The sequence below is a fragment of the Lytechinus variegatus genome, chromosome 4 (assembly GCF_018143015.1).
Source record: "Lytechinus variegatus isolate NC3 chromosome 4, Lvar_3.0, whole genome shotgun sequence".
In the NCBI taxonomy this organism is placed as follows: Eukaryota; Metazoa; Echinodermata; class Echinoidea; order Temnopleuroida; family Toxopneustidae; genus Lytechinus; species Lytechinus variegatus.
Window position 1 is genome coordinate 41,929,785 of NC_054743.1, and position 53,060 is coordinate 41,982,844.

The following is a 53,060-nucleotide window of genomic DNA, read 5'->3' on the forward strand; positions in this document are numbered from 1 at the left end:
TAGGTTCCTCTGTATACATTGGGGTTGAGAAGGGGACGGGCATATTGAATAGATTCACGAGCAAGAAAAAATAAGGAGAGAAGAAAAAAAGGAAAGAAAAATAGTTTTTTTTTCTGAAAAGTATTATGTAAAATTCTATCACAAACTTAGATTTTTGTACTAAAAGGGTCAATTTTTTGCTCTTTCGCTTCGCTCGCTTGCAATTGCAACACAAAGTCTGGTATCCCCTAAAAAAATGGCTCATCATGCTACGATCATGACCATAAACATAATCGGCTTAAAACAAAATTAATGTTTTTTTCTAATACCAACAGTCTATAAGAAGCTAAAAATTACAATTTTTCTAATTTACTAAAAAATAATACATGGGCGATTGGTGATGATAGTTATGTCCTTAACGGACTTTTAGCAAAACAAATTAAAACACTCATTGAAAATCACTCATTATTATAACAATTATAACATTTATAACACAAAAATCATGTATGCATAATTATATTAAAACATAAGATAAAATGGGTCAATCTAAGTACCACTTAACTTTTAATTTCAGCAAGTTTCCAGAACAATATACTGATAAAATAACCACCTATATTTCACATGTTTTTCCTTCTTTCTGTTTCTAGTTTTGTTTACACAGTTTCATTCATTCATTCACTCATTCATTCATTCATATGCATTTATTTCGTTCATATATTAAAAACATCGTTCATATATCATTTCGTTCATATATCATTCCGAGGTGTAGAACAGTTGTTTTAGTGGCCAAAGCAAATATGGAGTAGTGTGTGTGCAGCGCTTTGTAACCGAAATGAAAAGGCGCTATATCAAATGACTTTTGGATTGGATTGGATTATATTAAAAACAACATTTACAAACCATATTGGAATATACAAGAAATAGAAGTAATGTATAAAACGAGGAGACAGCCTAGAAGGCAGAGAAGCCTTATTGGACAATAAGAGAAGCTGGTGCTGCCACCAATAGTTTGAAATATTACATGTGCAGTCCTATAATCTTTACACTAACATTTTGATTTCTATATTCAAATCTAATAATACAGCAAGCAATTAGCTAGAAATTGAATGATAAAAGAATAAATTATAATTTACATATTTATATTTATTTTCACAAGCCACGAGCATTAAGTTTAATCACCGTTTCACAAACAAAATGACAGTTGGCTTTGATCATGTTGATGTTAAAAGGGGCTACTCCCCATCATTAACTTCCTTTTTGCATTCATTAACTTCCATTGACCACTTATAAAATAGAGAATGGAATGTATATTTTTGAAATTAATACTGCTTTGGATAAAGGAATGTTTGATATAAATAATGGTAATGCAGTGTTGTTGGGATTACCGAGGGGATTCACACTGAAGCTTAGGAATGGATGGTGTACTATGAACTACAGTGGGTATATACACTGTAAACAATATTGGGTAAAATTTTAACCAGCACGGGGGTAATTGTGTGTTCAACCAATTTGGGAAGTATTTTAACCAATGCGGAAAGCAAGTTGTCCAGTAAGGTAAAAAATAAGCAGCAATTACTTTAGAATTGGCAAAATTTTCATCACACTGGATAAATAAAAATGCCCAAAAGAAGTTCCCAATGTTGGTTGGACACATACATGACATAATTACCCTCATGGAGCATTTTAATCAATATTTTTAGAGTGTACACACTAAGAAATAAAGGTTCAAAATTGAACCCCGAAAGGTTGATGCAAAATCAGCACCCTATGGGTTCAAAAATTGAACCCTGAATGCGGTTGGGGTTCATTTTTGCAACCTGCGGGTTCAAAACTGCACTCCTAAATTTTAAATTGAACCCCTAGGGGTGCATTTTTGAACCCGCAGTGTGCAAAAATGAACCCCAACCGCAGGGTTCAATTTTTGAACCCCAAATCAGAAGTTCAATTTTTGAACCCATAGGCCCGTATTCTGAAGTCAGGTTTAACTTATAGACCATGGTCTAACTCTGTGCTAAAATTACGGGAAGCCAAGAGTGTCAAAATTTGTATTAGGTTGTATATTTCTTCTGTTTACTGTGCTCTTTCCTGACTCTTCAATGGTGAAGACAATCATCTATTTATACTTCCTAGACAATTATGAATAATTTGAGAGCCAAATGAGCTGAAATATGATATTTGTACTGTTAATGATTTATGTAACAGTTGGCTATCCATACTTAAACCACAACTTTAAACCAGAGTTTAAGTTAAACCCGACTTCAGAATACGGGCCAGAGGGTGCTGATTTTGCATCAACCTTTCGGGGTTCCATTTTGAACCTTTATTTCTTAGTGTGTAGGTTTAAGACAATAATTAACATTCAAACTTTTGCCAAAGTTGTTGGGGGTACGCCAACTGAGCAATTTAAATAGTTTATTAATATTTCAGTTATACATACAATGTAATGTTAATACATTCGCCAAGGCATCACCCTTCGATATGCCTAATCTCCATGTAATCCGGTACAAAAAACGAGTATAATAATATTGTTTACATAATAAACATGATAAACGGTATATGAAAATACATCAAATATGCTTAAATGCATTGATTACGAAAGTTCTTCTAACAAGTCTGGAACATATCGCTCAGTAATCTTTCAATAGGTATTTCCCCTATCGTCTGCTTGAAAAAGAGGGTTTCTAAAAACTTGCTGCTGACTGCTCGGAGAGCGGAGAGCATGATGAGAAGTCTGCCGAAGCGAGTGGGCTGGGAAAGGTGAGCATACCGGACATAGTCCCCCAGCATGACTTGGGCTTGGTCTTGAAGTGATTCGACACGATGGGGCTCGCTCAGATGAGGGGTTTCTGGTTTAGGAATGAAAATGAAAAAGGATGGAAAATCATGATGAATACATTGCAGATAAACTAGAAATGAAAAAAAGATAATAAAAAAGTGAATTGCAATTATTGAAGTAACGAAAATAAAACCCAAACATTGTTCAATATGAAAATTAAAAAAAAATGATAAAATAGCTGTTTTAAGCGGCTTTAAAGATTTTTTTATGCACTATAATATGCCTAAAATTTGCGAATAAGGTAACCACATATCATCACATTTTCATAATCCTTCAATGTATTTTTAATTTCCAAACAGTAAAAACGGTCAGATGACCGAGTAGACACACCTATGAATAATAATTGTGATCTCGAAAAATATCCCTTTGGATTTATAGGCGGGGTGGGGTGGGTGCTGGGGTTTAAGGCATATTTTGAGAGGAGAAGGCATAATAGGCATCCCACCGTTTCATTAGCGAATTGATGGGGGCACAACATGGCGCACGACGTAAGATTTCTATTAAAAAAAAAAGTCGCGAGCGAGCGATGGAAACTTTTGACTTTTTTTCCCTGGTCGTGTAACTTATTTATTGTATGTATTTATTTATTTATTTATTTAATTAATTAATTTATTTATTCTTTTTTTTTGGGGGGGGGGGTACATACCCTCCAAGCTGCTGCAGCCCCCCGCCCCCCCCCTCGCCCATCGATACGCCAGTGTATCCAATCATTCGTTTTGTCACTATCATAGCCATACCTGATTTGAACAAGGCTACAGCTTTCAGGCATGCAAATTCGGTGAAATCCACCTTCATTGCCCGTAGCTTAGCAACCGTCTCCTTCATGTAGCGGACTTGCGATGCGAGCTCCGCCGTGGTTTCGGGGGATGTCTTCTCTCCCTTCACGCTCATGCTGACTGCGAGGGACTTTAGGAGGGCGTCTGTTTCGAGTGGAACCGCCCACTGGCAAATTCCCATCAGAAATAAGTCTTTCCACGTTTCTTCGAGAAGGATGAGCTGAGAGGAGTTGATGAAAGAAATAAAAAGATGGAATTACTACAAGACACTTTGTCTTATTATGAAAATAAATTGGTATGGATAAAGAAAAGGGAGGGAGAAAGATTAGATACAGACAGACAGACAGACAGACAGACAGACAGACAGACAGACAGACAGACAGACAGACAGACAGACAGACAGACAGACAGACAGACAGATAGATAGATAGATAGATAGATATAGATAGATAGAGATAGATAGATAGATAGATAGAGTGATATAGTTCGATAGATAGATAGATAAATAGATGGATATAGATGGATATATAATATATAGATAGATGACAGATAGATAGATGAATAGATAGATAGACAGATAGAATGAAAGAAAGAATGAGTGATATAGATAACTGATAAAATAGAGAAAAGGCCAGCGAGCTAGCTAGATAGATAGGCCTAGTAGATAGGTAGTTAAGATCCTTATTTAGATTTATTTATTTATTGATCTGTTATAAATTGGAAGAAAATTCCAAAAGTTTGCCCTCCATTCTTACAATAAATTCACATGAATAAATACTCAAGTCAGACGCATATTAAGCATTGAAAGAAAATATAAATACAAAATTATTAGACTATACGAAAGTAGAAAAAAGCAGAATAGTGGGGAAAACGTCGATTACATTATTTTGCTCTACTTATTAACTAAAACTCAGACCTGTTCTTTTAAAGAGATTAGGATGTTCAACGTTTTGTTTTGCTTTTTAAGGGGGTGGGGTAATTGGGGTGGGGGACAGTGTAAGGAGGGGTGATCTGGGGTCGGGGGCATTATTACGCGAAAAGAAAATCACTTAATCAACACTGCACTAACCTGATCTCTGAACGGCAGCAATCGAAAACAGGTGATATTTTTCGCCCATTTCACCGAGGTAAAAATAAGCCTCGCTGTCACTTCAGGCAAGTTATCCGGCGACGTGGAAATCGACGACCCAATCCCCTTTACCCGACCGACCTCGGCCCCGTCATCTTCCCGCACGGCGTCCAGCGCGAGTGGGTTGATGTTGTAGTGTTCAGCGGTGAGGAGGCTGTGGTAGAACGTCCCGTAGTAAACGGATGAAGATATGAAACTACTGGACGGGGGAGGCAGCGGCGTTGAGGAGCCTGTAAGCGGTGACTTGTCGGCGGGCAGCGGGCGGTGCGGTACGGTTAGGGGCAGGATTGAGTGCCCGGTTTGACGGGGTAAGGGGCTCAGTGACGTGGTGCTGGATGGGGTCAGGGATCGAACGGTGCCTGGTGTGCCTGTTGATCTGATCTCTGTTGGAATGATGGGTTTGTTCTTGGGCTTCCGTGGTCCTCGCTCGTGTTGTACAGCTGATGGACATAGAACAAAATAGAATCTTAATAATCATATATTTCATTTTTAGAATAAATTTTGTTCTTATATTTTGTTAGCTTCAAACCAATATCAATTTTGATTAAAATTCATATTCGAATTTTTGGTTAAGTGAAATATGCCAACATGCACCAACTTGAAATAAAGTGATGATATTTTTACACAATTTCACAAACGTAATGTCGATTCTATGCACGAAGCAAGATTAAAAAAAAACTTTTTTTTTAATTCAATAATTCTTATACATCATACATTATTTTAAGACAGAACCCTGGTTAAACATATATATGTCAATAAATGAAATAATAACTCGGTGAACAACTCAAACCAATCAAACAGTCAATAACAGAAGTAATGAATGGAAAAATATAATTTGATTAAAAATAGGTAAAATATTGATTAAAAACAATAATAATTAAGATTTTCACAAATCTGTTATATAGTATCGTTGACCGAATACTTCATTACATTTTCACTATGATAAACAGAGAATTTATTACTGTTAGTGATGTACTTTATTGCATTTACAAATTGATTTATCACTATGAGCAAAAAAAAAGACATTAACAATTATCGTGAAATAGCCTGCTTATAATAGGCTTTAATGTGATATATGCATCATCATAATCGATCTGTTTTTCTTCAATATTCCTGAATAAGCCCACTGGATTTTTTTTCGTGATTTTTAGCTGTATACCATCGAAACTGCTGCACTAAATAAGTTCTGCCATTTTCGGTTGATTGACAACGCAACACAATAGAAGGATGAGTAACCTTGTTATCTACAAAATGACACCTATCTGTTACAATAACAACAGACTTGCACTTAAAAGAAATCGACGTATTTATTAAAAAATGGCATATTGCAGGTGCTTATAGTTGGCTAATTTCAGCTTTTTCATGCCCAGAGATAGAACGTGGGAAAATATACAATTTGACACTTTGACAATGGGGCTGCTAGGAGGGGCATTTATCAAAGGTGCGATGTTTTAGGAGGTATCAATATTTTGATTTAAAAAAGGCACAGCTGTCAACGGCTAAATTGTGATACATGCACATTTTTTTTTATTACTGAAGAATTATCAATCTTTACCCTTTATGGGGAGTCACCGTCAAAGATTGAATTAACTCGAAAATAGGACTTGAATGATACTTCTGAGAGCGGACTTCTTTTAATTGATTCATTTTTTAACCAGGGTGATCCAAAAAAAGATAATGCACTTTGGACTGAAATGAACTTACACAATAAATGGGCTCTTTGTCCAAAATGATAATAAGGATTGATGATGATATTGATTACTGAATTATACATAAAATAATAAAACATTACAAGACTTCGTAATGGATGTATGAATCGAAGAAAATAATCTAATTGGCGGAGGGTTAGGGGAGAGAGATAGGAAGAGAGAGGGAGAGAGAGGAAGAAAAAAAAGGAATAAGAGAACATGTGGAAGAAAATGTTTGCACAGAAATGCAAGCTATACATTAGCCGAACAAGTTGCCCTAGAAATATAAATCATAAACACATGTTAGTAAAAAAAATTATTGTTTTATGTTTTAAATCTACTTTTCACCTGGGTTTGCGTAGTGTATTTAACGAAGGTGAAGCTCATTTTGGACATGTTGGAAGGAACACAATTAACCATGCTAATTGTGTGGATTTTGTTCATAGAAAAGAAAATGATACGTTCGACAACCTCATATTCCTTGAGAATGTCTGAGTCGTCATTGTCTATGATTTACACCGGTTCGGCACGGCCATTATTGTCGTAAAACGTTTAAGAAAATTCATTTCCAGAGTAATAGTTTCCGGGAGTGGGTCGTGCAAGAACAACGAGAACCTACTTCACATTCTAAGTAGCTGTTATAATATCCATCAACTTCGGTCAGCGTAGTCAAATTATAAATTTCCCGCTATAAATCTTTTTAGATCTACGTCGTCTGATCATATATTACTTTTTGCACTGTGGAGAATTAATAACAAATATACCACTTTTTTCCTGTCTAAAGAATTGAATATTTCCATGAAAGTGTCAATTGGAGAGGAGAAGATATACGGTTAGAGAGAGGGGGGGGGGGGGGGCGGAGAGACAGACAAACACACAGGGAGAGATGAGGGTAGGGTTCGAGGCATGCAGTCTTTGAAATTGACAGAAAGGCGAAAACAGCTTTCTTAAAACTAAAATCTGATAAAAAAATATATATTGAAATTATTAACATGAAATATAATTTCACACAATGGTGCATGTGAAAGGCATTTATCATTACGTTCTATACAGAATTCAACGACATCATTGACTCCAGACATTAAATGACAAATGACCAGTCAGAGTGAAATTCAATGTCCATCAATACATTTAGCTAACTTACTCATTATAAGCTGCAAAGTTTCGCTATCATGTTAGATTCCGACTTTATTAGAAATTATATGAAAATAAACAACATTGTTCTCTCCTATAAACAATATAAAACAGCATTATTCCAAGAAGGAGAAGAAACTGTCATAGTCACTTAGCAACGCCTGACTGTCAGAGTGACATATTAATGTCTTGATCTCTTCTTAAGATCGAACATAATGGTTTCTAATCTCCTCGACGCTTCCTGTATAAGGATGAGATCGAGTATCAACTTCAAAAATTTCAAGCACCGCCACATTCTGAAGAGGCGTTTCGTCACCATCGATCGAAATGGCATTTTTCACATCTTTTAATGGATAAGCTCGAAAATTATGATCGAGTTTGACATTTTTTTTGTTCTTAATTGCAGACACGCTTATGGATTGTAAAGATTCTCAGATATTTTATTAATATGAACACGACAAAATTATAGATTGATAACCCATGTTTACATTCTTCATAATGTCAGGTTATAACAATTTAAGAGATAAGATCTTGTCGGCTTATCTTGCAGACGTTGTCTCATCGGTATTATTGTCTTTATTTTCAGAACAAAATCAAAATCTTGTCATATCGTCTTTAAACATAAATTTGTCACTGGTGTGCCAGCACCTTGTAAAAGGATTTGGAAAAATACTCTTTGGGAGATAAAGCCGTGTTCTGGATATAATTCGACTCCAATTTCTCGGTCTAAGAATAAAGCTATGAACTATAAAGTGGAAAACGTATATACTGCGCAATCGCATAACGGTACAACAGTAGTCCTTTTATTTTCTCTCTCCCATGTCTACTGAACATTATTGTATAAACGTAATATCTATATTATCTATATTATTTTCTATGACACAGGGTTTTGCCCCCTTCCCCACAAAAATGTATGTTCATTTTTTTCATTAGATGATCCATCTCCGCCATATAGTTTTGAAGATGCGATCCGCATCCCCCCCCCCCCCCCCCGAGTCTACAAGATAAAGTCTATAGTAAAAGATAGATTAAACTTCTACACACAGATGTAGACCATATCCTATTTTAATCAATATGGCTCTGGAATACTTTGACACTTTTCTACCTGCTTATTAACTAGGGACACCATACACACGATCCCTTGGGAGAGAGCGCCGTTACTTCGTGGCGGTGGGCTGGGACCACTAGGAAAAGTACAAAGTCACACGTAGTCAGCATGATCAGCGTGGCCAATTGCGATTGAAATCCTCGGAAGTTATTACGAATGATAGTTTTGTACTTCTTGTAATACGGTGAAGACGAAGTCACTATTCTTCAACGATTTCTTTTCTTAGGACTTCTTCACCCGGTTGTTACAGATGTATTTTATGACTATCTGTAAATATTTATTTACTTATCTATCTATCTATCCATCTATCAATCTATCCATCCATCCATTTATCTATAGCTGGTAATTGCACATCACATTTTCCTGTACTCCCCACTTCCGATCTTAAACTTCACTCATGTACATTTTGTCTGTAAATAATTTTTTTTTTACTGAATGTGCAATATTATTTTGACAGACTCTCAATTCAATAACATAGTTTTTTTTAATAAGATAAGCTTGGACCAATTGCCCGCCCCCCTCGTGCGTTTTAACTCAACTAAAAACAAAAATCGATCGCAAGACCCTATATGTGTGCTTCTAAATCAAGTTGTGATTGATGTTTGGAGTTGTGTTTGATTGCATCTCTTCCTGTGACCGACCTCTAATCATTGGCATGAAGTTAATCGTTTAGTGTCTTGGGATGGGTTATATGGAACGTTGACATTAAAACCTGGCCAAGGTGGATTTTATCAAGCGTGATCAATCATCGCGAAGCTGGTAAATTTCTCCCGGTCACTTTCCCCGTAGTGGCTTTCTTGGCAAGTGAGCGATTAATGACACCTTTCTACAGAAAAAAGAAGAAAATCAAGCTCAAAGAAGGAAGAACGAATAAATTTACCAGAGCCACTCGCATCCCTCTCGTCATGGTCGTCGGGAAAAATCACCCCCATAGGTTGGCCGAAAGCGCGCGCTGCCAGAATTAAGGCATATTCCCTTTGCGCGTCCAACGTTTTTCTCCTTCTTCCTATATGAACTTTCAAATAATCATGACAACGTATATAATACATACTGTATCTAAAGGCTGATAACATCTTTATCATGTCAAATGGTTTTATGGACAAAAACTTATATTTCATATAGTTTCAAATTTTGATTGATTCCATCTAGACGATGTAAAGTGCAGATGTTCCAACCGATTTATGTTTTTATCACCTAAATACTTCTGTATAAAAACAAATTTATGTCGCAATAATTGTCCAAGAAATTATATTTTGGATGGTATTGGATAATAAGGATTAATGAAATAAATCAAGATGGCTCGTGTGGTCTAGTGGTTAGACCATTGGCCTCATGATAGTAAGGTTGTGAGTTCAAATCCCCGCTCTGCCATTGTCTCCACTTTGATAAATATTATAAAAAAACTTGAGTAATTTATGTCGTCTATATAATGGTCAAAGCACTATGACTGATTAACTGAGACGTAAAATGTATCAGCTTGGCAATATACAAGCAGGAAGCTGTCCTGCCGAGTCCATCCATCCATAACAGAAAAGAATATCAATTATGCGTTGCAAATCGAAGTTATACAATAAATTAAACAGTGCTATAAGGACATAGAGAATGCTCATAATACTTTTACCATTGAAAAAATTAGCTGATTTCAGTATATCACAAGGTTTAGTCGTTTCCATGTCTTAAGAATCATTGAACAACAAAATTGAAGAAAGTGTGCACTTTTCGGGTTAGGCCAAGTCTAAAGTACAAAGAAAAGTACAAATTTGTGGCCTAGTGCATGCGCAGATGACACAAGACTGAAAGGATCTTCAAGACCCAATTTCAATGGCAAGAGATAACACAGCAACAGAAAGATAAACTACTCATCATTTCAACATTCCTTATCAGAAGGCATTTGCCTGGAAGGTTAATAGCGTCGCCTTTTTAGCCCGAGGGCAAATCAACAAGCTCCTCTCGATCTCGAGGGCAGGGCTATTATCAAAAGGTATATTCCTTTTATTCCATTCATATCTTATTTTTCAGGAGCAACTTTGAGATAGGAAAGCAAAGCTCCGGCCAAAAAGCGCGGCCCGAGTGCGCCCACAGACTCTCGCCGTCTCGTGCATTTTCGTTTGCAGACGACAAGCGCATGGTATTGACTTATTTGTGTTTGGCGCGCAGCGATAAAATAGGATGCGAAGGGCACTCGCTTGAAGATGTTATAACAGACAAGCATCTGTCATCGACTTCTTGAGAAATGAAAATGTCAAACAATTTACGTCTGCCCGCTGAAATGATGTCTTTTTAAATAGAATTAAGGGGGGGGGGTATATAATAAGACCGGCCACTTGCCGAGAAAGGAAATGCGATAAGTACAGCACAAATAATCATTGACCTCATGATTATTAAAATCAAGGAGAGAATAAATAAGAATTTCGATTAGATAAGATTAATAAATCTTTCAAGGATTTTTATGACAGTTTCGTGTGTTTGTGCATAACAAACTGTTGGGTAAAACAATCCCCGGATCCATTTTGCATGATTTTTTTCCAACCAAAGATAAGTAAGTTAATAACAAGTCCATTATTTTTCTCAAAATAAGGTACAACCCCACATAGAGAATAGAAGAATCTTATTTCTATAGCTGAATATTAATTATCAATTTAGTTATTATCGGAATGAGTAGGGAATGTGATGGCTTTGATACTGTACGAAAAAAGTTTAAATTGTTAGGAAGTATAGAAATCTTGAAATCTAATGTCTAAAGATTTATTTCTAGAAAATATCAACCGCACTCTTATAAGAATGAAAGGGGTAAATCACCTTTTAAAAGAGCTGGGGAGTGACAGCATTTTTAATAACTTCGGGTAAAAAAAAATCCACTACTCCTCGACCCTTTTCCACCCTTTTCGCCTTTTTGTGTTTTAAGAGTACATTTACAGTGATTGTAAAGGATGATTTCCCGGTGACATGTTTTAACCACAAATCACAGCAACGTCTTTTCTTATTTTGTTCTCTCCAACCCCCCCCCCCCTTCTTCCCAAGTGCAAGAAAGGTCATCGCATTGATTGTGTTTGTGCATCTGGGTCTAAGTGTGCGGTTTTCTTTCCATAATACATCTTCAGTGGCTTATTTGCGGAAATAATCATTGAATGAAATTTCTGGCGCTTGAAAGAAAATATATATTTTTACAAATCTATTTACATGGAAACCGTGAACTTCGCGAGTGCATGCGGTAGAACTTGTAATATTGACGAAACAAACAATTAGATACAATGCCGGATATACAATTAGAAGCGCGTGCATGTGTTCGTCCGTTCATATTTTACTATTCTCCTCCTTTTTTCACCTCAATTACAATCAATCTCCTCACATTATCAATCGTGACAAAATGAACAGTAATTATAGCATCATTTGACTTAATGGTGTCATGTCTTCAGGATTAAAGGCATTACCATTGCACCTGTCTTGCATGGAGTATAGTGTACAGTGCGATTTTCAAATTTGAAATTTCTGCATTCAAAGTTTACGATTCTCGTCTGTATTAACATTTGATTTAGACAGATTTTGAAAAAAGGATAGAATTAGATATTCTGCTACCTATTAAGTTTGTAAAATGCGAATTTATAAATGGGCAAATCAAGCACAATCTTCAAAACCAGTATACGATAATTTCCCCCGTTCCGCCCCACAGCAATGTGCCAGTAATTATGACGCCAATTTTCCCTTTTCCTTATCAGAGCGTATCATAATGTCCATCGGTCGGCGGTTCGGATTTCTTGTTAATTGATTTTGTAAAGATATGATAAGAAAGATATCTTCTTTATTCGATTGTTTATATGTATTTGAATGGAGATTGAGAGGTTGGTCATGGAAAGCAGTCCTCGCCTCACAATGTGAAGATGTTTATATTTCTCAGGTATTATCTATTTTAATTTTAAATCAATAAATAAACAAAAAGAATCTTGATGAGAAGCATAGGATCGGTTGGTTGATTCTCTCTTTTAGGAAGGAAAAAAGTCAATTAAAAAAATTATAAAAGTCGGCAGGTTTTACTCTGGTCAGTCTAATTACGGTAATCATTTTTTTCTGATACCAATTCCTAAACTAAAACAATATTCATTGGGTGTAAAAAAAAGGTAACACCGGTTTCCAAAACATTGAATTATACGAACACAAGCACCATCACCATCAGAATCACAATTATAAACACATTGACACCAACGCTGAAGTAATAGTTATGAAACGTGTTCTTACCATATTTACTCATGGGCTTCGAAACACGACACAAGCACCATTGTCAACACATTAAAACACCAACATTGAAGCACTGAAAGCAATATGAAAGGCGTTCTCACCATCTAGATTCATATGGGCTTCCAAACACTACACAAGCACCAAAACCAAGACCACTGGTCAACACATTAACACCGACACTGAAGCACTGAAAGCAATATGAAAGGTGTTCTTACCATCTTTATTCATCTGGGCGTCGAAGCACTTATTGAGCCGGCAGGCCCGGCACTGGTTGCGATGGGTCTTGTCTATGGGGCAATCTCCTCCTCCTTTTCCTTGCTGCTTACAGACGTACACCCGGTTTCTATGGATACTGCGTTTAAAGAACCCGCTACACCCATCACAGGCGTAGACACCGTAGTGCTTGCCGGAGCTTCGATCGCCGCATACTTTACACGGGATGTCCAGCAGACGATCACCTGGAGAATATGAAGAAAGACAAAAAATGGGATTGAAAGGAATATTTCACTATCTTTCGTGACGATATGCAATAGTTACCAAGTTTTTGTCAAGTTTATAGCCGTCAACTGAAAAAAAGGTTATGTAAAGGTATTTATAATTTAATTAACGAAACACTACTTTATTGAATAACTTACTTGAAGAAATTTGATAACTTATTTTTATACTTGAAATCATAATTGATATAAGTGCACAAAATGTCTTTAAAAAAATCCTCACCCCTAAAAAAAGAAAAGTCGCATAACGAAAACTCATTACTTGAATAATTAGCAAAAAATAAAACCCATAACAACCGAAAACACTATTATCAAAATGAAATACTTCATACCTCTGATAAAACCAGGATCCCTCATTTTACGATAGTTTGGAACACAAAATGCGTCTTTAAAAAAAATCTAACAGCAGTATTTGCAGTTGCAAATTAAATTGTCCTTTAAGTTTTCTTCTGGAATGGTTGGACTTTGCTGAAATTTGAGTGTTCCAGAACTGCCTCGGTCTTCTCTGCAAACTAAGTTTTCACCTAAAAGTCCCCGCCTTAAATATAGAGCTAACAAACAAAGGGTTCCTATTCCCTCGACGGGTAATAGTCAAAAGTAACAACCCAAGAGACATATCAAAACTTGATTTGTTATTTTAGAATCTTTTCAAGACAGTACTTGGCTTACAAAGGTAAATGGAGGGGTGGAGCGAGTTGACCAATCAGAGCAAAGTCCAGAGTGGTGTCGCGAGCCAATCGCGAGCCCCTCGCGAGCCGAGCACACGACCCGAGTTTGTTCGGCAAACAACCGAAACAATGGCGAAGTGTCCCGGAAAAACAGTTCGCCAAGAATACACTTGTCTCGCTAACTTTGTCTAAAAGTTTCCTAACTATTATGCATGTGTTACTTTATAGATGAAAAGAGTTGCCCTTTTCTCCTTTTTTGGACCAGACAGAAAATGTATATAGATCGGCGTCTTCGGATGAGTTGAAAAGTGCAAATGGTAAAATAAATTTTGTTGACTTTCATGTAGAATTTATATCAGGGAGGGGGAATAAAAGGGTTAGAGAAAGAAGTAATAGGATAGAAAGAAATGAATATAGATAAAGGAGAGAGAGAGAGAGAGAGGGGGGGGGGAAGGAGGTGTAATGAAGAAGAACCAAAGCAGTGTAGCACTAGCGTATAGAAGGGGGCATGTAGGGGGGGGAGGCTCTACATCTACCTCTAAAGTTCCAAGACCAAGAAAAAGGGGATAAAAGAATGGGGAAAAAGAAAGATTTTCATTTTAAAAAGCCCCCTTATCCAACATACGCCATGTGTCGCTCATTTTTTTAGGGGGGGGGGGGGGGCTCATCACCCCACTCGTATATATAGACTACATCGTTTACAAAACCGAACTTAAAATTTTTATAGTTAATTATTTATTTTTTTTATAAAGCAACCTGTAGTGTATACCTTCAACAATAAAGCGAAGATAATGTTTTTCATTTGCCGATACGATTTCATAATGACAAAAATACAATGACAGTACTAAAAAAAATGTCAACTCAAAAAGATTTTAATCATCACCTGTGAATTTCAACTTTAGCTTTAAACAACCTGAAGCGATTGAAAGAACAAAAAAAAATAGTCTTTCATACTCCAGGCACGTGTAAATTTGTTTATACCATTGCAAACAGTTTTATGAAATGGTAACACGGCATTTGCTCAGGGGCCCGTTGCAGAAAGAGTTGCAATCAATCGCAACTCTACAAATTTAGGCGCAACTTGATTTTCAACCAATCAACAGCGCGCATTTTGGACTTGCGATTGATATTTTTTGGCTTGCGTTTAAACGCAACTCTTTCTGCAACGGGCCCCAGGGCTTTAGAGTTATATGTTAGTTTTAAGGTTAGGTTTATGATATGGAAATCCATTAGTGTCATAAATTTTCTACAGGAAATTTGCAAAATGTCCTTTGTAAACAAAGGAGAACACACCAAATTGTCAAAAAATCTATGTTTTTTATGGGTATACATTGATAATATAGATTTTCTTTTAACAAACATGCATTTTATATGTTGACTTTGCTGGCTTTCCATAGTTGCGACTAATTGGATCGATCGCAAAACTTCATGAGACAAGGCCCAGGGTTGAAGTTGGTCATTCCATTAGTGTGTGGAATTTGCAGCGGAGCAATTGTCGCCGGAGCAAGTATCATGGAACCTATATACTCCGTTCATATCACCTTGTACTTTACATCAAGCCTTAAAAATTAAGCCACCACGATCTTGACAATAGCCAAGTTCCTCGGAAAAGTTTGCCAAGAAAAGAAAAGATCTCTTTTCTTTCATCAAGACATGAGAGACACTCTGATCACTTCTCCCATCCCAGTTGCATAAACATCAGTTTTAATTGTCAAATGGTGTTTGTTATCTATTTTTGGTTGTTCGTATAAGGCAGGTTGTCAAAACATTTTGGGGATGGATCTGGGCAGCAATGAAAAGGTGAAACCTCGGCCAAGATTCCTTTGTCACGGCTCTGAACGATATCAAGGTGATATTGTTCCATTATCCTAAGCAACATGTCTAACTATTATTACCCTTTTTGTTTGTCTCGATAGAGACTCGGTGATTTCATTTCAACTGCAGTTTCAGATACCTCATATTCATTCATGAATTCAACATACATGTATGTCTTAGGTCAAATATAGTATACGCAGTAAGAATAAAAACATGAACTTTATTAATCATGCTTTTGAAGAGAATAAATCAAGTCACTTTTCTTTTGTAGAATTTTATCATTTTGTTTCAAAATGTCACAAAGGCATATTTTTAGCATAGATAATTTTGCTGTTGTTTTGGTTCTCATCTCCGATGCATTATCTTGACTATAAGTTTTGGTATTAGGATCATTTCGTTATGTGCATTGTTTTTATACACATTTAATGGGAAAACATGTCTATTTCATTACATTACATGTTTTCTCATTAGATGTGTATTAAAAAAGTGTTGTCATTTTGCTTTTGTGTCAATATAGAGATCCTTTATTTATGTTATTCAATAACATATTGGTGTGTATCAATAATCAGGTAAAGGAAAATGATATCAACATCGAAACTTTTCTTAATTTATTAAGTTATTTTCATTTTGAAAAGTTTATTGTCAAATGATTTTCAACTCTCTCATATTTTTAAAAGTCAGAGTTTGATTTAAAAAAAGAATTAATTGAATATGGTATACCAGCCATTACACATTTTAAGTTATAATAAAGACAGTAAAACAACATCTAAATAATAATTATCTTTTTACTAATATTTGAGAGAGACTTTAAAAATAACAATAAAAAACCTAAAAGGAAATACAATCAGCATTAAAACATGAAGTAACCTGAAATGGTGGATTACAAATAGTAATTTAATGTTTGCAAATTAAATTCAGAAAATATAAAAAAAATGAATTGACGACAGGAGACATTGTTGGGAGTGTTAGTCCCACAAAGAATTTAAACGGCAAAAAAAATCTTTCATGTCTTTACAGCAATAATCACAAATCAAATGTAAAAATAATTGGAATTATACCACTTATGCAATCTTAATCCCTAAAGTTTCTCAAATATATCATTAAAGTTTCATTCAGAGGACGGCTAAACTGCGACCTTTTCTTCATTATCAAAAATTGTAACAGATGAATCAAACAAAACCAACGCAGCCCTAGAAATGCATGGAACAACTTCTGCCGATTGCATCCGTATATGGAAGCCGACTGCGCATTTTCTGCTCAATTTAATTCCCACTGTAAAAACGGGCTTCAAAATGTGTTTAAATTGCAAAATTCTCATGCTCTGTAAAACATCTATACGACAGGTCTTCCATTTTGTTTAGTAAGTACTTGAAAGGTTTCAGAACTTGCGGGTTTATGACAACTTTACACGATTTTGATATTGTTGCCGACTTTACACGATTTTGATATTGTTACCGATTTGTGTCGCATTACTGACGCGTTCCTGCTCTTTAAGCTGCAACGGAGATCTCTTATAACTTTTCAAACTGTCCATTGAAAAGAGGAAGGGGGAAAGAGAGAGAGAGAGAGGGGATGGGAATTCCAATAAAAAACTGCTATTATATCAACATTTTTTTTTTCATTACTTTAATGAAGAATATATTCCAGCCACATGATAATCGAAAATTTGAACAAAATATTAATCATGACTCAATCTTCGTGATTAAACAGTCTAAAGTAATCGATAAATATGTCGAACGTTATATCATTTTAAAGACCGATTTAAGGTTTAAGAAATTTGGAGAGAGGTTGCACTAAACAGCCACTCCAAAAGTATATATCTCCTTTCAACCAGTAGTTATTTAAATATAATTACAACATTTTGGCGAAATTCTGTTTCTGTTGTTTCCATTTTGATGGCTGAAATCAGACTCTTGTCATTCCAAAAAAAATTAATGTGACTAAAAAACAACTCCATAAAGGAGCACAGAAACACTGAAGAAGCTGAATAAATATCTTATTTTCAGATTAATCTCGATCAAAGTTATTTTCCCACGGTATATCGACAGGCCTTTCGCTATTTTGTTTTAATCCAGGAAAAGAACATCATAACATGTTGTTGGAGACAGCCAGCATATTAGCCATTACCCATTCGTGAAAACCTGCCCATCTCCCAACAGTTTCCAAGGTTATGAAAGTATCTCTTCAAAAAAAGTTTTGAAACATATGGTATATGGAGAAGAGGGCAAGATAAATGGCTGAAAAGGGACATCAGTGTGGAACAGAAAGATAGGAGGGGGGGGGGGTTAGGGGTGAAGAGTATAAAGAAAGAAGTGAGAAACTTATCGTGTGTGAGAATCTAGGAGTTCGACCAAGCCAAGCTAAAATGATTCCGCCCCTCATCTCTCTACCCCCCTCTCTCTATTTGTCTTTCTCTTCCTATCTCCCTGTTCCCTTTATATTTTACGATTCGTTCCACCACTCTCCGTGAACTTGACAGGCTACAAAGGAATGTGTATGCCATGATTTTGATTTTTTAAATGACAACAAAGACAGAAAGAAATCCTTTATAATGGGGACAACCCCAACCTGTGAAGTGGTCGTGTGCGGCTCGCGTCCTGCGCGTGGGAACGTTTTACAACGGCGTCTTGTACAACGTGTGAGTGGCTTTGTGTCGCACGTTGTACACGTGTCAGCAATCCTGTTTCTCCAACATTTTCCTTTATATATATCCATCTATCTATCTATCTATCTATCTATCTGTCTGTCTGTCTGTCTGTCTGTCTATCTATCTATCTATCTATCTATCTATCTATCTATCCATCTACATAATCTGCCCATCTGTTTGACTTGTTTGAAAAAAGAAGAACTCTTTTATTTTAGACAACACATAGCTCTTTATTTTGCGCAGGCTTGATGTAGAACTTTTATTTGAATCTAACCTTTTTTTATGAATATCTCAAAATATATTGACATATATCATAATTAATAAACCAGATGAAGCACTTTTACCAATGAATAATCTCTTCATTAAGGCCGACTTCTTATATCAGATAACATTAAAAATAGAGAGTCAAAAGGGGCCTAAATCCTAGCAGATTCTTCGTCGGAGGCAAACTGACAAACATACAAGAACATTGATCTTTATCATGGTCATTTAAGTATTTCAAGTATATCATTTTGTTTTTCCAAATTTCAATTTTCATTTATTTCAATTTCCAACAATTACAATGTTATGTTTGTTTTTGTAAAGTTTGATATAAACAATCAGCATATAGCAAAACTGTATACACAAACAGGTTTGCAATGGTGGACGCTGCTACAAGCGAGAGTGCAGCCTCCTATTAAAAAACATTATACTAAATAGTTTAGATTAAATAAAAATAAAGTAAGATAAGACGACAACGAGATGATGTCGGTCCTTTTTCTGGCTAGACAAGATTTCAGAAATGAAATCAAGACAGAAAACACCTCTAACAGCAAAACAAAGTTTGGTGTAAAAGCTGTTTGCCTTTCAACATTCTCTGGTATTCGAGGTTTAATGGCGTCGCATCGTTAGAGTGTGTACACCTGCATGAAACGGTGACAACCTGGAATCCAGTGGGACCGTGATGTTAATTAAATGTGTGAAATGCAATAAACTCCGGATTAAGGAGCGTTCTGATGCAGAAAGCTAACATGTCTCGTGGTGTTGGTGGCTTCAAATTTAAGGTTATGTTTATTGATGTCTGATAGAAAAGCTATGAGGGCAAAAACAAAGTTAACCATGTGCACTTTGGAGATGTTAGACTCGGAATTTATTCATAGAGATAGGTAGACATACCCAGTAGAATGCGAGTCTGTTGACTTTTAACCTAAAATGACTATTGTAATAACAGAAACAAACAAGTATTATTAAATTGCATAAGGAGAACAACATAAATGGATAAAGAATGAAGAATACGCAGTTAAATAAAATGGGAAAATATCCCAAACTGATTTATATTGTTATCATTATTCATGATGACTGATACGATCATTGGTTTATACTAAATATATCGAAATAGAAATCAAACACATCTAAATAAACTAATCCAGAATTGAAATAGATCAAAGTATGCATATTTGTCTTCATAGATTTAGATTTGTTTTCATCGTCCATAATAAAGACATTCAAACACATACAAAATATTGTAAGCGTCACATTCATAAAAATAAAAATCGCATATATAGAATCATGGTCGCGTCTAATGGTTCTGACTCTCGCCTTTCAAACACAGGGAAGTGGGTTCGAATCCTAGTCTGCGTATTTTCATTCAGCAAGAAATCTATCCACACTGTGCTGCACTCGACCCAGGTGAGGTGAATGGGTACCCGACAGGATTAATACCTTGCATGCACTGAGCGCCGGTGATGGTAGCTCGAGCTAAAACCGAGGCAATTATTGCAGCGCTCTGTATCCTCAGGCAAAAAGTGCTTTATAAATCCAGCTATCATTATTATTATTAGAATTGACTCTCGGACGAAGAGTTGCGAACAGATTCAAATCAAACTCAAAGTATGATTGATCTAAATTTCCTATTATATATCTCGTTCCCGTGATGCACAGCCGTGCATCCGTAACGATTGGCCTTTCGTATCTGATGGGGAAATTTCTGAGCCGTCCAAATTTGTTCTCTATATACATGTATAATCACAACCGTAACGACTGCCACGACTGACTTCAAGGTCTGATACGATCTGGCACGATCGCTACGATGCATCGCGATGGCTCCGCGATTTAAATCACGGTTCGATCGTGGAGCGAATCGCTACAGTGAGAACTAGGTATATTAGCTACACAATTTCAGATCAATCTCTATTTCTATACTCTATCGCAACTCTTCGTGAGGCATAAGAGCGAGCTTGTCAGGATAACGTACTATATACAGGACAGGATAGGTGGCCTTGCATGATTTCCTAAGAACTTTTCTTTCCTTTACTTTATCTAACTGATATAGATTGAACAAAGAAATTATTCTGTTTTTGGAAAAAAGGAAAGCAAATTAACAAGGCAACAATAGTAAAAACTGACTAGTATGAAATACAAAATAACAACAACAACAGCCACAACATTCGTAAGTCGGCGCCACGATATCTATTGATATTGTATTTCCTAGCTTTATAACATAAATATGTTAATTATGCTACTTAAATAGAAATGATATTTCCATAAAAAATGAATTAGCTTAAAAAATAATTTCGGAGCTGTTCCGAGTTCCGAATCACGTCATGCTTTGAATAATTTTGTAAATCACGAGATGTAATTTACATCATATAAAAAGTAAGGAAATTTCAAAATATTATTCAAATATTTCATACTTACTTATTTTGATAGGTTGTCTTTGCTCTGGTCGAATGATACTCGGTGTCGAAATCGATGTCAGTGTGAGTTTAGGCGTCGTCAACCCCGTGGTCGCTGAAAACGAACGATGATGACGTTCTTCATCGAAGCTCAGGATATCCATTTTAATACTAAGTCCCCCCCAAAAAATAATTCAAATCTTTATGTGTTTTTTTTAACAAGAAGTGCGTCTGTATAAAAAAAGGCAAACGCAACTAAGTCAGTATCTTCTGAACTGAGGAAAAGTTTCAAGAAAGTATGCAATTTTCTCTTCAAACGATGAAAAAAGGAAATCAAAGTTCCACGTGAAGAAGAAGAAAAACAAAGTTATATAGAAGCATACATCAGTTTTGAAGATGAAAAGGTTATAAGCCGAACCTTTTATGCTTCAGATAGGTTTAATCGGCAAAAGTCTTCTAAAGACAAAACAAGCTCACTTTTAGTCCAAAACTGTTAATAATCTTGATATGAACCGATCTGCTTTATGGAGAAATATATCCAGAGATGGATTTCGACCGGCAAAGGAAAAAAGGTTTGTCTTTAATTGGTGAACACCGATTATATGAGGCAAGTGCATATACGATCGAATCATTTCCCAGTGACGTCATAATTTATCAAGCAATGGGAGGATTGGAGGGTTATGATGTATCCTTTTATTAGAGTGCATAGAATAGGGTAGATCCCCCGAAAGATACAGAGTGTCCAAACAAAATGAAATATACGCCTTTAGAATAATAATGATAAGAAAATAAAGAAAATACCTGAGTAAAAGTGTCAAAACCTGGTATTGTTATCCTTATCAATGTGCTTGTCGAAAGGGGCATTATTATTATCCATTGATCCATTTTTTGAATAATTACATAAAGAAGTAAAATTTATTTCGATTTGTGTTTCTGTTAACTGAATTGTGATTACACTTATCATTCACATCAAATTTCGGGATAAGAATTTGAATTCTGATAAAGTAATGATAAAAACACAACAAATGGCCGATTACAATTTTAACACATGATGCTATTCAAAAACAAAGATACCCCCACAAAAAATGTCTTGCGAGATATCATTACAACTGAACTTTATTGGGATACCTTAGCAACCATGGCAATGAGAACCCCTACATCTGGCCGGCTTAGACGCGACTGCGCATGCCCATGCAGTTTTCAGTCTGGCTATGGTTAATTCTCATTCTCATTCCTATAAAGGGAAAATGTGATTTATGAGAATATTAAACTACCATATCACTCCCGCCGCAATCACTTTTATTTCTACTGCTCTACTACTACTACTACTACTACTACTACTACTACTACTACTACTACTACTACTACTACTACTACTACTACTACTACTACTACTACTACTACTACTACTACTACTACTTCAACTACTACTACTACTACTACTACTACTACTACTACTACTACTACTACTACTACTACTACTGCTACTACTACTACTACTACTACTACTACTACTACTACTACTACTATAACTACTACTACTACTACTACTACTACTACTCCTACGACTACTGCTGCGGCTTCTGCTGCTGCTGCTACTAGTGCTACTGCTACTACTACTACTACTACTACTACTACTACTATACTACTACTACTACTATTACCACTAGGGCCTACTACTACTACTACTATACTACTACTACTACTACTATTACCACTAGGGCCTACTACTACTCCTACGACTACTGCTGCGGCTTCTGCTGCTACTAGTGCTACTGCTACTCTACTGCTGCTTCTACTACTACTACTGCTGCTGCTGCTGCTGCTGCTACTACTACTACTACTACTACTACTACTACTACTACTACTACTACTACTACTACTACTACTACTACTACTACTACTACTACTACTACTACTACTACTATTACTACTACTACTACTACTACTACTACTACTACTACTACTACTACTCCTCCTCCTACGACTACTGCTGCGGCTTCTGCTGCTGCTACTAGTGCTACTGCTACTACTACTTCTGCTGCTACTGCTACTACTACTACTACTACAAGTACTACTCCTACTACTACTCCTACTACTACTGCTGCTGCTACTGTTATTGCTACTATTATTACTACTACTTCTACTACTACTACTACTACTACTACTACTACTACTACTACTACTACTACAAGTACTACTCCTACTCCTACTACCACTACTGTTATTGCTACTATTATTACTACTACTTCTACTTCTATTACTACTACTCTACTATTATACTACCCTTCTGCGTCTCCTTTTCTATTACTATACTTCTATTATTGCTACTACTACCACTACTACTACTATTAAAAAAAATGAATAATAGAAATTCGTGGGGGGTACCGTGATCGGCGCCTACGATTGCATAAAGTTGTCAATATATTTGTAATAGATGTATTATGCCCCAGCATATTTTTCCCTGCATGTGCTAATTCTGTGGGTTTTAAACAAATAAGTTTCAAGAAATTGTCTAGTATCTCGACTTTTGTTTTAAAGTATGCTGCGCTTCACTACCGGTCACTTTTAGACTGAGAATACACAAGACTTTTTGACTTTATATGACTGTGTAGGTCTTTGGAATTGAATAGACTTCTGCTCGGAGTCATCCCACATCAACTTTTATTATCCCATAATGTAGCTGCTGCTTGACTACCTAATGTTTTATTGAGCGGCATTTATAAGTGAGGTGACGTTAACGAGCGGAAAACACTCAATTATAATTAATTTGTTCGATTTCCCCCAAAGCAACCCCGTTCATTTCCAATCGAATTGTGTATGGGATTCGTTGATAGAGTTGATGAGTGCTATTGCGTAATAAGCCATTTGGATAACTTAGTAAGCCTAAAGCTGAAAGGCCAAAAGGTGCGTGAACATCAGATAGTTTATAGATGTTTGGGTTAGATATTCTAGAATAATTATTTTGAGTTATGGTGAATGAAGGCAAACAAAACAGTGAACAGAAACATATATCTATTCTGTTTGCTTAGGATCAAAATATATTTTCTCCTCTTTTTTGCTCTTTTCTCTTGCTTCTTAGCTACTGCCTTAACCGAATGGCTTGGGGTTTTTTGAGCGATTTTGGTGTGTGTTATGTGTGCATGTGTAAGGAGGGGGGGGGGGGTGGGGGTGGTTGGCATGCATTACATAAACATTTGAAGGTAATTTCTACGTTTTCATACACTGAAAAAAAAAGGGGGAAGGGGAGTCTGAAGCCTCCACACACTCCGCAGCCAATCTGGGCATGCTTGCATGTACAAAGAGTCGGTTTTAATGAAAAAAAAATATATATGGGTCAATTATTTAACTGAGTAGCAAATCACCGCCTTTAAATTGATGGATAAAGGACTGAATAAAAATGTTGTCAACCTGTAGGATCTGTAAGGGTATTATAGTGTATATGATTTCATCAATTTGCTAATATCATCGATTCACCAAAACTGACCGACATATCATCTATACTTATAACGTAATAAATGCGGATATTTATTTTGTAACAAATTAAGATCAAAAGAGACCATTATCAATATTTTCTTTTCTACCTTTATAAAGATCAGACAAAATATTTAGCAAAATTTGAAATTAAATTACCAAAATTATATGAAACTAAGCCCCCCTCCGCAAATAAATTTATTGTAATCAGATTTTTGAAGATTTATTTCATCTTTAAACAAAATGATATAAATGACTAAAAATGAAAAATGAAACCGATAATCGAAAAATTATTTTGTGAAAGAACAAGTTGATATCTTCTTTAGATCGCCATAGAGATGTTCTTCTTTAACCCTCTTTTTCTTCCACATTTTCTTTACTTGAAAACAAGCAGGGAGTGCCTTTTCCCTTGAAGCACCTCCCCTGTGTGAGGTGTGTGTGCCTGGGTGGGATACGTTTGTGTGTGTGAGGGAGGAGGGGTCTGCAGCTCAGCCGCAGCTCAAATGCCCTCCCTATAATATGTGCCCACTGCAGAGCAGTTATCCCCCAGCATTCACACAACTTTCAAAATTGTGAAAATGTATCTTACAAATCAAAGAACAATTCACTTCTATTACTGATAAATCAACTCACTGCCCTTATTGATTTTCTTAATGCATGTGGATTCCAGCGGAAACACAAATCTATAAAAGGCTACTTACTTCCCGCGAACTACACCAACTGCACAAACAACCGACTGCATTATGACATCACTATTAACGAGTCGTGTTCAGACGTAAGATTATAAATCAGTATTTTGTGAGGAATCATCATCTGAACATCTCGCAATTCTTATATTAGGTTATGGAATTTGCAACAGAAGACTTGCAATAAATCACAACTTGATTTTAAACCAATCAAAGGCGTTTATTTTGGACTATTCGTTTGTGTTTTAGTGTTTTTGTGTTTAACTCTAATTTAGCCATAACTAATATGCTTCTAAAGAAAAAAATGTGAAATTTTGTATTTAGGAACGAACCAAAGGCCTATAACTTTAGATAAACTGTATTGATACACAGCAAAAACTGTGGTGTTAACCGGTGTACATAGAGGACCACACAAGTTATTTTATACCGGTGTTAAATTGTTGGTGTTAGTTTTACACCTATAGGTGTTATTACAACACCTTTTGTTGTTTCATTTACACTCTTTGGTGTTATGTTTATCCTCTAGGGTGTAATTTTAACACCTCAGGGTGTGGTCCTCTACTAACACAAATTGGTGTCAGTTTTAACACCACACTGGCTTTTACAGTGTATCAGTGGCGGCACCAGGGACATATGGAAACACTCACCCGTTGGCTTCCCCATCCAGCTCCTATTATCATAGTCAGAAGAGGCGTACCAAGGGGAGTGGAGGGGGGGGGGGGCGTGTAAGAAAGTTACAGCTTTGCCATTTCTTTGGAAGTGCCATTGCCACCTCTGCATTTCAGGAAATATATTACTGCGTAAAGAAGTTGACTGTTCACATAACACTGCTAAATACAGGAAGCTATATAGATATGTAAATCTATATTCAGTCAATCGAAAGGGGAGAAAGGCACGCTTGAACGAGACGCGGTGAAAACGCCCTAAATCGATCCTTTTCAAATTCACAAAACTTTCAAGAGCAACAAAAATCCCCACTCTACAAATGTACTTAAAATGCATGTATTTTGTAGTTTTTGGTTGCGGCGGCGCAAGTAGACTTTAACATAATTTCACTTTCCCACGCCATAGCTTTTCCCATGGCCTTCTTAAAGTGGTGTTCGGGCGTGTACACCGATCGATTGTGGATTCAGTCATCGCATTGTGAAACAGCCTTTCGTTTAGGCAAGGTGTTAAAAGTTGTTTCAGTCTAACGGTATTTAGGTCGCAGATGACGACAGCTTTTTGTTACTTTCTGTTGTTTTGATTTGTTATTTCATGATTTGATGATCGGCAGCTTCACAGCTGTTGTCAGTACGTGACACGTGTTTATCAATACAGCAGCGTATACTTCATGCGACAAATAGGCCTACGTGAAGTTCCAGATACTAGCAGTCTATATTTATGTTGTTTTAATTGTTTCATAATTAATTAATTTTATGACACCTATAAAGTGAATGCTATCTTGTATCTAAACAGATTTTTATAATCTAAAAGTAAACTTTCAGACATATCAAGATTTTGAGGACAATGATTTGCTTTTCGCTATTGTTACTCTTTATGTGAATGAGTAAAAGTAAAAGATGAAATTTTGGTGTCAGGTCTGTGGTAGTACTCTGATAATATGCTGAGGTAGATGATAGACAGGTAGATAGATAGATAGATAGAGAGAGATAGAGAGAGAGAAAGAAAGAGAAGAAGAAAAAAAATGGAAAAGAAGGGAAGAAGGGGAAGAAGAAAAATGAGAAGTAGAGAAAAGAAAACCGGAGAAAATGACGTTATATTGAAGAAATATATATATACATATATTTAATGAATTTTTACTGTTATCAAAGAATATGAAATACTAATTCATTCACGAAAATAACAGACCATATCTAGGTTGGTTCGAATTTCAAATAAACATTAAGTTATGCACACAGTGGTAGACTTCCCACGTAGTTATTTAGATTACGACACTAAATTATACTAAAAGCCGGAGAGATACTTTCTTAAACATAACCTGACTTCTCATCTGCGAGTGACATTTCTGTGTATTCATTTCATAAATACTCTCACATGCACACTTCAGTTCGGAGTTAAACCCACTTTAAATACCTTTTGTACCGGGCAGCCAAGAAAGCAATATATTAATAAATTTCCAGGTAAAAGTAGCTGTATTATTCATTTTTTTACACCAGCTTCTCAATAAAATGCGGGTTTGATGTTTTTTTATGACTTGCAATAAAACCCCGAATTACCCCACTACCGTCTTGACTTGAAAAGAAGCCTATTTGTCAATTGTCGTATTTCTTTGACATTTCCCACTTGCATTTTTGTCTACTTATTATGTCATCATCAAAATGATTGTGAGTAATGGTGCTTATAATCTTCTTAGAGAGAATTGGTTACGATAGTTCTATTAACAAAAGATAGATTGCCATTATGTGAAAGCTATGCGTGTTTATGTCTGATGAGGCGGGAAAGCTGGATTATTATATGGCATGTTATGCACATAAATTTCTCCTCTTTCTTTCTTCTTTAATTTGTTAATTTTCATTTCATTTTCACTCCATTTTTATGCCCCCGCAGACGAAGTCCGGAGGGTGCATTTTAGCGTGCCCCTGTCCGTCCCCCCCACTTGGTTTTCGCGCAATATCTCGAAAAATATTTAATGGATTAAAAAAAAATTTGGTGTGTAGGTAGATGGCATCAAAATACAGGCCAAGTCTGAAATCGGAGTCCGCAAGTCAAAGGTCACAGCTCATTAAATATGCGAGTTGGTTTCCGCATGATAACTTATGAAATATTCAAAAGATTAAAAATAAATTGGGTGTGTAGGTAGATGACACCAAAATACACGCTAAGTTTGAATTCGGAGTCCGCAGGTCAAAGGTCACAGCTCATATGTGCGAGTTGGTTCAATAATATGGTATGAATTTCTGATCGCGTTAAGCGGGGTCATCTGTGTCCTTTGGACACGTCATAGTCTCTATTCTCTCTTTACTTCCACTATCATTGTACTCGCTGTCTTCTCTCTTTTCTTTCTTCTCACATTTTGTTCGCACTCCACTCTCTCTCTCTCTCTCTCTTTCAACCCATCTTCCTCTTTCTCTGAGCCTTATTTGTGTGTGTCTCTTTCTCCCTCTTCTATATCTGTTTCTTTCCCTTCATCTCTGCCTCCTTCTCCTCTGCACTCCATCCCATTCTCTCTCCACCCCCTTTGGTGCTTATTTCCTGTAAAGGAAAGCCAGCTGAATGCAATATGGTGTCCTCAAAAAGTGATAATAAACACGGTAATCTAGGTCAAGACAAAATGGTTCCATAGTAAAAACATATAGCATTTATTAAAAAATATTGTACAAATATCATCACCTCAGTATTCACACATGGCATCAATCTCTGTTAGGAGACTCGGTAAACCACCGCTAATGGATAACTTGCCAGTAAAAACTTTTGTGTTGAAAAGAGATACGAGCATTTTGAAGAACTGATATGAAAGCTAACCAAAACTTCCAATAAAAAATGAAATTTAGATTTGATATACAATTTGGGTTATCTGTGAAGTATACATATGTCCACCACAGAAGGTGCTTAATGCATTCTCATATACTCTGTTTGATTCATGCCCTCACTCCTCAGCAGTCAGGGAATTCTCTCCTGTCGATATCCATTTTGTACCTGGGTGGAGAGTGGCAAATATAGATTCATGCCTTGTAAAACAATGGTAGTGCAGTGCAGAGATTTGAATGAAGAGCCTGATGATTCATCCATTCGATCAAAACACCTTGAGTGTTTAAATGTTGGTGTTAAAAGGTGGTGTTTGTGTTGGGTTAATATTAACACCACCCACAACACTTAACTTATCATTACCAGCACTGTCCTTGGAAAATCACCGAGTGACCTTTCAAACCACTAATCAAAAAAGAAAGTTCATTAATGATTGCAGTTCAAGTGTGATATTTTGAAATGTAATAAAATACTGATCTACTATTTTGCTCGCCTATACTCTCGGTTGAGGCTACTGCTTTTGGCTTTTCTGTTACGAGTCTGGTTCGAGACTACAGTATGCAGCCGCTGTTTGTAGTCTCCCCACATCAGACTCAAAATGGCAAAATAGTTGCAGTCTTCATCAGATCATACTGCAGGCTATTATTTAACAAGTCTATGATACATTGATATTACTTAACATACACATAGGTATATAACAACCTGATTGTTTGAGAGTGTTAACAGAATTGTGCATTCCATATTAACCTGCAACAAAAAGAGGAATCTAATCAATATTTGCGACTGATTGTGACATTTTGATTTGACAGAGACTAACAGTTACGATTATTTTTTACATATTTTTTTTTATAATTGATTGTGTTATTTATTAATTTCTTCCTTTAGAAAACAGTATGAAGACTTTCTAGTAAACGATCATTTTCACAGTTAATATCATTGCATTACTTGTACCGTATCTTCCCCCTTCAACTTGTGTTTTTGTACTCTTAGCGTTTTTTCTCCTTTTTCCTACATTGAATTTACTATAATGATATATATAAAATTTTGTTTTTTATTAACATTGTTGTGTTTTTACTGTTTTGGCGATCCAGCCTTACAGGTTTCTTAAAACCTCCATGGAAAGCCATGCAATTAATTTTATTATCTAATTACATTATTTGATGTTTCTTTGTATTTTTATCCTATTTGCGAAATAAGAATTGAATTGAATTGTTACCAATTCAACAGGTAACAATAAGAACAACAAGCTTGCTAAATTGAGGGCAGCATTGAACGATCATAATTATACAAATACAGAACTTGTCCAGAATATGGGTTATTTCTTTATAAATATGTTGATTAATGTGCATTTGATCACATGGTTTCATGAAAAGCACCACAGAAAAGACTGATGTACATTATTCACAGTGGCGGACAGTGAACCGGAGGAGACAAAGCATTGGAGGGGCACAGCATTGTTCACAAACAATACAGTGCCCCACCAATCATTGTCTCCTCCGGGTCAAGGTACGCGACTGATTATTCATTCACTTGAGGAAATTTCCAACCTAAAGTAGGCAAGATCAAAAGATTACTTCATGTAGCCACATTTCACACAAATGTATTCTGAAGTCCACTTCAATTAGGCAATGGTCTAACTAACATAAAATTGTGGGGAGACCGACTAAAAATGTCAAATTTTTGTGTACATTGTACGTTTCTTATGTTAACTGTGTTCTTTCCCCATGGTGTAATAGTGAAAAAAATGACATTTAATGAATTTTTAAGGTTTAAAGAATGACCCAGAGAGGTTGGAATTTTATTGTACTTTGAAAAATGGAGTGGTGTGAGGGATCTGGGGAGAGCTTCATCATCAACATTTTTGACCGACAAGTTGTCGGGCCTGACAACCTTTCCTTAATTTTGATTAGCTGAGAAGCTATTCCGATTTTAACTGATGGATAAAACGCCTGACAATTCATTTCATGAAAAGACCCTAGATGGGATTCAGACTACAAGGCTTGTGTGCTCCTAAGATTCAACTGTGGTCCCATTTATTCAGTTTGTTGTCATCATTAGCCAACTGCGAACATGCAGACAGGAAGCGTCCTACAAATCCACCTTTGACCCGTTCATGTCATCACGAGATGTCAACAGCACAAACAGGGCCACGTTCGTCTATGTGATACTGCGATCCTTTCTGATGAGCATCCAGGATCCCATACTTTCCGCAGCCCAAACGGTCACCAAGGTTTCCTACTTCGTCCCATGTACTCACTATGATGTTGGTTTTCATCAAATATATCAGGTCAACACACACACACATAATAGTCTCAGTCCCAGAGTTTTATAAGTCCATCCCATCCACATGTTATAACTTTTGACGTTTCATGAGGGTGCCATAAACAGCCGATGCAAACGCCGTCATGTGCCTTCAACTTGGTGTATAATTTTGTGGTCTTCCAGTCCCATACATTCAATTTTCCGTCGGCATCTCCAGATACAATGTAACTGTAGATAATTACGAAAAAGAACATTGATGAATTGGATTACTTTATGGCAGTTGACTGTCGATGAAGTAAATGCTGAGAATTATCAAGAGGAAAATAAGTTTGTATGCTACTCTGATGGAAAGCTAGTGAAGATGGGTGTATCATAACAGGGGCTGCGGAAGCGGTCTTTTAATTTTTTAGGTAACAGGAAAATTGACTAATGACTGGTACTAACAACTAGTTGTATTGACCAGTCATCGTTTTGTATAAGGATAATATATCCAATAACCAGGTTCCTCATCACGATCCTATTTTTTCCAAAACTGTGTATAAAACGTAAAAATTACTGTATGATTGTGATTTTTTGCATGGTCAGCCCCCCCCACTTTGAAAACCATTCCACGGCCACTGCATAAGATTGGAATTTGGGGATTGTTTGATAAGAACTAAATTGGTAACATCATAAAAGGATTTATTGAAGTGAAAATAGGATTAACAACAGCTTTGATAATGCCCGAGCAATGTGATGTGCACTAAATGTTTTATAAGATCATGATGAGGAACCTAGTTATTGGATATATTATCCTTATACAAAACGATGACTGGCCAATACAACTAGTTGTCAGTACCAGTCATTAGTCAATTTTCCTGTTACCTAAAAAATTAAAAGACCGGTCATGTGAGAGATTTTAGCCCATCATTTTATAAGGTTCCATTTCATATAAAGAAATAGAATAGCTTTTGTCCCCGTCCATTCATAGTGATAAGAATGAAAATGTGATTTGTACTGTTAAACAAGTGGAATGCCTCTGGCGGTCTCACCTGCATCACGCGATGCAATATAGCAGCAGTGCTGATTTTGAAAACTACTATAACTTGCACAAGATGTTCAGTGATACTTGGTTACTCTTATTTAAACATTTAATGAACTAGACCAATACACTTACAGAGATATGATGGTAATTCAACAGATACCCCAACATGGCCAAAGTTCATTGACCTTACATGACCTTTGTCCTTGATCATGTGACCTGAAACTCGCACAGGATGTTCAGTGATACTTGATTACTCTTATGTCCAAGTTTCACGACTCAGATCCATAAACTATCAAAGTTATGATGGTGATTCAACAGATACCCCCATTATGGCCAAAGTTAATTGACCTTTGACCTTGGTCATGTGATCTAAAATGTGCACAGGATGTTCAGTGATACTTGATTACTCTTATGTCCAACTTTATGAACTAGACCAACACACTTTCAAAGTTATGATGGTAATTCAACGGATACCCCCATTCGGCCAAAGTTCTTTGACCCTAAGTGACCTTTGACCTTGGTCATGTGACGTGAAACTCATGCAGGATATTCATTAATACTTGATTAACCTTATGGCCAAGTTTCATGAACTAAGTTCATATACTTTCTAAGTTATGCTGTCATTTCAAAAACTTAACCTCAGGTTAAGATTTGGTGTTGATCCCGTCGGAAAAGCGGCGCCTATATAGTCTCACTCTGCTATGCAGGTGAGACAAAAACTTGCTCTCTATCTATCATTATTTCAAACACTTTCTCCTAATATGATCGCTCACTGCGACTTCTCGTATTTGACTCTAAATTCTTACCTCATGTCTGGGGCAAAGTCCATCTGGCAAGCATAGCCAGCAACCATGTGACCTTTGAAGATCTTTTTCCTGTTCTGTCGGAACCTATTGATGGCGCTGTAGATGACGATCTGGTTATCCATCGACTGGCAACCCAGCCACTTCCCTACAGGTAGACAGAAAAATTGTATCCAATTCATCAGATTTCAAAGTTACCTTCAAGAACATGTATGGTTAACCTGTTGACTACTGAACTCTGTGATTCCCATATACTTTGTACAGAGAACAGCAGGTAACATATGTAAACTAATTGTGACGATCATGAATAACATATAGTTGATTCTTTACTTGATCAGCATTTCTACTTCAAATTGGCAACACTAAAACTTTAATTTTCAAAGCTGCATATTTCCTTTCAAAGTTCGTGAGTCAGAAACATTAACAAGTGGAATGCCTCTGGCCGTCTCACCTGCATCACGCGGTTCAATATAGCAGCAGTGCTGACTTTGAATACTACTCTAACTCGCACAAGATGTTCAGTGATACATGATTACTCTTATGTCCACTTTTTATGAACTAGACCAATAAACTTACAGAGATATGATGGTTATTCAACAAAAAACCCCAACATGGCCAAAGTTCATTGACCTTACATGACCTTTGACCTTGATCATGTGACCTGAAACTCGAACAGGATGTTCAGTGATACTTGATTACTCTTATGTACAAGTTTCATGAATCAGATCAATAAACTTTCAAAGTTATGATGGTAATTCAACAGACACACCCAATTCGGCCAAAGTTCATTGACCTTTGACCTTGGTCATGTGACCTGAAACGCGCACAGGATGTTCAGTGATACTTGATTACTCTAATGTCCAAGTTTAATGAACTAGACCAATAAACTTTCAACGTTATGATGGTAATTCAACAAATACCCCGATTCGGCCAAAGTTCATTGACCCTAAATGACCTTTGACCTTAATCATGAGACCTGAAACTTGCACAAAATTTTCAGTGATGCTTGATTACTATTATGTCCAAGTTTCATGAATCAGATCCATAAACTTTCAAAGTTATGATGGGAATTCAACAGATATCCCCAATTCGGCCAAAGTTCATTGACCCTAAATGACCTTGGTCATGTGACGTGAAACTCATGCAGGATGTTCAGTGATACTTGATTAACCTTATGTCCAAGTTTCATGAACTAGGTCCATATATTTTCTAAGTTATGATGACATTTCAAAAACTTAACCTCAGGTTAAGATTTCGATGTTGATTCCTCCAACATGGTCTAAGTTCATTGACCCTAAATGACCTTTGACCTTGGTCATGTGACATGAAACTCTAATCGGATGTTCAGTAATACTTGATTAACCTTATGGCCAAGTTTTATTAACTAGGTCCATATACTTTCAAAGTTATAACATCATTTCAAAAACTTAACCTCAGGTTAAGATTTGATGTTGACGCCGCTGCCGTCGCCATCGGAAAAGCGGCGCCTATAGTCTCACTTTGCTTCGCAGGTGAGACAAAAATTTATAAAGAATAGAAAAGAATGTACCGTTCTTTTTGTTAAAACAGTGATTTATATTAACTTCATATTGCTAACTGGATGCTTTTAGTTGTTTTTTTTTCCAATAAACATTTCGAGTTGCATGTATTAAACAAATCATGGTGTGTTAAAAAAGTATGCATAATATAGTGTAATAAAAAAAAGAAGCATGAATATACATGTTTAATAAACAAGTGTGCAATACATGAGTGTCACAGTTAACTTTGTGACCCCTGTAAAATTGGTTACACTTCGTAATTTCGAAGGTTCGTAATTCCGAAACACATAAATTGCCTATACCTCGATGTTTGTTAATCCGAAAACGTAAAAGGGTTCGTTAATCCGAACATTTGTGGCGTTATTCCAAAGGTTCCTCGTTCGAAGGTTCGATAATCCGAAAACAAAATAAGGTTCGATGTTCCGAAGGTTCGTTAGTCCAAAAACGAAATAAGGTTCGTTGTTCCGAAGGCTCGTTAATCCGAAAACAAAATAAGGTTCGTTGTTCTGATGATTCGTTAGTCCGAAAACAAAATAAGGTTCATTAATCATTACGTTTTCGGACGAACCTTCGGAATTACGAACCTCATTTCGTTTTTGGATTAACGATCCTTCGGAATTACAAACCTCACTTTGTTTTCTGACTAACGACCTTCGGAATTACGAACCTCATTTTGTTTTTGGACTAATGAACCTTTGGAATTACTATCCTTCGGACATATGAGCCTTTGGAATAACGAACCTTCGGAATATCCGAACCTTGGGAATAACGAAGCTTCGGAATTACGAATATGTGCTGTAAAATCACAGTCAATCATCCACTTACCGTTATGACTGAGTGAAACACTTGGCATACTGTGCATGCTGGGGTCTGCAATGTACTTGAAATCTACAGGTATGTCCCATTCCCACACCCTCAAACTCTTGTCGTCGGATGTCGTCACAAAACGTTTGTTATTATCGACGAACGTGATGGTGTTGACAGCACCCAAGTGGCGGTCGTATTCCTGAACGATCTCATTACTTCTAATGTCCCACTGTAAAAAGCAAACGAAATGCAAAGAAAAAATGGTTTTATTGCATTGCATATGTAAACTTGACATCATTCTGAATTCTCAGAGTGCATGTACTATTATTTCCTCTTGTATGTATTTTGTCTTGCTTATTTCGTACGCCTTGACTGTCATTTTCGACAGATATGTGTGCTATATATAAAACTTAAAATAATTTCTATTATTTTTACCCTTTCCATTAATTTTGTATTATATACATCAACATATATCTCAAATAAATGAAGGGAAAGTGAACAAGCTCACTCTAAATGAAAATTGGAATTGGAAATAGAGTTTCAAATGGGCATCCCATTTGGCACCTCAGTAGTCTTCCATACCATTATAAAGAGATATTTGTGAACACCTATTGCGAGACTAACAACTAAATATAAAGGGGTTACTAAAAGTGTGAGGGGAGAAAGAGATTGATTGCAAATCATGAACAGTAAATGATGTTTCCTATGACACATTGGTTCTGCGATCTATTGCTCACATAGAGCAACCCGGGTGAGGTGAACGGGTACCCGGTAGGAAGAAATTCCTTGAATGCTTGAGCGCCTTGGCAGCCCAGCTAAAGCCGGGGTAATATCAATAGCAGGGCCCGCTGGGAGAACAGTTTTTAGAACTGAAGTGGCTTCCCTGTGTAAATATACCTATATTAATATTGTAATTATTATTATTATTGTAGAAGAGTCATCAAATGAAACAATTTCAAGTAGAAAAGAACAAATTGTCCCCCCCACCCTGAGCAGTGTTCCTTTAAGTTGCTGAAGTTAAGTGCACTGATATCACTCCTTTACTGAACATGGAGCTTCTTCTTGGAAAGTTCACTTTAATGAGCCACCGGGCAAGATGGCTCTGTGGTCGAGTGTCTGCATCATGAACGGGGGGTCATGGGTTTGATCCCTGGTTGAGTCATACCATAAATAAAAAAAAAAACGGGAGCTTTTGACTTCTTACTAGGCGCTCAGCATTTAGGTTGAAGAAGGATAATAATATCATAGCATGTTATGCAGGCTAAAGAGGCTAAAATTGGGAAAAAAAAGATGTTATTCTTTATTATCATCATCATCATCAAAACTAATAATAATTCAATTATCAACAGCAAAATATCTACCATATTTTAATATTATTTAGCTAATTAACCATAATAATCTACAAACCCATTCAGCCTGCCATAATCAGGTCACTTGTAATATCATGCATAACTTTACCAATGGTTTTATGAAACCAATCCCTTGTCAACCTACCTGAACTATTTTTTTGTCTGACATGCCAGCAACAAAGATGTGTTGTTTGTCTTCCTCTGGGTTGAACTTCACGCAGTATGGAACCTTACGACTTGTAAACTTCTCAATACATTGTCCTGAAAAATAAACAAAACGGTAGAACATAATGTGATATGAATTAACAAATTAAATGAGATGCTACACTCGTATAATGCATTATTTATAAGGTATCTCTTGATAATTTCGTTGACAGACTGATTTTTATAACAAATCATACACTGACCAGTTATGAATTTCCATTCAAGACAATAATAGACCATAATTCACTCATGATAATTGATAACCTTTATCATGATCCCAAATTATTCCACAACTTCATGTTATAATGATGATACATAGATTGTTTGTGATATTCATTTATCAAATTATATCTTTTCTTCTAGTCTATATTTCTTTCGTGTCAACAAATTACAGGCAATTTGCAATTTTGTGATAAATAAATTGAATGTATCTTCATCTTTTTAGATTAAAAAAATCTTATCTGGTTCCATTCCACATACTAGTAAATGTTCATAAAATCTGACAAAGTATGTAATTACAGATTGGTATGCACTTTCTTTAAGTAGTCAAATCTTTGCAGTTTCATTAAAAAAGTATATAAAACAATCTGACTTGTGAAGAAAAATGAAGGCACATACCTGTTTCTGTGTCCCAAAGCTTGATGTAGCGATCATAAGCAGCGCTAAGGAACTTGGTCCCATCGTTGTTAAAGCACACATCCCTGACTGCCTGTTTGTGACCTGAGAACGTTCTAACTAACCTTCTTTGGTTATATACCTCCCATAGCTGAAGGAGAAAATAACAAAACAATTATGGAGTCATTGCAGATACCTAGATAATGATTTTTGAGTTGTAAAGATTTGACAACTGAATATTATCAATCTTCAGGAAAAGCATGATTTAGGAGATAATATCATTTGTTTCCTGCATTTTCTGCACAAGATATCTGAGGTTGATTCTTCTTGATCATAATGACTTTCAGAAGTGTTTTTTTTTTGTGTGTTAAATATCTTTGTATTAGGGTGATTATGCTAACAGCACACTTTTGGGCATGTGAAGTCTGAGCATAAACGGTGCTCATGTGCAATGCACTTTTGATCTTTGTTGCCTTCACATTTATGAAAGAAACAGCTGAAAATTGCTAGACCCGACCATCATGATACTTCCTCTATATTCCTGGAAAAGATGACATACAAGTTAATTCGATGAAATTCATTATATTTTCGCGTTTTCCTATTCTTCTCATTTAAAGAGTCAATTAATTTTTCTATCAATCTTTTGGCCCAGGATAGAATCAGTTTCACTTGTTGAATGAGTTGACAACTGGCACTCAAAAAAAGTGTGGTCTAAGTTCAGGGGTGGATCCAGGATTTTCCAAAAGGGGGGGGGGCACATTTTCCAAAGGAAAATTTGATAAGCAAAAAAAAAAGAAAAGAGAGGGATTCTCACTTGTGTATTAACAAAATATTCCCATTAAAAATATTTTGTGTGACTTTCAAGGGGGGGGGGGCACTTGTGTTTGGATGGCATATTTACATTACAAATATTGACTATGACTTTGAAAAGGAGGGCATAGGCAGGAAATGGATGATTTCAAGTTCAGTGTTGACCTTTTGGTGTTGGTGTCAATTATTACACGATTATAACACCAAACATAAAATGAAGAAAAGTCACTCACTAGCTAGTCCAAAATGTGATCTGGATCAGTTTTACAAACTCTGAATAAGTTCTGGAGCTAGGGGAAGCAATCAAAATTTCAACACCAACACCAGACTTGAAATCACCAAATGCCCCCCCCCCGATCTGCCACTGTCTGTAAAGTTAACCTAGTGTAGGCTAAACCATGGTTATCAGTATACTAATGAATATCAAAGTACCTTGATTTTGCTGTCCATGCCACAGGAGATAAGAAGATGTCCAGAGACTGGCAAGAGCCTGATGGCCGCCACACCTTTAGTGTGACCAGTCCATTGGTGAATGGTCTTCTTGGGGAGATAGCACTTGTCTGGAGGCAGCTCAGACCTGAGATCCACGTCCAGGTCTTGGGGTATGTGAAGGTAGGATCGACCCTGGTAGTCGTAGGCATCTTTGACTGGAAGAAAGGTTTTTGGGGGAGGAAAAAAATTGGTTGGTCACGTAGGTGGATGTTGAATAGAGTATTTGTTGCTCTGTAAAGAAGGTCTAGGCAAGTTGAAGCAGTTTCGAAGCTTTCCATGGTTATTGAACAACATAGTGTTTCAAAGGTCTCACTGTACTGTATATGTTTTCTTGAAAATGAAATTTATCTGATAGAACCTATCAAAATGTGATATTTTCAGTCAATATGTTCCAACTGGCTTAACAGAAATGAGATCAAAGATGAGGAAAGGTTGAAAAAAAAACCCACATTATTCTCAAAAGAAATCATACAATTTAAATAGTTGGATCTATAATGCAGAATTGTATGTTTATTTAATACTCTGTTTTCTTGGAATCTCATACATTCATCAATCTCTAAAACAAATTTGACACCTGATAAGCCTAAATGATTCATCTGAGATTTTTTAGATCATATGAAGTGACATTTTTAATTATTTAACAGTTTGTCATATCAAGTAAAACTAAGGGTCAGACTAAAAAAAAAAGGTTGATTATTTTATAGAATCACCCTTGACCTGTAAGCTAGAACTGCTTGATACGAACAATAAAGATATAATCACATACAAGATAATCTGGGCCCTGTCTTACAAAGAGTTACGATCGATCCAATCAATCATAACTCAATGGAAATCCATCAGTGTCATAATTTCTTCTACAGGAAATTTGTAAAATGTCCATTGTAAACCACACCAAATTGTCAAGAAATCAATAAATTTATGGATATACATTCATATATAGAATTTTTGCACAAACATGCATTTTATATGTTGACGTTGCTGGCCGTCCATAGTTGATGAGATCAATATCAACTCTTTGTAAGCCTGGTGGTATGACTTACTGTGTAGTGTAGTCTTCTCTTCGGCTGGTTTATCATCCATCATCTTGCCTCTCTTAGCTCTCTTAGCAAGAATCTCATCTAACTCTGTCTGCTCTTCCTATTGAAAAGACAGAGTGAAAAAAATTACATTTCAATGATTAATATATTTTTGTAATATTATCAATTCATTACCAATCAAAGGTCAAGTCCACCCCAGAAAAATATTGATTTGAATAAATAGAGAAAAATCAAACTAGCATAACGCTTAAAATTTAATCATAATTGGATGTAAAATAAGAAAGTTATGGCATTTTACAGTTTTGCTTATTTTTCACCAAACAGTGATATGCACAACTCAGTGTCATGCAACTGGGTCAGTCGATGTTGTCTATCGCTCACTATTTCTTTTGTTATTTATTGTTTGAATTATACAATATTTAATTTTTCACAGATTTGACAATAAGAATCAAGTTGACTGTACCACATAGTATAAAACAATGTTAGTTCCACATGTTCAGGGAGGAATTAATCATTTCACGTGACAATGAGGAGAACATTAGAATATTTCATATTTCCTGTAATAAAATACAAAAGAAATAGTGAGTGGATGACGTTAACAGTTTCCTCATTTGCATACCGACAGATTGTGCATCTGACTGTTTTGTGAAATTAAGCGAAACTTTAAAATGTCATACTGTCTTATATTTCATCCGATTTTGATGAAATTTTCATTGTTATGCTTGTTGGATATTTTTCTTTTTATCAGCTTTTTGTTGAGATGGATTTGTCCTTTAATAATTACAATATTGATTATATTTCCTTATCTATAGAGTTCATCACTTAACAGAAGTCTTTAAGCTATCTTCAAGAGTGAAACCTTGATTACATGTACCCCAACTTTAGTAACCCAGCTCTTGACAAGCTTCTTTTTTACAAGGATCAAATTCCTGTTAGATCGCAATTTACCTCACCTGGGTTGAGGGCAGCAGAATGTGGATAAAGCTGTTGCTGCAAAAAAAAAAAACCCTGCCAATGGCTGGGGTTTGAAACCATGACCCCCTGCTTGAAAGATCCAAGTCGGAAAACCACTAAACCACAATGCTTCCACAGATAAGGATGATAAGATTAAGTTGTAAAATGATGAGGCTTACCTCTGATGGTTTGGCTACTGTCTTCTCATCCTGATATTTTCCCCACGGACCCTCAAAGCCCTCTATGTCAGAGGCATCTTTGTTCTTCACCCTCTTCCGCTTGTCCCCTTCCCTCAATTCAACCTTCTCAAAGACTGTCTTACCTGGGAACAGTAATGAAAATTATAACACTGACGGTCACAATGATGATACCTCAAGGAACAGACAGTCTCGTATTAAGCTCAAACACACCAAGAGGAATTGATATACATGTACATGTCAAGGATTGAAAAAAAAAACAGAGTTCTGAGCAATGTAGAGATAATTGAGGGGGAGGGGTGGATGGGAGGGGCTGAAATGTAAGAACAAAACGTAATAAGAGCTCTCCACTAAGACCTAATATTCAATGAAAAATTTCTAATTTGAAGAACATAGGGAGTTGACAAAGGGCTTTCATACTGTTTTCAATAGCAATATAAAAAAGATTATTCTCTCTTCATCCATGATTTTAACCTCCTTTGAATACTTCACAAACCAATGCAACTATTGATCACATCAACTCCTTAATCATACAAGAACAGAGCTGCCAAGTTGTATTTTGCATTTTCAGTATTCTTATCCCCCAAAATCAGTATTCTTGAAGAATATTATGGTATTGCAGGGGGCTAGTACGGTCTCTGAAAAGAATCTTGTATCAGTATTGAATGGGTTTCGTTTACACACAATCATCACAATTTCTTTTGCTGTTTGTGCTCTTAGTATACCATAGAACCTACCTTCTACAGGCTTGGTGCCCTCTTTGTTTGATACAATGTGCTTTCCACCTGTATCAACACTGGGATCAACAGCAAAACCTAGTGAATAAAAGGGAAAATAAATACAAGAATATTGCAAAATCAAGTGTTAAATTGATTGTTATAAAGTTCCATTTGTTGCATTTAATTGTGGATAACAGAGTTAGACTGTTATAGTTTTAAATTATTAAACAAGATTTTACCATCAAGAGACAATTAATTTAAGTGGCATGTATTAGAAAGCAACACATGTAACATTTATGGAGAAGTTGATACCACTTGTCATTTCATACTGTATTGTAAATATGTTCGATTATTTTGGAAAGTTATAGAAAGGTTGGTATTTTATATTTTCAAGATTACTATTTCTATAGATGAAAAAACATTAATTATAGGTTATGATCTGCAAAATGCCAGCAAGATTATTTATTTTGTGTTATTGCTCAATTTTTTATTTATCGAAATTATATAAAAAGCATATTCAAAGGAAAAAGATATGATGCGAATTCTTTATGGATTGAATTCAAGCTTAATATGATTATTTATTTAGAAAGTTTATGTGAACAAAAAAACCAAGTTCGGAATTTTACAAAATGTGATATTCAAAAAATTATTGCATTATTGAATTGAATTGATATTTTTAAATTGTTTGTAGATAAATGTACATGTTATTGTGAATAAATACCTTAATTAAGAGGGAAAAAAAGAAAAAAAATTAAGTTCCGGTACAGATCATATCATAAACAAACTCAATGTTCTTTTTATCAACTTTGGATATGGATTTCATGCAATATTAATTGATTATTATGCAACCCTATTTTCTTAAGTTGGTGGAAAAAAGGAGTTGAAGATTCTTGAAAAGCATGCCTAGATAGGATTATCTTCAGAAATACATGTGTTTACATCAGTCACTTGACAACTTGCATTCATATCAAATTCAAATACCCCAAAATTAAGATTTAAAGAAAAAAAAATGCATCTCAGGGACAGTCATCACATTAACAATACATCATTAATGTAGCATATTACAGATTTTAACAATGTATTTCTAATAAAAAAAGAATGATAGTTGAAAAAGTGAGAATCCATTTCCTACCATAGCTTGAGAATGTCCTTCTTTGGTTCTCAAAATGGAAAGGATTGAGATGGGCTGGTTCTACATAGCCAGATAGAGTGTTCTTGGCAGCGGTCTGTTGTTGTGTCTTGAATGGATTCACAGGTCCTGCCTAAATGATGTTAAAGTACAATTATAAAACATCAAAGACCACATCAGAATAATGAACAATGGACATCAGTAAGAGTAGACAGAGAAGCAGAAATAGAATATAGGTGATGTTGACTAAAAAGTCAACCTATTAGCCAAAGTCGAAGCAATTTTTTTGTCCTACAAATATCCTACCAAACCAATCCTAGGTAGCCTCCTTGGCTTCGGATAAAGGCTCATATTTTGTTTCAAGTCTTCACTCTTGTTTTTAAAAAGCATTAATTGGAATGTCCCTGTTCACCTCAGTTAAACTCTTTGTTCACAATCACAGGATATTCTCACTGAAAGATGAGTGTAAACTCCAAGATTTTTGGAAACTGAGCTCTCTGGGGAACAGGGCACCATAATTGTGGAACAATTATGAGATTTCAATAGATAATAATGTCCTTAAATTCTTATGTAAAAAAAGTAATGACATTTTTTTTTTTTTTACAAAACTGTAGGCCAATACCCCTGTTGACCAGTATGCAAATGAATAAGTCAGTCTGTGATGTTATGCAATCAATATAGATTCATTTTGTATTTTATTTTACATGGATGTACAAAATGAATTCAGATCTGATGATAGGAGGATCTCTGCCACAATCATCATTTGTAAGGTAATCATGTTTTAAAAGTAATCAAAACCATTTTTGAATATATACAATGTATCAGTACAGAAAATAAATTGATACATGTGGCGCAGTTGAGAACATCAATAGTTGATGCAATTTAATGTATACAATTCTATACTTTTTTGTGTTACTTAAGATTTATATTCATATTTTATTTTTGGCAATTCTAAGCGCTGTGATTTTGTGTATAGCGCATATAAATAACCGTTACTATTATTACAAGTGGGTGAAAACACAAGACAAATATACATCAGCTTACATATATTACAGCCATTAATAATCAAATATACTAAAATATCTGACCACATGCAGCCCAGAAAGGAAGCCATCATTACTTACTTGTGGCTTGTACATCTGATCATACTGGGGATTATAAGACACAGTCTTTGTGAATGGGTCTAGTGGCTGGTGGTAAGGGTTGCTTCCAAACTGCATGAAAAATTGAAGAAAAGTACAAAAAAGATATTAATTTCTTAAGTAAATTATCATTACTTACCGATTTCTAATTCTATATATCAAAATTATTGATTGCATGCATGCAGAGAGTTTTTATTGAACACGCACGACCACGATCTAATGATTATTCATCGCGAGAGTGACGTAATTTTACGAGTGTCCTTTCAAACTTGGTTCTTAAGTGCCTACCTTCTTCTTCTTCTTATATTGGTTTGAGTGGCGATTAGTCATATTTGACTATTGTCGCCATTTACTCTATTAATAAAAATCTCACTTCTCACATAATAAAATTATTACCAATAATAATTTATACATATGTGAAATATTTTTCATGTGCATCCTTCTAATATGAAAAAGGGATGATTATGGTACAGTTTGCCGTAACTCTAATCAAATGGCATATAAACAAATCTTCGCCAAAAACAAACCGCTAGCTTCAGCTCAGTTCCAACTAGTTGCGCTTGCCCTGTCCTTTCAAGATGCAATCATACCGGTCAGCACGGTACATTGTGCCGATTTTTCGGACGTAAATGCCTAGGTCACCCATGCATAGACGAGGGGGCGCTAGTGTACCTGTGCTTACAGATGGGTTAAACATTAAAATAATTCATTTCTTCTTTTTTTAAACAACAACAACAAGGCGAAAACACTTGTGGGCTTTGTTAGTTATATGTGCAGAACATATTGTATATATTATATCATACATTATTATGTATATATTTTTTTTTTCTTTTCACATTAGACTTGTACAATCATATCCTTTCATATTTCTTAATAAACAATACAATATAAAAAATAGTACATCACTCCTTACTAAAACGTTTCGTTCTTGAAACGAAACGTAAAAGTGCTTTCTGTATCCCTGGATCATCTTTTTTTAAATACTCCATTATTTGTCCAGGCTGTGATTCATTCAAATCTACAAGGAGCATTGATCTTTCAATTATATATTTTGGACAATGTAAAAGATAATGTCTGACAGTTTCTACCTCACGACATGTATCACAAAACCCTGTTTGATGGATCCCTAATCTATGTAGATCTTGGTTAAGACCAGCGACTCCAAAACGGAGACGATGGAGTACAGTTTCCTGTCTCCCTAGATTGCATTTATATGAGGGTAACACTGATGGTTGCAACTCTTTCAGTGCTGAGTTAGTTTTATTCCATCTTTCTTGCCAAACTATCTTACAACTTTTTGAAATAAGTTGCATAATCTCTGATAATGTTATTTGATTATGAATTTCTATTTTGTTTGATAAAGCTTTTTTTGCGCAGGAGTCTGCTATTTCATTTCCTTTTATTCCACAGTGACCAGGGATCCACTCTAGGTATATATCTAAACCTTTATATTTGAGTCTTGTAGTAATAGTCAGAATTTCTGTGATAATAGGATCGTCTTTCCGATTCTGTAAAGATAAAAGTGCACTTAATGAATCACTGAAAATAACAACACCTGTATATATATCTAAATGTTCTATCCATTCCAGTGCAAGAATAATCGCAATCAATTCCGCCCTGTAGGAGGAGGTGAAATTAGATAACCTTTTGCCTTGGTAAAAAGAAAAATAAGGTACGTAGAAAGCGGCTGAACTAATTCCCTTTTCAGGAGCTTTGGATCCATCAGTGTATATATGGAGTTGGTGTGACCATTTTGTATGTATCAATTCCAAACTCAGTTGTTGCAATTGTATTGGATGGTCCGATTTCTTAATTTGTGAACTTAATTCAGTAGATATAACTGGTGGACAAAATAACCAAGGGGGAAAGGCTGGAGAAATAATATTTTCAATACTAATTTCTTTTCCTATCTTGGATTGAAGCCTATAACCAAACGGTTTACTAACGTTCTTACCTTTGAGATAATCGAACTGCCAACATGGTTTGATACGTGTTATTAATGGGTGATTACTATGTCTTTCTATATTTTGTCTGTACTTGCTTGATAACATTTGCCTTCTTAAATCTAAAGGAGGTTCTCCCATTTCCACCTGCAGAGAAACTAGCGATGTCAACGGCAGCCCGCCAGCACATATTCTGAGTGCTTGATATTGCACCGAGTCTAACAACTTTTTTGTAGTTACTGGAGCACTATCATAAGCTTGACAACCATAATCAAAAATTGATCTAATAATTGCCCTGTAAACCATGAGTAAGGACTTAGATGAACTTCCCCATTTAGTTCCTGTTAAACTTCGCAATATATTTAGTTTCCTTTTACTTCTTGAAACTACGTTCTCTATATGGGGAAGCCAAGACAATTTACTATCAAATATCATTCCTAGGAAACGGTGATTATTTTTATAAGTGAGTATACTCCCTTCAAACTTGACTGTTGGAGGTGTAACGTTTGTAAGCTTAGTGAAAAATACCGGAACAGTCTTCTCAATAGAAAAATTGAATCCCCAGTCTTTAAACCAGGTACATAATATATCTAGATAAGTTTGTATCCTTAATCTAATATTCTCTACATTTTTTCCAGAAAACCATATTGCACAATCATCAGCATATATGGATATTGTCACTTCAGGATCAATTGGAATATCTCTCATCATGACATTATATAAAAGGGGGCTCAGAACACTCCCCTGGGGGAGTCCGTTATGGATTTGGAATGTTCTGGATTCAGTATTTGTAACTCTTACCTGAAAGGTACGTTCTGTTAGATAATTTTCTAAAAATTGTAACATATTTCCTCCTATACCACATTGAGCTAGTTTGTACAGTAATCCATCAATCCAAAGACTGTCATAAGCCTTTTCGACATCCAAAAATACTGCAAGAGTGTGCTCACTGCAATTGATAGATTTTTGAATGTCATTTTCTAATAAAACAATATTGTCAGTTGTACTACGACCTTTTCTAAAACCGCTGATGAAATTAGGCAATAAGTTATTTTTATCTATGTACCACTGCAATCTATTTTTTATCATACGCTCTATAACTTTGGCAAAACAAGATGTAAGTGATATTGATCTGTAAGAGATAACATTTTTTGAGTCCTTACCAGATTTCAAGATTGGCACTAAAATTGAGTGTTTTAGAGAACTCGGGATATCCCCGGATTCCCATATTCTATTAATAATGTTCAACATAATTTCTTTTGTGTTTTTTGGCATATTTTCGTATACAATGTATGGAATATTATCTTTTCCTGGAGCAGCAAATTTAGTAGATTTAACTGCTTTCTCAAATTCATTCATCGAGAACGGTTCATTAATGACATGTTCATTTTGGTAGAAAGAGTTTTGTACTTCCTTGGTTAATGTTTTATTGATATCTTGTTTTTTTTGGCCTAAGGATTGGAAAAAAGTTCCAAAAATCTCTACTCTCTCTGGTAAGGACGTAATGGCTTTACCTTTCTCAATCAAAATAGGCATATTTTGTGATTTTTTGACAGGTACGCCATTCAAACGTTTTATACATGACCATATCTTTGTCTCTGGCATGAATCTGTCTAGTCTTCTGCAAAAAGCTTGCCAATATTCTCTTTCCGCTTTCCGGAGAACTCGTTGGGCTTCTGCCTTCTTTTTTTTGTATTCGTTAATTCTATCAAGTGTAATTTTTCTTGATAGATGGTTTCTTATTCTATTTCTTTCTTTAATCTTTTCAGTACATTCCTTGTTCCACCATGGGACAGGATTTTTTCCTGTCTTTCTTTTTTTTGGAATTGCTTCATGAATACATTCTTTCAAGCGTTCCATAAATGTATGAAAAATGTTCTGAATATCATCTTCAGAATTAATTATTTCATTTTTTATAATATTTTCACATTTGTATGCAAATATGGGCCAGTTAACATTCTTAAAAGAGATATGTTCATGAGACATGTTATCTTTGGCCTGATTACTTAGATTTTCATGATTTTTTTCTTTCTTTCCAAGTGTTATTTGAATAATAATTGGAAAATGATCACTCCCAAAAGAATCTTCCATAACCTTCCATATCGCCTTACCGGCCAGTAATGGGGAGGAAATACTCAGATCTAAGCACGAAAGCTTTCCAGTACAAGGATCAAGTCTAGTTCCTGTTTTATCATTCAATACTATGAAGTTATTCTCATATATAAATTGCTCAATGGCTTGTCCATTTCTGTCGGTTTTGTCACTGCCCCAGAGGGTATTATGGGCGTTGAAATCACCTAAGATTATTAGGTTATCTGTTTCATTAACATTTTTCAACAATGTGTTTAGAATTAATTCGTTTAATTTTTTGCATGGATTATAAAAGTTGATAATAGATATTATTTTATTGGTGACATATATGTTAACTTGCTGTAATTCTAGACTTGGATCATTGATTGGATCTTCGTACTTAATCCTATCGTGGATATATATTGCACAACCCCCTCTTCGCTGACCTTCCCTATTTCTTGGAAGGCATGTATAATTTGGAATACAAAGTGAACTATTATCATAAAACCACGTTTCTTGAACACAAATTAAATCATATTCTTTATTTGTTTTTAAATGATTAAGTAGCTCTTGTCCGTGCCCTAATAAGCCCTGAGAATTCCATTGAAGGATGGAAAGTAGGGCAAAGAAAGCGTTAGTTCCTTCGTTGTTGAGTTATGATTTCCTTTTTTTGTTGCCGCAATCTTCTTGCAGCAGTTAAAATTAAAGCATTTATTTCTTCTTCTTCTCTACCTTCAGTTAATGACATAATTAATTGACATATAAAAACAACAATTTGTTCATCACTGGCTAAACTTATGAAATTAGGTGTGGTATTCTTTGTCGATGTACCAGCTGACCTGTTAGCCTGATCTTTAACTTCAGACAGTGGTGTATCCCTTTGTTGGGTGTTGACAGGAAAGTTAGTCTCCATAGGTAGTTCGCTTGGAACCGTTGCTACCTGTGGATTTGTAACTTTACTCTGGTTATCTGTTACATATGTTTTTACTCTTACCTTAGGTACTGATTGGGAAAATCCCTTAGCATCATCAGTGACTGTCTGTGTGACTTTTTGTTCACTTTGTGTTTTCCAGACCTGGGATGCTTCAGCATATGTTAGCTTTCTTATTATCTTTATTTCTTGTACTTCTTTTGCTTTTTTGGCCTGCTGGCATCCTTTGAATGCTGCGGAGTGTTCACCTCCACAATTGGCACATATTGGTGTCAATTTCTTCTGGCATTGATCAAAATTATGATGATCTCCACACCTAACACACCTAATCTGAGATCTGCATATGTCAGCAGTGTGACCATACCTTTGACACTTAAAACATCTGGACACAGGAGGGATATATGGTTTTACTGAAAACATCTGGTAGCCTAGATTGATATTCTGAGGGAGATCTGCCAGACTGAAAGTAAGAATCACACTCCTCATAGGAATAAAAATAGGCTGATTATTATCAGCACCTTCTCTTTCTTTGTCATTTTTGTTTCTCTGGTCTTTCTTTACTATTCTTTTTACTGCTGTCACTTTCTGGTCTCTCAATTCTTCAAGAATATCCTCTTCTGATGTTTCAGTTGGGACACCATATATCACTCCTTTAGTTCCCGACCTACTTTCCGTGACCTTTACTGGTATATTGCCTATGTTTTGAATCTGTGAGATGGATTTCATCTGCTTTAGGTTGATACATTTTACCAGCAACCCAGTGCTAATGGGTTTAATAAACTCTACTGGTTGTGAAGTCACATCTCTGATCGCTTTTTTTACTTTTAAGGGATCAATATTCCTTAAATTCAATTTCTTCTGTCTATCTATAGGTGCTATAAATAACTTGAAATCAGACAATCTTTTGGTTGAAGTAAAACCTGGAGTACGATATGATGTATTCGAGTCAGAATCTGACGATGCGTTTTGATTGATATTTTCAATTGTAATATCGTCACTCTTTTCTCTTTTTCTTTTTTCTGGTTGGTACGAAGTGCTTTTTTTTCGACGTGGTCTTTGTATCATCCAGATTTCTTCATCCGTACTCGTTATTGTATGGTCCGGCTCGGATGTCGCCGGCCCAGTCGCCATGATTGGCCTTTGGTAAAAGGGCGGGAAATTTGAATGTTAGTACGGTACGTATAGGTGCGACCTACGACATAAAGTAAGTGTGAAGTGCTCAAAAAAGCCCACAAATGCTCGCTTACCCTGTCACTTGACCATAGGAAGGATGTTCCAAATGCACAATTTAGTCTAACAGCGCGATATTGGTAATTTATAGAATTTTTCTGATATTTTCAGAGATAGTGAGTTGCACGTCCTACTATAGTCAATCCTTCGTACCGGTCACGAGGGACGGATCCGTGACCGTTACCTTTGTTTACGGTGTTGCAAGCTAGCTGCATTCTAGGCGATCAGCATTATTTTCTTGCTCGTTCAATCCACTTTCATCATCATCTTGTCAAAAGATGGCGTACTTTACCAATAAGTATATACATGAGATGCAACCTGTTGATTTTTGGTACAATTTCCTATTATGCGCTGACGACTTGAATTGAGAATGTTCGATACGAAAAATTGCTTTTCGATTGTTGTTTGCGTACTTTCCACCGCAGTATTAAGGACGGATCGAACGGAGTATCCTGGTTGAGACTTGGAGGTAAGCGATAAAAACACTTTTATAAATAATTTCCAATTCATTAAAAAAAAAAGTTAAATCATAAAAACAAATTTCCATTAGTGGAGAAATACTCAAATGTTTGGCGTTTTTCATTCCCTCACATTCGTGTGATGAATGAAAACGTCAAAGTCCACTATGAAACCACATGCGTTGTGCGAGGTTAGTATTACTAACCTCGCATGTTGTGTGAGTGGGCGTAGGAAGGTGTAAGAATTAATAAAATTAACAAACTTTTAGTGACTTCGGTTTAAAAAGATGGATTTTTTTGGGGGAATCCATCTTGGTCCTTCGCTGAAGACACTATGGAGAGAGTGTCAAGACGTCAATGATGAATAAGTATATGACATCTCTAAAAAAATCATCATCATTGCGTCCTCAAGACTAGCACATACCCACTATGCATTAAGCCATTATATATACTGAGTGCCCCCCCCCCCCCGGGATTTTTACCAACATCAAGTCAGGTATATGGGACAACATTCAAAATACTCACGTCACTTGTTTCGTCCACTGTTGGTGCTGCGTTCAATTGTAGTTTCACTTGCAAAGATTTAATGGTCCCATCCTTCTCAAGTGGTCTGAGATGTGCCGTCGCATCTTCGGAATTGGACTCCTTGTCGCTAATATCTCCATCACTTTCGTCACTTCCATAAGCCTGCAAGGCTGCGATTCCTGCCATTTCTATTTATTTCCGACACAGTGAGGACACCCTCTACGTTCATATATTGCTCCACTGATGGTATCACATCATCACTGATCTCCATCTCTTTGTTCTACATTAAAACTATGTCGGCCTACATCTCTATGTTTTGATGAAACAAAGGGTCATTCATTGAAAATACCCAAAGTATGCTATCTTATTTAGAATGCCAACCATACAAACTAAGAAAAGATGGATATCAGACCGGCACGAACAAAAAAAAAGCAAAGCAGGCAATAAAGAAGTAAAAAGGAAAGAGAAAATACAATAATAACAAAAAGAAGAAGTTAGATATGAAAGAGGAGGTACATTTTTTTTGTAATAAAAAAATGAGTAGGAAGAAAATAGACAAAGTGACCTCCAAAAAATATAAAAATAATGTGAATGCTGCATGAAGCACCCCAAGAGTTTCCTGGGGGTGCTGCGTGTGTTATTCTCCAGTCCATACAATGGGTTTCCGGAGAGTGTCAGTCATGAACATTTTCATCCGACCGTGTTGTCAGATCTGACATCTTCCTCTGATGTTGATTGGCTGAGAGGTACTGTTACTATGGTAACTGTCAGATAAAATGGGACTTGTCATGAAACGCTCCCTTTATAGGTGTGGCAAAGAAAAGAAAGCAAAATAATGTAGTTTACGGTCTGGCCCTTTTTGTATTTTTGCTTGTCAAATTTATTTTAAAAAATTACCTTCATTTACTTCAACACCCCCCTGTAAAACAAAATCGTTCACAGGGTCCTGCCTGCATGGAGAAAGAATAAAATACATGTTTTTTTTTAGTAATGCCTTATACCTGCTTTTTAAACATAATATATTTTAATATTGATTTCTTTTATAGATATATTTTTTTCAGTGTTATTATCTGCCAAAGTTGTAAAAATTGTGATTTTTTATGATTTACAATGAAAACATCGGACAAAATGACCATAATACGGGCCGACTGAGTTATTATTGTTCCATTTCACCCCCCCCCTTGAGCTCGTGTATCTCATTATTTGAAATCATTAGGCCTATAAGTAGGTTTGTTGTTTTTACCATTCAGAAAAAATCGCTGACAATTAGAATTTTTTGTAACTTCATGTTATGCCAGTTCTATATCGCAAAATGTTCTCTCCGAATATAATATTTTCACGCTTAGTTAGACATTACTGGATTAAAAAATATATAGAGTACGTCTGCATATGCAACAAATTCAGACTGTCCACTTTACTCAGGCTCATCCACTTTTCAGATAGTGCGTTCCATGTACATTGTTATCTATCAATCTCAAAGTTCGAACTCCTATATAGGCAAGTTAAGATTAGTGCCATTATGTTTCCATCATGAGTAGAGAAATATCATTTCACAGTTAACAACACATACACAAACAATGACGAAAAACAAAAGAATCTTTGCAGTCAACATGGCACAGTTTAATACCCTATTTGTAAAACAACCGTTCTTTTCTTATTACTATCCCAGGGGCGGATCCGGCTTTCGCCAATCGGGGGGGGGGGGGGGATCATTCATTTCACCCATCTCAGATCGGCGCGCTCGAAAACAAAAGCAAGGACAATTTGTCATCATATGAAAACGATGACTATCTATCTATCTATCTATATCTATATATATATATATATATATATATATATATATATATATATATATATATACTATTATCTTCCTATTCCTCTTCCTAAGCGCGAGATGAAACTTGTCGATATTCCACTTTGAAAAAGGGGGAAAGTTTAGTTAATAGGAATTCATGAAAATATTTGTATCGTAGTTATTAATCTAGCAAGCCCAAGGATGCATGGTTTAATACTTTTTTAACAATTAATGCGA

At 35.8% G+C, this 53,060-nt stretch overlaps 2 protein-coding genes across 2 annotated transcripts; both read right to left on the reverse strand.

The window, feature by feature from the left end:
- Window positions 1-2,527: 2,527 nt before the first annotated feature.
- Window positions 2,528-21,325, reverse strand: LOC121412998 (nuclear receptor subfamily 2 group E member 1-like). The gene is made up of 5 exons (XM_041605761.1): window positions 21,184-21,325; window positions 13,099-13,341; window positions 4,661-5,160; window positions 3,553-3,811; window positions 2,528-2,825 (listed from the first exon to the last, which is right to left on the reverse strand). The coding sequence occupies exons 1-5, from the start codon at window positions 21,323-21,325 to the stop codon at window positions 2,584-2,586; spliced, it is 1,386 nt and encodes a 461-aa protein (XP_041461695.1). The 3' UTR covers window positions 2,528-2,583.
- A 7,274-nt stretch (window positions 21,326-28,599) lies between these two features.
- LOC121414080 (pre-mRNA-processing factor 17-like) lies at window positions 28,600-51,219 on the reverse strand. Its single transcript, XM_041607135.1, has 12 exons — window positions 51,029-51,219; window positions 43,854-43,943; window positions 42,733-42,862; window positions 41,619-41,696; window positions 40,864-41,006; window positions 39,734-39,830; window positions 38,634-38,848; window positions 37,395-37,542; window positions 36,718-36,833; window positions 35,242-35,452; window positions 32,882-33,026; window positions 28,600-31,279 (listed from the first exon to the last, which is right to left on the reverse strand). The coding sequence occupies exons 1-12, from the start codon at window positions 51,212-51,214 to the stop codon at window positions 31,102-31,104; spliced, it is 1,737 nt and encodes a 578-aa protein (XP_041463069.1). The 5' UTR covers window positions 51,215-51,219; the 3' UTR covers window positions 28,600-31,101.
- Between the last annotated feature and the right edge of the window lie 1,841 nt (window positions 51,220-53,060).

What these genes read in the sequence shown, in the direction of transcription:
- LOC121412998 (XM_041605761.1), bottom strand. Translation starts at nt 21,325, where the DNA reads ATGGATATCCTGAGCTTCGATGAAGAACGTCATCATCGTTCGTTTTCA. An exon ending in CGCCCAGATGAATAAAGATG is followed by an intron (nt 5,161 to 13,098) that starts GTAAGAACACCT and finishes TATGTCCATCAG; the next exon opens with CTGTACAACACGAGCGAGGA. An exon ending in TGCTGCCGTTCAGAGATCAG is followed by an intron (nt 3,812 to 4,660) that starts GTTAGTGCAGTG and finishes AACTCCTCTCAG; the next exon opens with CTCATCCTTCTCGAAGAAAC.
- LOC121414080 (XM_041607135.1), bottom strand. Translation starts at nt 51,214, where the DNA reads ATGGCAGGAATCGCAGCCTTGCAGGCTTATGGAAGTGACGAAAGTGAT. An exon ending in CAGTGGACGAAACAAGTGAC is followed by an intron (nt 43,944 to 51,028) that starts GTGAGTATTTTG and finishes TTTTTCATGCAG; the next exon opens with TTTGGAAGCAACCCTTACCA. An exon ending in AGAGAAGACTACACTACACA is followed by an intron (nt 38,849 to 39,733) that starts GTAAGTCATACC and finishes CCTTTCTTCCAG; the next exon opens with TCAAAGATGCCTACGACTAC.